The following is a 69,866-nucleotide window of genomic DNA, read 5'->3' on the forward strand; positions in this document are numbered from 1 at the left end:
TGCAGTCCGCCCGTCCCGGGGGAGCCAGCCGCTCAGCTCACCCCCCCTCCCCCCCGCCCCTCACCTCTCCCAGGCCCCTCGCCCCGTCACTGTGAGTCAGTGTGTCATGACTCCGTTTGCTCCTCAGATTCTTGGGACTGGCCGAGGGAGTCCGCCCTGGAAAAGCAGACCTACTGTGTGCGCACCTCGCTGACTCAGACGGGGCAGCGTTAGCCAAGCCTCACACCACGCCTGCCCCGCGCCCCCCGGCCTGGCTTTAATACTGCAGGAAAGATATGCAATTCTTTGGTCTGTTGACCTTGAAGAGCTAGCTCCAACCATGACCTGTCATGGAGCTGCTGAGGGCACAGGCGCAGGGAGGTTCAAGGACACACCCAAGGTCATCGTTGCTGAATGACCCAAGTGGAGGTCAGCAGGAGCTCTGCCTCCCTAACTCCCGGCTCTTGTCCTGCTGACCAGGCCGGGGCTCCTGGAGGCCGGCGAGGCGGGACGGAGCACAGGGCGGCTCAGGGGGACGCATCCCTGTGGCCGCAGAGCAGAGACCACGGACACTGCGGGGCGGGGACGGCGATGCCCCGACTTACTCTTCCGCACACGCAACTTGATCATTTTTACAGGCTCCCGCTTGTGGTGTCCGGCAGTTCATTCTCTAAAGGGCCTAACGCCCCCTGCTGGGTGCCGGGGTGGCTCCGAGGGCAGGAGGTCTGACCCATCTGCCCGGCCGCCGGGCGACCCAGCCGAGGGGAGCCCCTGCGGGACTGTGGGTGAAACGCCCCGCCCCCCGCGCTGGCCTGCCTCCTGCCGCGGTGGGCTCGTGCTTGACGGCAGCCCACAGGCAGAGCAAGCGTGCGCATCCCCCGCCCTTCGCGCCTGCAGGCAGCGCCGTGTGGCGCGCAGACCGCCGCCTGGCTCCCTGGAGGGCGCCCCAGCCCACACGCACAGCAGTGCCTGCTCCCTGGGCGCCGTGAGGGCGAAGGTAAGTCACACTTCGGAGATAAGCAAAGGTCAGGAGGACCGAGGACAAAAGAAACGGGCGGGGAGCGGGGAGGGGATGGGCGCGGAGGGTGACTGTACGGACGCAAACTCCTTGGATAGTCAAACAAGTCTAAGTGCGGCGAGGAGCGGGGAGGGTGGGGGGTGAGCCCTGGCCCCGGGTGCGCGGCGTCTGTGAGTCAGCAAAGCCCGAGCCGCACCAGCTCCTGGGCGGTCTGCGGGCTCCACTGCGGAAAGGAACTCGGGGCGCGGCTGCCCCCTGGTGGTCACGCGGGGCACACCCCTCAGTGCCTGCCGGGCCGAGGACCACCCGGAGCAGGTGGGGGCCGCTTGGGGCTGGGGAGGTCCCCTTTAGAGACTCTCAGGGAAGTGACTCCTATTCACGTGCCGGGTTCAGCGAGACAGGCCGGCCAAGGCCCCTCCTCCGAGCGGGGCGCTCAGAATTCTTGGGACTCGCTGCGCCACCCCCCTCCCCCCCCCCCCCCCCCGCCTTTTGTGATGGAGCCCGCCTCGCCCATGGCCAGGGAAAACTCTCCCCTCCCTTCCAGCTCTTGGAAATCCGTCTCTCAGCCTATCGAAGCCCCTTCAGGCCCGGGCTGGAGCCCCTGTTCTGTGCGTGGAGGAAGGACTCCCCCGGGGGGGACCGTAGAGGCCCCCGATGATCTGACCTCCTCACCGCACTGGTGAGGGCCAGAGGCCCAGGCGAGGCTGTGGGGATGGCCCAGCGCGCATTCCCCGCGGGACAGGGCAGGTCGGGGCTCATTGGGCCTCTAGTCCCTGGAGCGGGATGTGCTGTGGAGGAGGCTCCCTTCTCCCGGCTGCGCCCAGGACACGACATGGACCCTGTAACCATCTTGCCCCCCCCCCCCCCGCATTCCCTTTGGACCTTCCACACCTGCCACTGTGAGCAGACGATGCCCAGCGGCCCAGCCCACGCTCAGGACGGTCCGACAGCACAGTCACCGGAGGCCAACAGGACTGGGACCCATCAGTGACGCAGTAGAGTCATTTCATGCCTTCTGATGGCCCTGCAGAAGCTTAGGGATAGGGATAGGGTTAGGGTTAGGGTTAGGGTTAGGGTTAGGGATAGGGTTAGGGTTAGGGTTAGGGTTAGGGTTAGGGTTAGGGACAGTGTTAGGGTTAGGGTTAGGGTTAGGGACAGGGTTAGGGTTAGGGATAGGGTTAGATATAGGTTTAGGTTTAGGGTTAGGGTTATGGATAGGCTTAGATATAGGTTTAGGGTTAGGGTTAGGGATATGGTTAGGGATAGGGATAGGGATAGGGTTAGGGTTAAGGTCAGGGTCAGGGATAGGGATAGGGTTAGGGTTAGTGTTAGGGTTAGGGTTAGGGTTAGGGACAGTGTTAGGGTTAGCGTTAGGCTTAGGGTTAGGAACAGGGTTAGGGTTAGGGATAGGGTTAGATATAGGGTTAGGGTTAGGGTTAGTGTTAGGGTTAGGGTTAGGGATAGGGATAGGGATAGGGATAGGGTTAGAGTTAGGCTTAGGGTTAGGGATAGGGTTCGAGATAGGGTTAGGGATAGGGTTAGGGATAGGGATATTGATAGGGATAGGGATAGGGATAGGGATAGGGATAGGGATAGGGATAGGGTTAGGGTTAAGGTCAGGGTCAGGGATAGGGATAGGGTTAGGGTTAGTGTTAGGGTTAGGGTTAGGGTTAGGGTTAGGGTTAGGGACAGTGTTAGGGTTAGGGTTATGGTTAGGGATAGGGTTAGATATAGGTTTAGAGTTAGGGTTAGGGTTAGGGTTAGGGTTAGGGTTAGGGACAGTGTTAGCGTTAGGTTTAGGGTTAGCGATAGGGTTAGGGTTAGGGATAGGGTTAGATATAGGGTTCGGGTTAGGTTTAGGGTTAGGTTTAGGGACTGTGTTAGGTTTAGGGTTAGGGTTAGGTTTGGGTTTAGCATTAGGTTCACCATGGAGCCTACTATGGGTGGGTCAGAATCACCCATTAGTGTGTCAGTGGAGTAATTTTATCCCCCTGATGACCTCTCAGAATCAGGTGGATACGGAGCATGACAATAGGAGGCTAACCCCTTGTAGGAGATCATAAATTCTGAATTTGCCACAGGGAGGAGCAGTGGAAAGTTGCTTTAACCCTAAACCTCATGCTAACCCATATCCTACATCTACACCTACCTCTACCTCTACCCACAACCCTACCCCTACCCCTAACCCTAACTGTAACCCTTACCCTAACCCTAACCAATAACCCTAACCGTAACCCTAATCCTCACCAAAAATCCTTATCCTAAACCTAATCCTTAACCCCTAACCCTAACCCTAACCCTAACCCTAACCCTAACCCTAACCGTAACCCTAATCCTCACCAAAAATCCTTATCCTAAACCTAATCCTTAACCCCTAACCCTAATCCTAACCCTAACCAATAACCCTAGCCCTAACCTAACCCTAAACCTAACCAATAACCCTAACCCATAAACCTAACTCTAACCCTAGCCCTAAAACCTAACCCTAACTATAACCATAATCCTAACCTTAACCCTAACATTATCCCTACCCCCTAAGCCTAACCCTAAAACTAGAGCTAATTTAACCCTAACCTTAACCCCTAACCCAACCCTATCCCTAAACCCTAACCATAAACTATAACCAGAACCCTATCCCTAAACCCTAACCCTAACCCTAACCCTAGCCCTAGCCCTACCACTCACCCACAGTGAATGAGGGTGGGTCCCTGTCCCCCGCTGCCCACCTGCTCACCCACCCCTGCGTCTCTCACACTCGACAGTCTTCCGAAACCCGCTGCTGTCTAGTTAGAGACACAATGCAGGAGGCAAGCTGGCTGGGCTCACCCCCAGGCCAGAAAGGCTCCCCCAGGACAAGGGCGGGCTCAGGACAAACTTGGCTACGAAAGGCCTGAGCCAGCAGGAAGCAGGGAGAATTCCCCGGGACCCACGGGAAAGAGCCCCGGGCTCCAGATGGCTCTTCACACACGGCTTTGGAGTGAGGGTTTAGTGAGGGACTCTATTGCTTCCTGTCGCTGCCATGGCCATTTACCACAGGATTAGTGGCTTGAAACAGCCACGATTTATTCTCGCCCAGTTCTTGAAGCCAGAGGTCCGAAATCTCGGTGTCGGCAGCGCCATACCCTCCTTGGGGTCCTGGGAGAGGTCCCTTCCCTTCCAGCCCCTGAGCGCCAGCTCTCCTTGGCTGTGGCCGCATCCTCCGCTCTCGGCGTCCATCTCCTCCTCTGGGGCATCCTTCCTCCTCACAGAGCGAATCCTGGCTCCAGGCCCACCTCCTCCAGGTGCTCTCATCGGTGGGCCCTTCGCTGATCACATCCGCAGCGGCTCCTCCAAACAAGGCCGCGTTTTGAGGTTCTGGGCGGACACAGCCCCTTACAGGGGTTCCGGGCCGACGGGAAGAGCGATGCCAGGCGCGGAGCTCGGTGTTAACCGTTCTCACCACACGGAAGTCGCTACCGTCAGCCCAGCTGTGGCTTTCCCACCTGCAGTTCGCCGCGTGTTCCTGTCCCTCGGCTTTTCCAGCGAGCTGGGCGGTCCGGGTCCGGGAAGGAAAACAAGCCTCACGCTCTGTGTCGGCAGAGCAGTTAGTGGGGGAATGGGTTCAACAGGCGCAGAACCCAAGGGGCGACCCAGGGAAAGAGGCTGAGAAACACAGAGACTCGCTCTGAAGTCGGACAGGCAGGCGGCCGATGAGGACCCCCCCAGGGCTGGGCGGGAGTTTGATTGGTTAGGTATGGACAGAGTTTGGATTTTAAAAATCAATAACCATCATTAGGCCCATATTTATGCACTTTACAATGTTTGTTTTTTTAATGCTTTTGTATGTGTGCGTGTAAAATCCAGGTACTAACCTTTGTGATGCTAGAAAACCCATGCGGCCCCATCATACAAACATGGCTGTGTCATCAGCGCCCTCTATTGAAAGCCCTCCTGCTGGACACCCCAGGAGTCCCCCCCCCAACCCCCCCCCCCCCCCCCCGCAGCTCCGCGGGGTGACCCGGTGATTATAGCAACCCCTCGCCACCAGGGGGCAGAGCATCCACATCCATCTGAGTCCCAGCGTCCGCCTCCAGGTGGCTCCCTGGGAGACAGGTGCTGTCCGCATCAGGACAGCCTACACGGAATTACTGAGGCAGCCCCTGCGGGAGGGGAGGGTGAGTGACTGAATTTCCAGGGCTTTTGTTTGTTTTTGTTAAAAGTCTGGGCAGCCACAGGTGCAGTTCTCACCTCATTTGTCCCGCAGGCTGTTTCTCTAAGAACAGGGTGAACTTCCTACAAGAAGATGCTAACGGGCGGAGACCAGCTCTAGGGGTAATAGATGCTTGTGAAGAAAATAACAGACCATTAAAGGGCCGCCGCTCCGAGGAGCAAGAGGGTCTGGGCTGCGGTCAGAGGTGCTCTCTGCATGCACAGGGGCGCCCAGCTTTTCCACGAGGACGGTCTGCACCACGCGCCGATGGGCACCTGCTTACCCTGCTCAGCGACGCGCCGATGGGCACCTGCTTACCCCGCTCAGCGAGGCGCCGATGGGCACCTGCTTACCCCACTCAGCGACGGGCCGATGGGCACCTGCTTACCCCGCTCAGCGAGGCGCCGATGGGCACCTGCTTACCCCGCTCAGCGAGGCGCCGATGGGCACCTGCTTACCCCGCTCAGCGACGGGCCGATGGGCACCTGTTTACCCCGCTCAGCGACGCGCCGAAGCTTGTTCCTCTTGGTGCACAGACACCGCCTCCGGCCTTTTGATGCGTGAGGAGGACCCCGCGGTGTGGGTCTCACACTGGCTTCAGCCGCTCTCTCGTTGGGCATTAGGTGGCTTCCAGCCTTTAGCTGTGACGATGGGGCCGTGACAAGCGCTGGAAACGGCTCGCACACACAGACCCCAGAACGCCTGGAAGCCGGAGCGGTCAGAAGGCGGGCGGGCGTGCTGTGACACGTTAACAATGTCACTGTCCTCGCTAATGCTGGTGACAGGAACTGACCCCCATGGGCGTCGCCGTGTGTCCCGGCCGTTCTGACAGCGCTGTGGCCTGTGCCGGAGGCCGTGGCAGACCCATCGCACAGGCGGCCTTCCAGGTCAGCAAGCGGGAAGTGAGTTCTCCGGGTAGCTGAATGTGCGTGCCTAGCGCCCTGCCTGGGAACGAGCATATTTTGATGTTTTGAAAACATTCACACTTCCTTTTCTGTGACTAGTTTTTCCTGAATTTGGGCCATTTCCCTGCCGGGGTGCTGCCCTGTTTCTTAATGTTAAAAGCCTTTGCGATATGAAGAAATCGGTCTTTTTATCACATGTGTTGCAAACGATTTCCCCCAGTTCGTCCTTTATTTTCTTCTTGAGTCTGTTAATAGCCTTTTGTTTTTGCTGCAAAGCACTTGTTATTTTATTTATTTATTTGTTTTAGAGAGAGGAAGGGAGAGGAAGAGTGAGAAACATCAACGATGAGAGAGAATCATCGGCTGGCTGCCTCCTGCACGCCCCACACTGGGGATGGAGCCTGCAACCCAGGCCTGTGCCCTGACCGGGAATTGAACCGTGACCTCCTGGTTCATAGGTTGATATTTAACCACCGAGCCACACAGGCCGGGCTACAGGCATGTATTTACTGACATTTTCTTCAATGCAGCGCTCACACCCGGAAGTTCAGAAGCACTCGTTTCTCTTTTATTTCCTCTTTTGGGGGAAGTCAACCCCACATCGTCGCCACCTTTGCTCCCACGTCCTCGAAGCTCCCTGCTCGTCAGCGGACCAAACACACAAAAGGAAAGCCGCACCCTGGCCCTGCAGCGCCGTCCCCAGCGGCACCGGAGCCGGGCGCGCTCAGCCCAATCGTGGGCCTGGCCTGGCGGACGGCTGGTGTGACTGCCTGGCGGGCGGGTCCGTCTGGGCTGCCCGAGGCCCAGGAGGTACACCCGGAGGAAGGCTGTCCTGGCCCGGCACAGGCTGCTCACCCCTCTGTTGTGTAAGCACTGGGAGGGGGTGGCATGGCCACTCTGCATGGGGCCAGCAGCTGCCCTGCCTGTGACCATGGGCTGCGCCACCCCCTCCAGGGGGCACTTTAGACGGAAGAGAACACCCCTTGAAGAAGAGCATTTGTATTGTCTGCATAAACCCTGACCTGTCTTCCCTCCGCCCACCGGGGCTCTGGGGTTAGAGAGACAGCGGAGAGGGTCCCGTGAAGGATGCGACCAGGTGAGGCGGGGGAGTGACCACAGCTCAGCGCTCAGTTCTGGGAGCCGCAGGCGGAGCAGAGCCAGGAAACGGCGTGAGCAGCCCCGCCCCCCGCCCCTGTCACTCACCCTCCACTGAGCAACACCCATTATCCTGGCTTTTTAAGAAATCCTTACTTAATGGTATTTTTTCCATTGCTTTTTAGAAAGAGTGGAAGGGAGGAATAGAAGGAGAAAGAGAGAGAGAGAGAGAGAGAGAGAGAGAGAGAGAGAGAGAGAGAGAGAGAGAGAAAGAGAAGCATCAATGTGAGAGAGACACGTCAATTGGTTGCCTAACACACACACCTGGATCAGGGCAGGAGGATTGAACCTGCAACCCAGGTACGTGCCCTTTACCAGGAATAGAACCCGGGACCCTTCGGTGCGTGGCCCGATGCGCTAACCCCTGAACCACGCTGGCAGGGACCATTGTCCTGACTTTTAACACCATAGTATGATTGACCAACAAGGAGGGCTCCAAGGTCACGGATATGCCTGGGCGGTGACGGTCCACAGCTCCGCCTGCAGGGCAGGTGACCCTGGCCCGGCTTGAAGGGGACGTGCAGGCTGTGGGGGAGAGCAGCTTTGGCACTGGCCCCCGGAGCTGTGTGACACGGGCACGTCACTCTCAGAGCCGGAGAGAGCATCCCTGCTGTCTGTGGGCACCACTGCTGTCCTGCAGGGACTCCGGCAGCAGCCCCGTGGGAAGCCCTGGCACAGGGCCTTCCCTGACCGAGTGCCCTGCACAGGGGGACGAAGGCCACCTTCCCCGGGGCCCCCGGTTTCCGGGGCCGAGCTGGATGCCGCCCCTGCGACTGGACAGGTGACTCAGCTCTGAAGCTGCACCGTGGGCAGCAGCTTCCCGCGCCCCTCCCTGTCCCCAGGCGCCTGTGTTGGCAGCGCTCCCGTGCAGACACCCCCACAGGGAGCTCGCCTCCCCGCCAGCTTCCTTCCTGCTTCCTGGGACCGGAGGCGGCGGGTCCCTGCCTCCCCCGCTCACAGGTGAGGAGCTGCAGACCACAGAGGACAGGGCCTTGCCCAGGGCCACACAGTGTGTCACCCGAGTCTGTGGCAGAGCCCAAGGCCACGGTCCCACCCTCCAGGCTGGAGACAGCAGGAACCTAAACAGAACTTTAACAAAGGATAGTATTCCATCAATGCCTATATTATTAAAATACTAGTGGCTCGGTGCACGGATTAGTGCACATTGAAAGGAAATTAATTAGAAGAAATATTTTAATATCGCTGTTTATCCTTTCTCTATAATAGAAGTGTCAACCAAATTCACAATCAACAGTGACAGATTGAAACACACGCATGCAATTGGCGCCAGTGAGAGCTTTATATGTACCGTGCATGCGCGAGTCAATGTTTATTTTTAAATTTCCAGTGCATGTCATATGTCCTGGCTGGTCAGTCAGTCGGACAGACAGACGGTCGGTCAGTCACTTAGCCTTTTATATATTAAAATATAACACACAAACCATAAAAGTCACAGCATACAGTTCAGTGGCTTTAGTGCATTCACAGAGTTGTGCAACCAGCACTAGACCATCACCCTCCCAAGCCCCTCCTCAGCCCTAGGCAACCGCCAAATGGACTGTCTACAGATTTGTCTGTTTTCGACATTTCCTATCAATGGACACACACAATATGTTGACCTTTGTAGCTGACTTCTTTCACTTAGCAGTGTTTCCAAGGGTTATCTATTTTGTAACATGTATCACTTCTTTGTCTTGCATAGTGTGGATAAGCCACACGTTCTGTGTCCTTCGTCAGCTGGTGGACGCTGGGCTGTCTCCACTGTAGCCGCTGGGAGTCATGCACTATGGGCACTTGTGCACGGTCTGAATGTGTCTCCTTTCTCTGGGTGGGGGCCTTGGAGGGAAGTGCTGGGCCCTGGGCCTGCGCTATAATTTACTTCTCTAGGTCCCATTGATGTAAACTTGATCAAAGTACACTTTAAAAGCCAACAGCCTGCCCTGCCTGGCCGGTTGCTAGGTGTTTAGAGTGTTGTCCTGTGGACTGAAGGTCCCAGGCTCCATTCCCAGTCAAGGGCACATACCTTGGCTGGAGGTTCGATCCCTGACCTCGGTTGGGGCATGAGCAGGAAGCAACCAATTGATGTGTCTCTCTCACATTGATGTTTCTCTTTCTCTCCCCCTCCTCTCCCTTCCTTACACTCTTTCTAAAAAATCAATGGAAAACCTTGGGTGAGAATAAAAATGAATATATTCATTAAGCCCGGCTGCTGTGGCTCAGTGGTTGAGCATCAACCTATGAACCAGGAGGTCCTGGTTCAATCCCCAGTCAGGGCACAGGCCCGAGTTGCGGGCTTGATCTCCAGTGGGGCACGTGCAAGGGGCAGCCAATCAATGATTCCCTCTCATCATTGATGTTTCTCTCTCTCCCTCCCTCTCTCTTCCTCTCAGAAATAGCCTATCTAACAATAGACAAACATGGTAATTGACCGTACCTTCGCTACGCCTCCCATTGGCTAATCAGCGGGATACGCAAATTAACCGCCAACAAAATGGCTAATTTGCATACTGCAGGCAGGGTGGGACACCGGGAGCCACCAATCGGGCCCCCGTGTGCCGCCTAAGCCCCAGCCCCAGCCAGGACCCCCGTGTGTGGCCCTGGGCAGCGGGACCCTGCGGCTGTGATTGTGATCGTGATCAGAAACCAGGCCGCAGGCAAGGCAGCACCCTGGAACCCAGGAGACCATCGGGGAGGTCTGTAGGTGAAGCAGCAATCAAGCTATGAGGGGGAGGTTGGGGGGCGGAAGGAGCTACAGGAGCAGCTCTGGCCGAGACTGAAGACTCCCGCCGGAGCGAGGAGCAAAGACTGAAGGCTCCAGCCGCAGCGAAGACTGTGTCCAGAGCGAAGATGGAAGGCGGTGGCCAGAGTGAAGGTCTGGGTCCCGGGTGCCAGAGGAAAACTGGTGCTGGCAGCCAGGGAAAGAAGGCCTATCGCACGAATCTTCGTGCAACGGGCCTCTAGTATTAAAAATAAGTAAATAAAAGCCCACACCCCTCACAAGTGTGGCAGGTCATGGTCCTGTTAGTGGGGAGTCTGAAGGAATGGGGGGGACCCTTTCCAGGGCTAGGATAGGCCCACTTCATGGAGTGTCTGTGACTCAGACACTCCTCCCGCCTGGCCGGGGCCCACTGCTCCCTGACCCTGCAGGGCTGTGTCCTCCACGGCCTCCTGCCTGTTTCCAAGCCAGGACAGTCCCAGAGGAAGTTGGTGACTGGCCCCTGGAGCCTCCTGGCCCCGTGACATGGCCTCGGCACACCTGCCCCTGCCCCGCCCACTGCAGGTGCAGACCGGGGAGTTCAGGAGCCACCAGGCTATAGGGCGGGAGCCAGTGGCAGGAGAGGCCCGCCCCGTGGGCTGCAGGGGATGGGAAGGCTGGAGGCGACGGGAGGGCTGGACAACCCTTGGGACCAGCATGGGTTCCAACAGCTCCTTCGCTCCAGACCGTCCCCAAGAGCCAGAGCAGGAGGTGCTTCTATTCTGCGCCAACAGCAGACAGACCCTCAGTTCTCTGAGTAACTGAATGAGCAGCAACTCACCCAGCTCCGTGCTGCAGTTTCTGCCTGGCGCTGCCCTGCTGCCTGGGGGTGTGTTACTCCTGCTCAGGGACCTCAGCACCTGACCTCAGGGGCACGGCGCCCACGGAAGAGGAGCTCCCGCATGGAGGGTGAGTGATCTCCCGTGCCAGCATCGCGCCCTGGCGTCACTTGTACATTTCACATCCGCACACTGCGGACGCCACAGGGGGAAGGCTTGTTTCTTCTGCGGGACGTTTACCCACGGAAGCCCCCCAGCCCGCCCTGCCGCCCTCAGGAAAGGGAGGGAGAGAGCCGCGTGTTTCGCCGATTCACAGGCTGGGCTTTGTTCACGTGGGAAATAGCCCGTTTCCAAGCGCGTTCCTGTGTGTAGTTTTCAGTTGGGTGTTTTTATATGTGTCTGCACATATGGCATCATTTCATTCCGTAACAATTCCAGAACGTTCTATGAGTTCCTCCGCGTGTTCCGCGTTTAAACAAGTCCTCTTGCCCTAATTAAGTTCATGATGTTCCTGGCGGGTTGCGCTGCTTTTTAAAATAATTATGGGCATTTCCCCTTCTGAAGTTCGCGAGCGTTCCACCAGCTGTGGTGTGGAATTCCTGAGGGTGGTGGTGTTTCTCACGACTTAGTCTGCTCATTCGGGCGATGCCAAATTGGTGTGCAGAGTTTATTTTTAACCGGCTTCTCCTTCATCTGAAAGCACTCAGGTTACTGGTCCATGTGGAACTTAATGAACCAAACTACCAAGCAAGATAGAGGCCGACTCTTAGAGAGCAGCTGCCAGCCTGGGGGGCGGGGAGGTGGTGGTGAAGGGATTGAGCAAAACAGAAAAAATAGAGGGAATTGGTGGACAGGGACAATAGTGCGGTGGTTGCGGGGGGGGGAGGGGGATGGGTGAAGGGGGAGAGGGTACAGAGGGGATACAAGGTGATAGAAAAAATACATACATACATACATACAAACATACAAACATACATGTAATAAGGTTATTCACGCGTTCTGATAATAACTCCCGTAAAAAATACCAGCCTCTCTGAATCTTGCGTCAGCGAGATGAATTAGCAACAACATCACATAGAAGCATTTATTGAGCCTTCGGTGCCCCCCGCAGCGGGCCACGGGCTCACACTGTGACACGTCTGACTCCATCTGTGCTCACGAGGCCCCCGACACGGGACTCGGCCCGGAACGCTCCAGGGAGGCCCCCGTTCCTCACTGCTCCTCGCTCAGTCCTTCCTGCTCGCGGCTCCTGGGAGCGAGAACAGTTTTGGGTTAAACAGCAGTTTAGATGCTAATCTCCTGGCCTGGGAGGGCACCGGCTTTCCCCAAGGGCACTGCGCCGGCCGGACAGCGCCTGCTGGGGCTCTGCGGCTTTAAAGCCATTTCTTTGTGAAAATAAATGCACACAGTACACGATGTACTAGAGGGCGTCCGGGCAAAGCCATCTCCCCCCCATTCCTCCCGTGGGCACCGCAGGTCCCGACTCTGCCTATTCTCCTAGAGATATTTACATTTCATATATATCATATTTCATATATATTATATTTCACAAAAATTTATATTTCACATATATTTATATTTCACATATATTTACATTTCACACATATTTACATTTCACATATATTTACATTTCATATATATATCTATATCCCATATATATTTATATTTCACATATATATGTGAAAGCTTCAAGCAGATAACACATCCCCCCCTTCATTTACACACATGATTGCACATTATGTCTCACTTGGGTTACTTTTTAATTAATATTTAGTACCAAAAACGCTCTTATTGATTTTCGTGGCTGCATAGTACTCCACTGCACGGGGTCCCAGAATGCACTGCACTGTCTGAAGGCGTGCTGCTCAGGCTGTTTGCGGGCAGCAGCAGGGACTACCTCACACACGCGCTGCTCCCACCAGGCCCCCGCGGGGCCACAGGACGCGTTCCCGCAGGCGGAGGCCGGGCCAGAGGTGAGTGGTGCTGTCGCGCCCTGCGGACTGGGCGTGCGACGTCACCTCACAGCAGCCACGCAAACACATCCACAGTGCGTTCTGAAACTGCATTTGCAGCCGATAGGCAACAAAACAATATTTTTTTGTACTTCTGACTTGCATTTTTCTTGTTGTGAGTAATAGTGAGAAGCCTTTTGCATGTTCTATAACTTAATTGTCTGTATCCTTAACATATTTTTTTCTACTGGCATTTTGGGCTTTTTCTTCCAGAACCAGAAGCTATGAAGAGAAACTCAGGGGTATAAATTGTAAATTTTCTCATTTGTCGTTGTTCTTGGTTTAATAGTAAGCAGAAACAACATTCTTCTATTAGCTGAATTAACATTTGTTTTCTTTTGTCTGCTTTTCTCCCCTTCTGAGTTTTGGGTTAGGGTTGGGAGGGATGTCCCACTCAGAGACGATAAAGGGACCATCTACTCTGCTTTTCTCTAGCGCTTTAAATGGCTTATTTTTTTAAATATATATATATTTTATTGATCTTTTACAGAGAGGAAGGGAGAGAGAGAGAGAGTTAGAAACATCGATGAGGGAGAAACATCGATCAGCTGCCTCCTGCACACCTCCCACTGGGGATGTGCCCGCAACCAAGGTACGTGCCCTTGACCCGAATCAAACCCGGGACCCCCCAGTCCGCAGGCCGACGCTCTATCCACTGAGCCACACCGGCCAGGGCTGAATGGCTTCTTTTCATGCGGTCACCACTGACTTCTCTGCACTGATGGACAGGACGTGGGCGATGTGGGCCCAGGGCCCGTTGCTCCCGAGTGACCCCCCTCCCTCGCGGGGCAGGGACGGCCCTTTGTCACCCACAGGCCCCCGCGCTACCTCCGGGGGCGTCAGCTCGGGCCCACTGGTCTCCGTCTGAGCCCCGCCTCCCACGGCTCCAGCTGCCGTGTGTTTCAGGGAGGCTGTTTAGGGAGCATTGGGCCTGGCCCTCCAGCGCCCAGCACACCCTCTGCACAGCCCAGGAGCCCCCGCGGGCTGTGGGCAGGCACAGGGCTCATTCTCCCGAAAAGGCGAACTGCGGTCCTGCCTGGCTGGCCCTGACGTCCGGCGAGGCCGACTGCCACCCAGCACGGCTTCCCCACCTTCTTTCCCGTTCGCCTGGACAGCTCACTTCTCCCTGTGCCGTCGGTCTAGCTCCCAAAGCAATTCTCCGGCATGTTCATTGCGATGGTGCTACTTGTGCAGGTTACTTCAGGGACGATTGACGTCTTTATGATGTTTCGTCTCCTGTCCCACAGCTTGGGGTTCTGAACTCTTTGATCCTGAAAACCGTACGGACGTGCTGTCAGGCTCCTGCCCATTGACCAGGAGGTTCCCCCGCAGTCCCCGCGGTCGCTTCCCGCCGACGCGACGACCTCCGGGCACTGGCCTGGTGGCCAGCCCCGGCCCTGGATGCTGGTCTCACCTGGGTCTCTCTGTCTCTCAGTGGCTGAGTGGACCGCTCGGGGAGCCCCCAACCAGACGCAGGCGGGCGCTGCCCACACCCTGGCGCACCTGCTGCGGGACTCGGCGGAGGGGAGGAACGGCAGCGGCCCCCCCAGGGCCCTGAGGCTCCCGGACGGCACCAGCGCCGCCTGGTACATCCTCACCATCTTCGGCATCTACGCGGTGGTCTTCCTCTTCCGGTTGGCCAGCAACATCCTCCGGAAGAACGACAAGTCCCTGGAGGACATTTATTACCTAAACTTGACCTCTGAACTCAAAAAGAAAGGGCTCCCGAGCAGGGCAGCCAAGTGCTCCACGCTGACCATCAGCAACACAGCCGCCCTGCAGCCCCGCCAGGCCAGCCTGGGGCCCGGGCGCAGGGACAGCGGGCCCCACACCGAGATCTAGGGCACCCCTTGGCAGTCAGGGCAGCCAGGTCGCCACAGAAGAGGCCCAGCCTGCCTGCGGGGGGGTGGGCGGGAGGGGGGGTGCTCTGGGCTTACCTGGACCAGGGGGTTGGGGCTGGAAGGCCACCCTGGCCCGGGGCACTTCCAGGGGTGGCGCTGACCAAAGCCAGCATCCTGTGTCCTTCTCGGGCCGCCTGGAGCTTTGAGACAAGACCGTAGGGGCAGGAGGTCCCGGCCACACTGTCCCTTCAGTAGAAAAGCTTGTGTTCCAGGGAAGGGTTCGGGCAGCCACCTTCTCAGAGCTGGGAGACCCCTGGGGGCCCGGGAAGGTGGCCTTTTGTCATGGAGAGAAGGCTGAGTTTGGAGTCCAGAGGCCTGGATGAAACTTCAACTTTAGGGGTTACAAGAACTTTGGGGGGCTAGTGGCTCACCTGGGATGCGTGGGGGTTGGGATATATGGTCCCAAAGGGTCAGTCATTCTGAAGACCCCAACTGGAATGTAAAACCAGAGTCATTAACATCAGAAGTGGGTGGAAAGTTCTTCGTTTTCATTGAAACAGTGGGGTCCACTGAACAAAAGCATTCGTTTTGGAGTCAGAAGGACCCAACTCTAGTCTGGGTTCCATTAGCCACCACTTGGGTGTGAATCTGTTTCATTACAGATAAAATGAGGGCAATGACGCCAGTTCTTCAAGCCTTCCAAAGTACGTAAGAGCTAATGAGGTCATGCACGTGAATGTATTTTGAAAAGTAAAATAAATACATAATTATAATCCTTGTGTTGTTGGTGTTCGTGGTGATTATAGCTGATACTGGTGTTGGGTTGATTGATGGTGGTGGTGGTGGTGGGAGGTTGATGTAGATGATGGTAGTGGTGGTGAATGGTAGTGACAGTTGATACTGGTGTTGGTGTTGGTGAGGTTGATGTGGATGGTGGTGGTGGTGATGATGGTTGTTGTAGATGATGGTGGTGGTGGTGATGGTAGTGACAGTTGATACTGGTGTTGGTGAGGTTGATGTGGATGGTGGTGGTGATGATGGTTGATATTGATGGTGGTGGTGGTGGTGATGATGGTTGTTGTAGATGATGGTAATGGTGGTGGATTGTAGTGACAGTTGATACTGATGGTGGTGGGGAAGTTGATGTAAATGGTGGTGATGATGATTGATGTTGATGGTGGTGGGGAAGTTGATGTAGATGGTGGTGGTGATGATGGTTGATACTGATGGTGGTGGGGAAGTTGATATAAATGGTGGTGGTGGTGATGATTGATGTTGATGGTGGTGGGGAAGTTGATGTAAATGGTGGTGGCGATGATGATTGATGTTGATGGTGGTGGGGAAGTTGATGTAAATGGTGGTGGCGATGATGGTTGATGTTGATGGTGGTGGGGAAGTTGATGTAAATGGTGGTGGCGATGATGGTTGATGTTGATGGTGGTGGGGAAGTTGATGGAGATGGTGGTGGTGGTGATGGTTGATACTGATGGTTGTGGGGAAGTTGATGTAAATGGTGGTGGCGATGATGATTGATGTTGATGGTGGTGGGGAAGTTGATGTAAATGGTGGTGGTGATGATGGTTGATGTTGATGGTGGTGGGGACGTTGATATAGATGGTGGTGGTGCTGATAGTTGATGCTGAGTGGTGGTGGTGTTGATGGTTGATATTGATGGTGGTGGTGATGATGGTTGTTGTAGATGATGGTAGTGGTGGTGGATTGTAGTGACAGTTGATACTGATGGTGGTGGGGAAGTTGATGTAGATGGTGGTGGTGATGATGGTTGATGGTGATGGTGGTGGGGAAGTTGATGTAGATGGTGGTGGTGATGATGGTTGATACTGATGGTGGTGGGGAAGTTGATGTAAATGGTGGTGGTGATGATGATTGATTTTGATGGTGGTGGGGAAGTTGATGTAAATGGTGGTGGTGATGATGGTTGATGCTGATGGTGGTGGGGAAGTTGATGTAAATGGTGGTGGTGATGATGGTTGATGTTGATGGTGGTGGGGAAGTTGATGTAGATGGTGGTGGTGGTGATGGTTGATACTGATGGTTGTGGGGAAGTTGATGTAAATGGTGGTGGCGATGATGATTGATGTTGATGGTGGTGGGGAAGTTGATGTAAATGGTGGTGGTGATGATGGTTGATGTTGATGGTGGTGGGGATGTTGATATAGATGGTGGTGGTGCTGATAGTTGATGCTGAGTGGTGGTGGTGATGATGGTTGATATTGATGGTGGTGGTGGTGGTGATGATGGTTGTTGTAGATGATGGTAGTGGTGGTGGATTGTAGTGACAGTTGATACTGATGGTGGTGGGGAAGTTGATGTAGATGGTGGTGGTGATGATGGTTGATGTTGATGGTGGTGGGGAAGTTGATGTAGATGGTGGTGGTGGTGATGGTTGATACTGATGGTGGTGGGGAGTTGATGTAGATGGTGGTGGTGGTGATGGTTGATGCTGAGTGGTGGTGGTGGTGCTGATGGTTGATATTGATGGTGTTGAAATTATATTAGGAAGTTTAATCAGCAGAAGCAAGTCAGTGGGACCCAGCGGGCAGCCAGGCTGTGCTCCCGCCGGGCTGGATGTGTCCGGACAAGGGTCGGTGAGGCTTTGTGCGCGAGGACAGAGGACAGCTCTGCTCCGGGAGAGGCGCAGGGGAGCAGGTCTGGCCCCCTTGCAGCCCGAGTTCCTGAAGTCCACGCGGGAGTCCTGAGGCTGCTTCCGTCTCAGGCAGCCAGGTGTGGCTTCCTCCCTGGGGAAGAACCTGAGTGTCTGGGCAGACAGGCCCACACCTGGACCACACCACGGTGCTGTGGGGAAGGGGGATGGAAGCAGGTGGGCAAGCGGGTGCCCATGACGGTGCCATAGGAAGAAAGCAAACATGTACGAACACTACCAAGTGCTAGGACGCTGGCCAGCGGAGCTGATGCCCTCACACGCTCCATGGGGTGGCAACATTAGGGAAGTGAGGCCCAGAGCGGCGAAGAGAGCGGCTCATTGTCACACAGCCGGCGGGAAATTCAAAGCTTGATCCATCAGATCCCAAAGTTCCTGTGACATTCCCATGAATACACTGCTATTTCCCTGCAAGGTGAGGAGGGGGAGGGCAACCGCTCGGGCTCCGTGGGTCTCTCTCCTTGACATTCTGTGTCCCAGCAGGAGCCCAGTGCCCGGGCAGGGGGCCAGAAGATCGGAGCTGTGCACACAATGGCCAGAGTGGAGGGTGGCCCCTGGCCCTGCCATGGCTCTGGCCTCGGGAGTGGGGTCAGGAACCTGACAATGCCCGAGCCCAGATGGCTGAAAGAAACACCTGGGATGCCTCCCACGCAACCGGGTCTGCGGAGACCCAACTGGCACACGCACACGCCTATTCGCATGTGTGGCAACTGCTTCCATTTTATTTGTGCGGGGGTACCCCTAGTTCACAAATATCCCGTCTGATGGCTGGTCTGTGCGGGGCAGACGACCGCCCAGCAGAACTGCAGCCAGACCTGCTGTTAGGGTGTCTGTCACTGCATCTTGGGATGAGGGAAGCATGTCAGTGTCCCTGTAGAACACGAGCCACTGGGCAGGGAATGAACGAAGAGCAGAATGTGCCCGAGGAGAGCAGTCCGAGAGGAGGGCCTCCCTGGGAAGCGGTGGGTGTCCTCTGGGGCTGCAGGGCTCTGGCTGGGTCAGGGAAGGAGCTGAGGTGTTGCCTTAAGTCATGTGGAGACAGGGCCACACTGTCCCCTGGCGGTCCTTCCTCACCTCGACTCCGAGGTGGGAGGTGACTGGAGGAAGCTGGTTCGCATCCAAGGAGGCAGGACAGGAAGAGGAAGGGCTCTCGAGGTTCTGGCCTCCAGTGCAATGGTTTGCTTCTGTCCAGGCCCCGCGCTGCGGCCGAGCAGGCCACCCTGGTCCCACCCAGGCGCTGGCCAGGCCTCTGCATCGTCTCTGCAGGGGCGGCTGCTGGCCGGGCACCGAGTCCCCTATCAGTTCCTCTCAGGCCCCAGGGTTCCAGCCACCACCTCCAGGGCCGGGCAAGTGCCCTTCCCCCTGCGCTCACAGCAGCGGGAAGACCTGGGGGACACAGGGAGGAGGCACCATCTACAGGCCATGGAGAGGCAGCGGGCGAACCCCGAACCGCCAGCACCTGACCTGGGACCCCCCCCTCCCCCAGGACTGTGGGAAAGTGACCCTGTCTAAGCCAAGCAGCCGGCGACACTGTCACGGCAGCCCTGGCAGACGAACAGCTGCCCATCATGCCGGCCTCAGGCAGAAGCCACACACACATCTCCCATGGGGGACGTATCATGTCAGCCAGAGGGAACTGTTCTGAACGTGTCCCGTGATGTTCTCACATCCCAGTGTGTCCGTGGGCAGGCCCAGCAGGAAGGCCCTTGTGAGGTCATCGCCCTGGCGTGTCCGTGGGCGGGCCCAGCAGGAAGGCCCTTGTGAGGTCATCGCCCTGGCGTGTCCGTGGGCGGGCCCAGCAGGAAGGCCCTTGTGAGGTCATCGCCCTGCTCCGGGCAGAACGCACAGAGGGAGACGGGGGGGCGCCATGCCCCGCTGTGCACACCCTCTCTTTAGAAGCATCGTCATCAGGAGTCCGTTTGACAGCATCAAGAGGAAACAATGCCTCCAGTACCTGAAGACGCTGAGAGCGCTGCAGTTTGACGGGTTCACGACGGTGTACCTGGGGGAAACAGAGATCCCCGAAAGCCTGGCCACGGGGGAGGACTTCAGGGGCGAGCTCTGCGTGCCGAGTCCGAGCTGGTGCGTGGTGCACGCGGGGGGCAGCCAGGGCTGGGTGCCGTGGCGGTACCGGGTATTCCTGAGAGACGAGCTGAGCGTCCGCCCGGAAGACGGCTTCTTCGCCGAGTTCTGCGAGGTGGTGAGGAAGGCCTACGGGAAGTGCGCCATCGTGGTCAAGGACGCCCGGCGGCCGGAGGCCAGGCCCAACGAGGACGGGGAGCCCCAGGCCCGGGCCCGTGCCCGGTCCGTCGTCAACCTGACGAGCATCGCCTGCTGCCCCGACGTGGCCAAGGCCTGTGGGCACGAGCTGCTCTGCCTGCCTCCCCCGTACAACTACCTGAACCCGCTGGACCTGGCCTGGTCCGCGCTCAAGTGGTTCATCATCAACCACAGGAAGGAGTTCTGCCTGAAGTCCATCGACAGCCTCTACACGTACCAGTTCCTCCTCCTCAGTGACCTCATCAGCAAAGGGATGGAGAGCGTCGGCCCCAGCAAGTGGAGGACCCTCATCAACAAAGTGCGCAGGTGGGAGAACTACTACCTTGGCAAGTTCTCTTAAGGGCGCGTCCTCGCCGAGCAGCCAGGCTGGGCCCAGGCACCGTCGCGGCCCACGGCCTCCCTGGGCTCGACTCCGGACCACGGCAGCCACTGGTACTCCCACGGCGACCGCGCAGGGACGCCACGAGGACTGCGGTTCCCGGGGGCGTGGGCGAAGGGCTTCGGCTCAGTAAAGCGTCCTGGTAGCTGAGGGGTCTGGACTCCTGTGTTGAGGCGGCTTTGAGGGCTGGGCCAGGGGCGGACGGGGCAGCTCAGCTCAGGGGGCCTGGGGAGCACGGTGAACGGAGCTCAAGACTGTGCTCAGCGTGTAGGTCTCAGAAACACGGAGGAGCGAGTGCAGGCCCCAGGAAGTGTGCCCACCCGTGTCCGGCCCCAAATGACCCACGGAGCCAGCCGTGCTCCTCTCCTCCTCTGCTCAGAGGCCGGTCCCCTGCCCACTTTGCTCACCTGGAGCCAGGCCGCGGAGGAGTGGGGCCCGGAACTCGTGTTGGGTGGTTTTGCTTTTCAAACAAGAGCAGCTCTTGCTGGTGCATCCTGCTCACCTGCTCACCGAGAAAGCCTTCCGTTTTCCCACCGCAAACCCGTCTTTAAGGGTCTTCCGCCTCCTGCTGTTCTGTGTCGACACTGATTTCTGTGGTGGCAGTTTTGCCAGTTGTCTGGTCTGATGTCAGCTGAGCCTCATGCCACGTGAACCGCAGGGGTGAAGAGAACACACAGCCGCCCTCGGACCTAAGGAATGCGCCGCCTGCCGGCAGGAAGGCACCGAGGGCCTGCGGGTCACGGGACCGAGATGGGACTCGAGCTTCAGCTGATTGACTACGGGGCTCCCTGAGGCCCTGAGGGGCGAGGGCTCTGAAACGCTGGCACCGGCCGCCCCGGGTGCCTGGGCCTCGATACACGGTGCCCCTGCCCGACGAGTCCGGGCTCAGCGTGTCCTCCTTCAGACCTAACACCGACCTCCCTTCCTGTCTGCTCCTTAGGGAAACCCTCCCTGTGCCCCGCAGACACGCTGCCAGACACTGAGCAAAGGACACTAGTTCTGCCCTTGACACCAGCGGCAGGAAGTCAGGGAGTTCATCGCGGGCGGGCGGGCGGGCGGGGGAGATGGCGGTACAGCCCCATCCCTTTCGGGGCAGCCACGCACGGTGGGTGACGATGACAGCAACCCCACGGATGTCCTCCCGAGGTTGGCTGACAGAGCCCGGGCATCCCCAACAACCGCATCCCACGGCCTCCCGTGGGCCAGCGCGACCCGAGGTGACGGCAGTGCCGCCCTGGAGGCCGCTGCCCTGGCCTTGCCCACCTGGGGTCCAGGCTCCACTGGGTGGAGGGAGCCAGGCTGGCCAGTGGGGCTGCCGCCGCCCAGGCATGCTCTCCTCTCCTTCTTCTCATTGTTTCACAACCAGTTTTACACACGTGACCTCCTTCAGCCAGACAAGCCCCTGCACGCGGCAGGGCAGTGAGCACGAACGAGCTCCCTCCACGGGGGGCCCGGCTGTGAGGAGTGGAGACCTACCCACAGCGCTTCACACGAAACAGGAGGAGCCCCACCCCCACCCCCACCCCCACCCTCACCCGACCCCACAAAGTGGCCGTTCACGGCTAATGACGGATCCCTGGACACCAGGAACCAGGGCCCGTCTCTACTCCCGTCTCAGACTTGGTCCCTTAACCATCACTTCACTGTCCGACTGGCTGGGCAGTAAGGCCCGCAGGCCACGCCACCCCTACCCCGTGAGCGCACAGCCTCTGCCTGCCTCAATGAAAGCACCAAGGGCCAAGTTCCTGGGAAGAGGAGAAAACGGGAGGAGGGCAGCAGGTCAGAGGGCAGAGGGTGAGGGCGTGCAGCGGAGGCTTCCTCCCCACAGCGTGGCCACTTCTACAGCCCAGCCCTGGGGGGGGACAGGGGGGGAGAGAACCTACAGCAGCTGTGGGTTTGCAGAACTCCCTGCCGCACAGCACAGGGTGTGCGTGTGAGGGAGACAGACAGACAGGGACACGGACACACACACACACACACACACACACACACACACACCGGCCGATCCCAAAGACCAGAGACGCCTCTGTCCAGGTGTTTACTTTACTAGAGAAAACACAGGTTCTTAAAGCCTCTGCCAGGTCCCATCACTTTAGTTCCGCTGCAGCTGGGAGTTACCCGCGGGAGTTTCTTCTCCTCGGCCGGGTCCACTCTCCACGTGGCGCCGTGTGGTGCGTCTAGGGGAGAGGGCCGCCGTGTGGAGCAGCGTCTGGGGAGAGGGCCGGTGGGAAGCAGGAGCCGTCTGATGAGCAGCGCGGACGCCCCACTCGCTCAGCGCAGTGCTCATGTGCAGCCACTCTGGCTCAGACACCACTGAGCTCATCCTATATAATAAACAGCTAATATGCAAATGGTTGTCACGCCCTCACGCCAGGGCCGGGGGACCTGAGGCTGGGCCGGGGGACCTGAGGATGCGCCGGGGGACCTGAGGCCGTGCCCCCCCACCTAGCAGGGCTTGACGGGGGTGGGGCTGGCCAGGTCTGGGTCTCACGCAATTTTGAGGGGCACGTGGGTGGGCGGGGACTTGACTCTGGGTCCCACAGTGCACCCCAGACTCTGACAGGAGGGAGATTTTCATACACATTTTACTAATTTTTGTTCATTGCTGACACTTCTATTATAGAGAAAGGGCAAATAGCAATATTAAAATATTTCCTCTAATTAATTCCCTTTTAATGTGCACGAACTTTGTGCACCGGGCCACTAGTCTCTTATAAACGTACTTTCTTTTTTTCATTTTCCAGAAAAGGGTTTCCGCCCATACTTTCGGTATCATGATTTTCTTTCTTCCCAAACCCCCAGCCCTGAGCTCAGCCATCAGGCCCCCCTCCCCGCACCCCCCAGCAACTGGTGTTCGAGGGAGGGAGAAGTGTGACCGACCTCCCCCTTCTCGGTTCCCCACAAAACTCAGCGCATGTTCTGTGCAAGCGGCTCTCACCTTTCACTTGGACACGCTCCCTCTTCCCCCACGGGGTCCGGCTCCCGAGGTCCAGCCAATGGAGCATCTCTTTAACAAAGCGGCTCCCACCACAGGAGCTGCTGTGGCCCAGCCACGTGGGCTGCTCCGAGGCCCGGGTCCGGCGGCTCCGAGGCCCGGGTCCGGCTGCTGCAGGGCGGGCAGCAGCAGGGGCGAGCGTGAGCCGGGTGAGGACCCCTGCAGCCACACTTCACCCTGAAGACCCACAGCAGGGCCTCACCAGAGGTGTAGGCGGGCTTCAGGCCTGTGACCCGCCTCCTCCCCACCCCCTCTTGCGCTTTTACGCACCCCTGCAGGTGTTTCTAGAGCGTGCTTCTCCGGGGAGAAGGCGCAGCTTTCACTCGATTCCCCGAGCCCTGTGGCCCCACCCCTCCACCCTGAAGCACCCCGGCCCTCAATGAGGGAGAATCACAGGCTGGGCGGGGACCAACCCCGAGCTCCCGGCTCATCGGGACAGGCATGAGGGTCAGGACTCTCCCCGTCTCCCTGTCTCCCCGAGCGCTTGACAGCTGGTGCGCCCCTCCCTACCCCCCACCCTGCCTGCACCCACCTTAGACCCGAGGGACACGGCTGGGCCGCCCACCTGCATCTCCCACCCGCAAGCCGCACCTGTGGCTCCCTTTAGCGCGCTTTCTTCTCCGACTTCTTCTCCGCTTCCAGCTGTCGCTCTCTGGCTTCCAACTTCTTCCTTTGGTATGCTTTGGCTCCGGCAAATGCCAGGCAGAGAATCAATGTTTTCGCTGCCAAGATGTACAGCAGCAGGGGCACGTGGTCCAGCACCTGGGAAGGAAGAAGCCGTTCTAAACGTGCGACTGTGTGCGACCACGTACGAGGTCCCCGGCCCCACGTCGCTGACAATCCAGCCCAGCGCCGCCCTTCCTGCCAGGCCCGCCCGGGGCTGCAGACTCAGGACCCTGGTCTCACCGCCGGACCCTGTTCTGGAGGTGGCGGGTGGGCCCGCTCTGCGCTGCCACCGGCTGAGTGGCCGGGTGATACCCGGCTGTTCCGAGCATCTGTCTCTCCGCCTGCCCAGGAAGCTGGGCAGCCCTTCCCTCTAGATTCCCAGCTCCAGTCCCCACCATTTCCTCTTGGTTCCCACCACCCATGAGCACTGGCGCAGAAGGTAAAATAAATACAAAAGTAAGGACACCCTGTACGCCAGTTCACACGGAGCTGCAAACACACCATTCACACGAAGCTGCAAACACACCATTCCCACGGAGCTGCAAACACACCATTCACACGGAGCTGCAAACACACCCATTCCCACGGAGCTGCAAACACACCCATTCCCACGGAGCTGCAAACACACCATTCACACGGAGCTGCAAACACACCATTCCCACGGAGCTGCAAACACACCATTCCCACGGAGCTGCAAACACACCATTCCCACGGAGCTGCAAACACACCCATTCCCACGAAGCTGCAACGACACCATTCACACGAAGCTGCAAACACACCCATGCACACGGAGCTGCAAACACACCATTCACACGGAGCTGCAACGACACCATTCCCACAGAGCTGCAAACACACCCATTCCCACGTAGCTGCAAACACACCATTCACACGAAGCTGCAAACACACCATTCCCACGGAGCTGCAAACACACCATTCCCACGGAGCTGCAAACACACCATTCCCACGGAGCTGCAAACACACCCATTCCCACGAAGCTGCAACGACACCATTCACACGAAGCTGCAAACACACCCATTCACACGGAGCTGCAAACACACCATTCACACGGAGCTGCAACGACACCATTCCCACAGAGCTGCAAACACACCATTCACACGTAGCTGCAAACACACCATTCACACGTAGCTGCAAACACACCATTCACACGGAGCTGCAAACACACCATTCCCACGGAGCTGCAAACACACCCATTCCCACGGAGCTGCAACGACACCATTCACACGGAGCTGCAACGACACCATTCACACGGACCTGCAAACACACCCATTCCCACGGAGCTGCAACGACACCATTCACACGGAGCTGCAAACACACCATTCACACGGAGCTGCAAACACACCATTCACACGGAGCTGCAAACACACCATTCCCACGGAGCTGCAACGACACCATTCACACGGAGCTGCAAACACACCATTCCCACGGAGCTGCAACGACACCATTCACACGGAGCTGCAAACACACCATTCCCACGGAGCTGCAAACACACCATTCACACGGAGCTGCAAACACACCATTCACACGGAGCTGCAAACACACCATTCACACGGAGCTGCAAACACACCATTCCCACGGAGCTGCAACGACACCATTCACACGGAGCTGCAAACACACCATTCCCACGGAGCTGCAAACACACCATTCACACGGAGCTGCAAACACACCATTCACACGGAGCTGCAACGACACCATTCACACGGAGCTGCAAACACACCATTCACACGGAGCTGCAAACACACCATTCCCACGGAGCTGCAACGACACCATTCACACGGAGCTGCAAACACACCATTCCCACGGAGCTGCAACGACACCATTCACACGGAGCTGCAAACACACCATTCCCACGGAGCTGCAAACACACCATTCACACGGAGCTGCAAACACACCATTCACACGGAGCTGCAAACACACCATTCACACGGAGCTGCAAACACACCATTCCCACGGAGCTGCAACGACACCATTCACACGGAGCTGCAAACACACCATTCCCACGGAGCTGCAAACACACCATTCACACGGAGCTGCAAACACACCATTCACACGTAGCTGCAACGACACCATTCACACGGAGCTGCAAACACACCATTCCCACGGAGCTGCAACGACACCATTCCCACGGAGCTGCAAACACACCCATTCCCACGGAGCTGCAACGACACCATTCACACGGAGCTGCAACGACACCATTCACACGGACCTGCAAACACACCCATTCCCACGGAGCTGCAACGACACCATTCACACGGAGCTGCAAACACACCATTCCCACGGAGCTGCAAACACACCATTCCCACGGAGCTGCAAACACACCCATTCCCACGGAGCTGCAACGACACCATTCACACGGAGCTGCAACGACACCATTCACACGGACCTGCAAACACACCCATTCCCACGGAGATGCAACGACACCATTCACACGGAGCTGCAAACACACCATTCACACGGAGCTGCAAACACACCATTCCCACGGACCTGCAAACACACCCATTCCCACGGAGCTGCAACGACACCATTCACACGGAGCTGCAAACACACCATTCACACGGAGCTGCAACCACACCATTCCCACGGAGCTGCAAACACACCATTCACACGGAGCTGCAAACACACCCATTCCCACGGAGCTGCAAACACACCATTCACACGGAGCTGCAAACACACCATTCACACGGAGCTGCAAACACACCATTCACACGGAGCTGCAAACACACCATTCACACGGAGCTGCAAACACACCATTCCCACGGAGCTGCAAACACACCATTCCCATGGAGCTGCAAACACACCATTCACACGGAGCTGCAAACACACCATTCACACGAAGCTGCAAACACAGACGCTCCCGCCTGCACTGACCACTTCCTCTGAAGCTAGGTCACGGGCTGCCTGCGGAGTCTGAGGAAGCTGTGACCTAATGGGGGAGGAATATACTGGAAATCAAAAGGAACCGAATATTTCAATTGTTCTCAGCAAACTAAACAGCGAGAACACAAACTCCGAGTGACTGGACAGCAGCTGAGACCAATCACGCCCACAGGCGCGGGCAAGCACACCGGCCAGCCGCTCTGGCAGGAGAACCGAAGTCCTAACTCTTCACAAAATGAAACTTTTACTCCAACACAAGCAGCTTCGCTACTGGTTTCCAGTCCTCCCTCCCTCAGACCCACAGCTAACCTCCCTCCCCTCCCGCTGCAATCCTGCAGGTCCCATTTTACAGACGAGGTTCGGCTGCACGCTTCTAAACCAGCTATTAAACGGCACCTTATTTTACCTCCTGGGAGGAAAAAAACAGTTTGTTGCCATAAATACGCCTCTTGGTATGTTCCTGGGATTTCTAGGTAGCTGAGCCTCACTGATACTGGGAAAGCCGCTCTCTCCAGTTCTGGAAATCTCTGCGCGAACCGTGCAGTCCTGCTGCATCCCTACCCATGTCCCAGCCCCAGCCCCGGCCACGGCCCCGCCATAGTCCCAGCCACGGTCCCCAGAGCTGCCACGCAGGTGCAAAGCAGCAGCTACGGCATGTGGATCCGATGACAGGCAGAGCCAGGAAACCCACTGAGACGGAACCACCACAAACAGACCCGGGGGAGCGGGTCCCTGCTTGCTCTCTCCTTAGAGGTTCCAGAGAGGAGGCGGCAGAGCAGGGCAGCCAGGGTCAAGGACACCACAGGGCTGAAGCGAAGGGTCAGGGCCCGGCCTGCCTCTGGGGCGCTAAGCTTCAGCTGGGTGAACCCCCTTCGATTTCTAACAAATCCCTCCATATGTGCAGACCTTAGGGGGTGACTGAGACAGCTGTGGCGAACAGGCCTGGTGAGCACAGGGGAGGCCCTGCTCCCGGAGTCCTGATCACCTCGTCTGGGGTCCAGGGCTTCTGAGAAAGTGGACCCCTGGACAGGCCCCACGGCCTCCTGAAGCCCCCCAACCCCGCACCCCAGGAGCTGGGAAGGAGGGGTGTGTGCTCCCCCATCCTGCTTCCAGACCTTTCCAGATCTTCTCGCAAGAGAAACCCAGGGATGTTTCGAACAAGGAAATGCTTATAATTGAAAAAAAACAAGGTCCTAAGTTTAAAATACACATATCACATTTACATACATGAAAAAATACACCAACATTGTTCGTAGTAGCTCTCTGGGTGGGATGATGATGCATGATTTCTATCTGACTTCCTACTTTTCAAAGTGTCTACAAGGACATATATTTTAGTGGCTGTCCTGTGACCAACCCCCAGCTAACCCCACCGGCTTCAGGATTTCACATGACACTCAACACACCCTTCTCCCACAGCCGTTCGCCAGCAGGCGACTCTGTGCTGCCCTTGAACCTGTGCTCCCAGCACCGACCCGTGCCTCCCGGGACTCAGGCGTGTTCACTCCCCAGCCAGGGTCAGCTGCACCTGCTGTCACGGGAGATGACTGACTGCAACATGACACGGACGAGTGTGACTCTGTACGGAGACGGTGTCCATGACAACCCAGGTGGATGCCTCCATGCATTTCCACGTTTCAGTTGGAAAAGAAAAACCCACTTGTTGGCAACAGAAATGTAAAGAACAGGGAAGAAGAGCACGCAGATCTGGGGCGACTTCGTATGCAGACGCTCCCGTGACCGCGATCCAACGTAAGGAAACCAGAATGTGAAACCATGGGTCACTCTAAAGGCGTGGGCTTTGCAAGACGAGGGGCCGATCCGAGGCCGGCCGTGGGCCCCTCTAAGGGGGCCTGGCCCCCGCCACGCGCCTGCATGTTTAACTTAAAGCCAAATATGAACTATGATTCCTGCTTGCGTCGACTTCTTCTCATTCCGAATTTCTACCATCAGGGGGAAGAAAACCCCTGAGCCACCCACGTGTAAAAGCGCGCTCACCTCCCAGTTCATGCTGGACCCACGGTGACGTCACTCCTAGTGGACGCAGAGCCGGACTAGCAGTCACTCCTGGTGGACGCAGAGCCGGACTAGCAGTCACTCCTGGTGGACGCAGAGCCGGACTAGCAGTCACTCCTGGTGGACGCAGACCCCGGCCAGCACACGGGAGGAGCTGGGCGCCAGGCGTGCTGGGAAGAGAGGAAACAGGTCGGGGGGGTGGGGGGGGCTGTCCACGACGAGCAAAGAGCGAGCTTCGCAGAGAGGAGGCTCAGTGTCCCCAGCAAGCTGGCCCGGAGCCGGGTGAGGAGCCGCGACCTGGGTCAGAGCCGGGACAGGCGCGGCTTGTTGGGCAGAAGGATCTGGCTGACCTGCTGGGACCGGGAGCACAGCCGCAAGCAGAGGGGCCCTGCCGCTCCCACGGGGACAGGTGCTCCCACTCCACTCACTAGGGACGTAAAAGGCCAGGTCCAAAGTCGGTTCCTCCACCGCTCCTGCCCGGAACCAGAGCTGCTCTGAGGGTGAGAGGCTTTCTCGGGTCCCCTGAGTGTTAATTAAGCGAATCCAGGTTTTTCAAAACTATCCGGAGGGAAGGGAGTACACGACGCGGGAAACGTTGCCTGAGAAAGCCATTTCGGCCTAGACTTCCCGCCTAAAGTGCGGGGCCCGGGGAAGTGGGGCAGGGCGTGACGGGCAGGGACACGGCGGAGCGCAGGACGACTCTGAGGCCTCGCTGTCACTATTTCGAGACGGTGACACATACCCCAGGAGTCAGAAGGCTTGAGCTTGGGATGCAGACACTACACAATCGGGCGACTTCCCTCTTGGGGCCTCGGTCCCATCTGCAAACGAAGAAAGGGGGTGTCGACCGGCCGGGCCCAGGGTCCCTCCTGCTCCTGGAACGTGGAGACGTACAGCTTCGCGCCACGGTGCCCAGCCAGGCTGGCGGCAGTGATGCGCCCACTCATTCAGCCTTCACACCAGCCCGCCGAGGGGAGTTCACCGTCGCCGCTCCAGAGCCCGGGACAGTTTATGAAACACGTCCAGGGTCACAGGCAGGGGGACTGGGACTCAACCCTCCAGTCTGGGCCCACAGTCTCAGCCTGATGGAGGCAGAGAGCTCTGCACTCAAAATCCACACGGATGCTTTTCTTTAAATATACTCACCACTAAAATGAAGAGAAACAGCGGAAAGCCTCATAGGCCTTCAGAATGGAGAAAAGACAAACTTCAGAGATGTTTCATAGAAAACTTTTTCACTTACAAAAGCATCTAAATATAAAAAGTTCAGCTCTGGCCGGTATGGCTGGGTTGGGTGTCGTACTAGGCACTGAAGGGGTTGCCGGTTCAATTCCTGGTCAGGGCACATGCCTGGGTTTCTGGCTCAATCCCGGGGGCAGGAAGGGGCGTGCAGGAGGCGGCCGATTGATGTTTTGCTCCCACATTGATGTTTCTCTCTCACTCCCTTCCTCTCTCTCTAAAAAATTCAAACCTCATCTATTCAAGGTCACAGTATCCTGAAAAGCTGGGCGTTGGCACAAGATAGCCAAGTTTTCCCCATGACTTCTGCAAAGTCAGATAAGCTAGCAACAGGAATTTACACCATAATCTGTTTACGTGTGATTGAAGGTCAGCGCTGACCTTCCTGTGTAAATGGCCCGTTTGTCTTTAAGTAGCAGCAGATTCTGATCTGCACTGAAGTGTTGCTAGAGTTTCCACTTCGAGTAATCTCTGATAATCTCAGGGATTAGCCATGTTGTAAATGAAAACAAAATATTTGAGGTTGTGTACATTTTACTTTTACAACTCCTTTGAGTTGTGTACAAATACAGTAGGTGAGTTTGGCTGTTCCCCACTACATATCTTGATTCCCAAGGTCAAGGACAACAAAGAGGTCCAAAATATTTACAGGCGGAAGTAGATTAAAAAGAACAGCCTGTTGTCTGGCCCTCTGGCAAACATGTACAGCGAGGCCTCCCACAACAGGCATTGGTTCTGCAACTTCAAGCGAAATGACATAAAGTGGACCCCATTTTACAGGAGGCTAATGAATATAAACAAGAGTTAAGTTCCTACGACACCTCATCAATGTTGCAATGAAACAACACTGGACAGAAGGACAGACATGGTTGGAGGAGCTGTTGTACTAGGTGCGCTCACTAGTGCTGTGGCCGTGGACACGGCACCTGGCCCCTCTCAACCCTGGCTCCCTCCGCTGTAAGTCCGCCTTCGGGACTGGAGGAGAAACCCTGGGCACCACCCTCAGCCCACGGTACATAAATGTCAACCATGACGGTCACGATAAAGCCCTCTCCTTCCGCTAATGGGCAGGCCAAGCTGAAGACCATAAACAAGGGACAGCCTGTGAAAAATGTAGTCACTGCAAGACAGCGGCCATGGTCTAGAGACCGCCCAAGCACCAGGAGAGCCGGCATCTGCACTGCACTCCATTCCCGGCGGCACCCAAGGCAGGGCGCGTGACCTGGGGCAAATCGTGAACCTCTCTGAGCCAAAGTGTCCTCATTTTAAAAATCAGAACCCAGCCCTGGCCGGTGCGGCTCAGTGGATAGAGCATCGGCCTGCAGGCTGAAGGGTCCTGGGTTTGATTCCAGGCAGGGGCACATGCCCAGGTTGTGGACTTGATTCCCAGTAGTGGGTGTGCAGGAGGCAGCCGATCCATGATTCTCTCACCATTGATGTTTCCATCTCTCTCTCTCCCTCTTGAATTCAATAAAAATATATTTTCTAAAAAAAATCAGAATCCAAAGAACAATGCTGCAACTCTGGAATTCGGAAGCCTCCATTCTATTCTCTCTGATATCACGGAACCAGAGAGTAAAAACACACTGGCACCTGCCTCGACTTCACGCCTGGAGTGATACAACCCGCGCTCTTTAGGAAACACAGAAGGTCAACCTGCAAACAAGTGTTGGGGTGCGGTGAGGGCGGGAGAGGAGAGGCAGACCAGGGTGGCTCCTCTCACCCTCTGCCTCCATCCACATTGGGGGGGGGGGTCCCCGTCTCCCTCAGTGACATGCTCCCACTCTGCAGGCCTCGCAGGACTTCAGCAAATGAAAGCTGAGGAGGCTAAAAATATCCGGCCCGTGTGCTCTGACTCCATAGGAACACCCGGTGCAATTAGAAACGGGAGGCAGCTGCTGTCTGCAAACGCCAAGCTGGGGACAACGCTGAGGCTCAAGTCAACCTAAGTAGGCAGGCACTTTAAACTCCCCTGGAACTATTCAGCCTTAGCTCAAAACTAAAAAATAGCCCGAACCGGATTGGCTCAGTGGATAGAGCGTTGGCCCCGGGTCCGGGTTCCTTTCCCATCAAGATCCCCAGTGGGGGGCGTGCAGGAGGCAGCCGATGGATGATTCTCTCTCATCCATGTTTCTACCTCTCCCTCTCCCTTCCTCTAAAAAATCAATAAAAACATTTGAACTCATAATGGCTTAGAGAGAAATAGTTCTATTTCCTTTACTGCAAAAATATCCTGATTTTTTTCTTTGGCCGGATTTCTCGAAAGACAGAAAAGCTACTCGCCGATTGTGGCTAGGCCACCTGAAGCGACATGGACAGTACTGCCCGCGACCTACTTCCTCCTGGCGCACCCGGCGGACTCGGGGTGTCCAGGGGGGTCTCCGCTCTGGTGTCTGACCTCCTGCCAGCCTCCACTTAGCTGTGTCCTTAGTCCCAACTTCCCAAGCCGTTCTCCCTCCCAGTCTCCACCCTGCCCACCCCAGCCCCTCACCCATCACCTGAAGGGGGTGCGGGGAGGAGGGGCATCACTTGGCCGACCTCGGGGCCCCACTCCCGGGTCAGCCGGGGTTCCCTGGGCCGCAGGCCTGGGTCTCAGCGACTCTGCAACCCGGCCAGGGTCCTCTCCGACCCCCAAACTTCGGGAGCAACACCGGCCCCGTCACACCCCAGCCCTTCCACTGTACAGGGCGTCCGGAACATGCACTCGTCCCCAAGCCCCTCGGACACCAGCACCCTCTGGCCGGCACCAACCCCGGGCCACGTGCCAGGCTACACGCGGCGCCGGGACAGCCGAGCCAGGGAGGCGGGCGGGCGAGGGCCGTGACCCTCCGGTCCCCACTCGGCGGGGAGCCGGCGCCGCGCGGCCGGGGGCCGACTGGCGGGGATCCAGGAGAAAGCCGGACACCCCCGCGCCACAAAGAGCCCTCGGGCTTCCGGTCAGGACCCCGCAGACTCAGAGGTCATGACTTACAGCTCCAAGTCGCGGGGAGCGCTGCACCGAGTGGGCTTGCAAACCAGGACTCCCACAATGCGGCGCGGAAACTACACGTCCCGAAATGCACCGCTCCGCGCCTGCGCAGTGGGCCTGGGCCGCCTGGGCGGGCTCCCTGGTGCTGCCCCGGGTCGGTTCCGGTTCCGCCCTTCTCCGAGCCCGAGGAAGATGGAGGCCGGAGGGCGGGGCGCTGCGGGGCCGCTCCACCCTCAGCTGCGCCGCCATCCTTGGTGCTCGCGACGGAGGGCCCCAGGCTCCCCAGCAGTTCCCAACTCAGCTTCCATCTTCGCCACCAAACGCGCGGTTTCCTTGGGGACGGCGCGCGTCCCCGGGCTGGGTTCCCGATCCCCCCGTGCGCACCGGGACCGAGCCCGGCTGGACGCAGGGGAGAGGAGCGGCCTGGGCTGGAGAGCGTGGAGAAGCGGGCAGAGCTGGATGGGAACCAGGCGCGCTGCCCCAGCCTCCCTGACACTGTGCGTGCAGAAGCACGAGGGCTCGGCGCGCCCGGGAGAGGAGCGGCCTGGGCTGGAGAGCGTGGAGAAGCGGGCAGAGCAGAGCACAGCAGGCTCCTTAAAGTGGGAGTGCACACTCAGAAGGAGGAGAGGCCGGCCGGTGTGGCTCAGTGGTTGAGCATCAGCCTATGAACCAAGAGGTCACAGTTCAATTCCCCGTCAGGGCACATGCCCGGGTTGTGGGCTCCATCCCCAGTGTGGAGCGTGCAGGAGGCAGCCGATCCATGATTCTCCGTCATCATTGATGTTTCCATCTCTCTCCCTCTTCCTTCCTCTCTGAAATCAATAAAAACATATTTTAAAAAAAACACAAAAATAAAACAAAAACTGTTGTGTAGGTCAATGTAGCTGCTATCTCTGGCTGAGGCCAGTTTTTATTTGTCTCAACTATTGATTGCCCCAGGAAATGGGGAGGGGAGCAGCGAGGGGCCGGTGTCAGCCACAGGTCATATCCACAGGCTCTGACTTAGAAGGGCGGGGATGGAGCCCGGGGCCTCTGTCCCCTGAGCTAACTCTCCTGCCTCTGGAGCGAAATCGCAGCTAATTATAAGAATCGATACCTTGATTATATCTCCCCCTGAAGAGACAGACCCTGTCGCAGGTGGAATACACCCCACAAGCCAGTGCCGGGAAGGAGGGCTCCTGTTCTGAGTTTTGTCTCCTGCCCTGAGACGTGAGGCCCTGCTTGCCTTGCTCTGCCTTGGGGATAGGTGGGGGTGAGGGAGGGGAGGGGGAGCCAGGAGGCAGGGAGCTCCATGCAGCCCGCCCCAGGCATCTGTCTCCCAAAACTCCTACCCCAGCTCCTGAGAGAGGGGACTGTGGCCTTAGGCCCGCCCCTGGCCCTGCTCTAGCTCCGCCCACTCTGTGAGGATCTCTGCTGTGACCGTCAGTTGTCATCATGATGTTTCCGGGTCTGACTGCCTCCCTGCTGGGTGGGTGCCTCCCGCTCAGGGGGTCTCGTCCCCTCTGTTCTGCGGAGGTCAGGCCCGTGACCTGAGTGGACAGACGGCAAAGGCGCTTATGGAATGAATGAGTGAAGGCCCCTAATCTGCGCAGGGCAGACTCGGCATCGGCACGTGAAACGGTCTGACACGCGTGTGATGATCGGGGTGCCCCCCGGCCTCACACTCCGTGATGTGAAGCGATTGCTGTCGAGCTTTGCAACAGACCCCAGCAGCTCAGACACTCTCTGTCCCCTGGTCTTTGCAAACATAAGTAAAGGTAGTCGCTGTAGAGAGAGGAAAAGGAAATTGTGTGAAAAGAAAAGGGTGCTTATAAAGCCATGTCGTGCCTTTATTGCTTTTTCCATACTAAGAAGAAGTTTAGCGAGTTCATTTTCTGCGGGACCGTAAATGACCGTTTAGCAATGTTTGCGTGGGTAGCTCTTCACGATTCTCCCTCCCTGTGGTGGGCTGTCGTCCGACTCCGAGCAAGTTCAATGCCAGGAGAAGGATGCACCTGCTGTCACCCCACGGCCCTGCCGCCTTCATCGGGACTCGTGCTCCGAGTGCATCAATGATGCTCCCGTCAGCCCAGTGACAGGGGGTAGATTCCGAACCTCGGCATCTGGGTCACATCCTATTCACCAGTTGAATCAGCCACATACAACATCACGTGTCGGAGTAAGAAGGCTCGGCGCTTTGCAAATCTCTCCTTTCTACCCCCTGCCACTGCGCAGGCGCTCGGCCTCCACCTGGCTCTATTTCCACCACTGACACCGACAGTGACATTCCCATCGAGGAGGGAAGAGGCCCTCACACAGCACACCACTCCCATGAGCAAGCGCCAGGCACCGACGTGACACGCCGCCTGCCTCGGGACGCAACACGCGTTCTCCCCAGCGTCTCCACAGACAGCGAGCAGCGAGGTGTCTTCTGAGCAGAGAGTTGGGGGGCTCCAGGGTGGGCATCTGGGGTCGGCTCCCTTTCTCGCTTGTCAAGGAGACGGTTTTTTTTGTTTTTTGCTAATCCTCACCCGAGGATATTTTCCCATTGACTTTTAGAGAGAGTGGAAGGGAGATGGAGAGACAGAGAGAAACATCCATGTGAGAGAGACACATCGATTGGTTGCCTCCTGTGCGCGCCCAACCAGGGGCCCGGGCCGGGGAGGAGCCTGCGACCCAGGGACGTGCCCTGGACCGGAATCGAACCCGGGACCCTTGGGTCCGCAGGCCGAGGCTCTCTCCACCGAGCCACGCCGGCCAGGCTCACGGGGACGTCTTGAAGCCCGCCGCGCCGAGGTTCTGGTGGACGGTGGCCCTGGCCTCCTCCAGGCTCAGGATCTGGCTCTTGTACTTCTGCTTCCAGTCGTCCACGATGTACTGGTGGTAGGGGTCGTTGGAGTGCTCCTGCCGCTTGGACTTCACCGTGCTCACCAGGATGGCCACCACGATGAAGGAGAACATGCCGATCATCACCATGAGGTACAGGATGACATAGTAGAAGTTCTCGGCGTCCACCCGGGCCTGCAGCGCCTCCTGCTGGGCGGTCGTGTTCCGGCGCCACGCGTCCATGTACCCGACGAGGACCCTCCTGAAGGCGTCCTCCAGGGTCTGCGTCAGGTTGGCCAGGGCGGGCATGCTGCTCCTGCGCGAGGCCAACGGGGAGACGGACGGACAGTGAAAAGGGGTCCTTTCCTCACGCGGCTGCGGAAGGGATGGACGGGGGGCGCGCGAGGGGGAGCGATACGATTCCTCCCTAGCCTGCTGGTGATGGACCGAGCACACTCGGTTCTTTAAGCTTTTCATGTGCACCTGTTGCATGCATGATATTTGCCAAAAGTGTAATGGGGGACATCACACTGTACAGAGTATGACCCCAACTTATACATGTACCTAGCCCTGGCTGGCGTGGCTCAGTTGGTTGGAGTGTCGTCCCATACACCAGAAGGTGGCGGGTTCGATTCCCGGTCAGGGCACCTACCCAGGTTTTGGGTTCCATCCTCAGTCGGACTGTGTGCAGGAGGCAGCTGATCAGTGTTTCTCTTTCTCTCTCCCCTGCCCTCCGTCTCTCTGAGATTAATAAAAACAAACAAACAAATAAATAAAATATATATGTAATTGAATGTATGCATGCATGTGAAAATGGAGAAAAGACTGGAAATAAATAGTTTGAAATGTTAATAGTGGGTGGAATACTTAAAACTTCTTTTCTTCTTTACACTTTTCTCATGTTTCCGATGCTCACCAATATTCTCGCATTACCTTGCTTTAAGATGGACTATTAACCTCACAGTAGCTAGCACAATGCCTTGTTGTAACAGGCTTTCCACGAGCCTCAGCTGCTACCGTGATGGCCCGGTGTCCCCGTGCTTTAGGGGATTATGGGAGGGAGGCTGCGAAGGGACACTGGCAGGGTCTGGCATGTGTGTCGGACCCTCGGTCCAGGCAGTGCTTTCCCAGGTGCAGCCAAGAGGTGACTAGTACATCCGTGTCTGAAAGACGTGTTTCAGGAGAGGATGCAGAGAAACAGCCCGAGACGCCATCATATTCTCAAACCAGCTCTCTCTGTGCCTCACTGCCTGCCCCCGCCCCCCTGCCACCAGCATCACCTGATGACACCATTCCATGCAACCCAGCCTCCTCCACACCACCTCCTGGCCCCAACGCCCTCTCTGCCCTGCATGCCAATGTCTTCTTTTGTTTGTTTGTTTGTTTGTTTGTTTGTTTGGTTAATCCTCACCCGAGGATATTTTTCTATGGATTTTTAGGGAGAGTGGAAGAGAGAGAGAAACATCAAGGTGAGAGAAGCACATCAGCTGGTTGCCTCCTGCACACGCCCGACCGGGCCCTGGGCCAGGGAGGAGCCTGTGAGGAGCAGGGACCTGCAGGTCCTCTCAGGCCATAAACACCCCAACGACCAAGCGGGGGGTCTGCCTAGCGCCCCCTGAGGGTGTGGTGAGTGAGTGCTCCCCTCCCAGGTCCTGTGCCAGCAACCGAAATCCACGGCCACACCCACCGACCCCCATCTACAGTCCTCTTTTCCCAACGTACCTGCGGGTGGGAAGGAGAGAGAGGGCAGGAGGAGGGTTTGCAGGTCCCTTAAAAAGAAAACCATTTCATGTTGTTTTTCTCCCGGAAAGCGTACATGTGTACATACGAAGCTCTCCCTTCAGTTTCCGGGCCCCCTGGGCCCCCTAAAGCCCATCCTAGAATCTGCAACAAAATACCTCAGTGCGGACGCCCCAGGGGTTTCCAGGTGCGGGCGTGGCAGCGCGCACCCACCCGCCGGCGGACCCTGCTCATTGGTCAGCTCTCCTGCAGGGACACGCTGTCCACCAAGCAGGCCGGAGGTGCTTTCTGATAAGACCCAACCGCAGGGAAAGGCCTTGGGGGTGAGTGCCCGAGAGCGGCCTGGCCAGGCTGGAACGTCCAGTCCCAGGTGGACCCCGTGGGAGCACTGAGCGCGCGGGTGTCTGCTCTGCGAGCCCAGGAAAGGGCCCAGGCACCGCGTGCGGAGGCCGCTTCCCGATGGACACGTGCAAACATGCCAGGAGGGTGCCAGTTCTGACACCCACTCAGCTCCGTGACCAAGGCACTGGCTGTATGTGGAATGCACACTCCCCCTCGAAGGAGAACGCCTAACAGGTCTGGACTTAAGCCATCGTTACGTTCTCTTAAACCGTGCGAAACTGCCACTGACAGGTTAAAATGGCTGAAACTGGCAATTTCATAGGGTGCAGCAGGTATAGGCGGGCCTATGTGTTTCAGATATTTTTACTAAGGATTTCTGCTCCAAAACAACAACAGGAACACCAGGATGGCCCACCCAGGGCGGCTCAGTGGCTGAGTGTTGGCCCGTGAACCAGGAGGTCTCAGGTAGATTCCTGGTCAGGGCACAGGCCTGGGTTGCAGGCTCGGTTCCCCAGGAGAGGGCGTGCAGGAAGCAGCCGGTCCATGCTTCTCTCTCATCATTGATGTCCCCTCTCCCTTCCTCTCTGAAATCGATGAAAACATACTGGAAACCCCACCACGACGGGCCTTGGAGATGACGGAGACCGACCTGGCCCTGCGGCAGGTGGAAGAGCCACAGCCTCAGAGCTTCCGTCTCCTGTCCGAGGCCCCCGGGCTCGCATGCCGGCTGCCAGGACAAGACACCGTCACCTGCCCAGCACCCGCCCTGTCCCGGCAGAGGCCACACAGGCTGGCAGCGCCCCCCGTCCAGCGTCGGCGGCTGCTCAGCTGAGCTGGGCAGAAGAAGGGAGACCAGGGCCGCGGCTGGAGCCTGCGGACATCAACAAGTCGTTCCCTATCTTGGGACACACAGCGGCCTCCTGTGTCCTGCGGTGCCTGCCCAGGTGTGTGTCACTCCACACGGGCTGTTGACACCATGAGCAAGTGGCCCCCACTGACCCCCAAGTCTACAGTCCTCTTTTCCTAAAAGGTGGGGGACCGCTGGCATCACCTGGGCCTACAGAAGGCAACAGTGTCTTTCATGTGTGTATAAAGGACAGGAAAAGGCATGATTCCATTTGCCATGAAACTCCCATAAAACACTTACAAAATGGCCCAAGCCAGTGTGGCTCAGTAGATAGAGCATCGGCCTGCGGACCGAAGGGTCCCAAGTTCGATTCCGGTCAAGGGCACGTACCTCGGTTGCGGGCACATCCCAGGTCCGGGCCCTGGTTGGGGGGCGTGCAGGAGGCAACCAGTCAACCTGTTTCTCTCACACCGATGTTTCTCTCTGTCTTTCCCCCTCCCACTCTCTCTAAAAATCAGTGGTAAAGTATCCTCGGGTGAGGATTTAAAAAGAAAAAGAAAAACTTACAAAATGGAATTACTGAGTAACCAAGGAAAACACTACCAGCAAAAGGAGAGAGAGAGAGGAATTCTTAAAAATCGCTCCTCTGAGAATTTTCTGGCAAAGGGGAAGAGTTCTGTTACTTAATTCCTCAAATAAAATGACGAGAAAGCATTTGCGATGGGAAGGTGCTTACCGACGCCGTGCGGGGACCCTTGCTACGCAGCCGGGCTCTGCCGTCCTGCTGTGGCTGCCGAGCCCTCCGGCTTGTGCGGAACCCTCAGCCGCCCTTGCCAAGTGCAGTCGCAACGCCGGGCTCTTATGAGCCCTAATGTTTAATCTAATCTTGTGCGGAAAGTTAAACACGGCTGCTGGGAACTCACCTTGGTGCCGGGGGGGGGGGGGGGGGGGGGGGGCGCGTGGAGTGTTGGCATTGCGCAGAAGTGCCAGGTTCCCTCTCGGCCCCGTGACCCTGCTCCACCAGGACAATGCCTGGCACAGGGAGCCCCCCCATGGTACTCCCGAGGCAGCCGGGCAGAGGGCGAGCACCCCAGAGCGCTGAGACGGACGTGCTGTCCCTGGGTCGGGGGTGGGGGTCGACGAGGAGGCCAGAAGATTGGAGGCAAGTGCCCCTGTTCTTACCACCTCCCCGAAAGCCAGATGCTGCTGAAATTCCCCTCCCTGGTCAATTTCAAAGGCTTTGCAACAACACGGCATCTGATGAAATGGGAACTGGCCACAGGGAGGCGCTGCACGGAGGAAGGGGGACAAGTCCAGCAAAGCACAGGAAGACGCGAAAGAGCTGAGCAAACTATTTACTCAGAGGCCCTTCTCTGTGGTGTGGAGTCCGTGCACGGGCAGCGCGAGGCTTACCCAGAGCCACCCCTTGCCGGTGCTGGCCACCTGCGTCTCCCAGCCTCTGTGGTGTTAGTGTCGGGCAGTCGTCGCAGGCACAGAGGGGTCAGGCGGTCGGGTCAGGTGGAGGAAGAGCCAGGATTTGGATCTGATCCCTAAGGCGGCCGCAGGAGGTACACGCTGCGTAAAGGGAACTTGGCCTAACAGCTGGATTCCTGACAAAACGGTGCTTTGAACACTGAGGTCTGAAGTCCACTTGGGGGGAGAGGGGCGCCGGCCAGAGGAAGGTGGTTAGGATGTAACTGTCGACACGTTGTAGTAGCTAAGGCACCGGGTGCCATGCACACAAATGCCAGGGTCACGGGCACCCTGCACCAGCTCCTCGGGCACCGTTGTCCTGCTGGATCGCCTTTGCCGGACAAGATAAGGCAACCCAGCCAGAAAGGAAGGGTTTGAGGTCTAATCCACCGAGAGGGTCAAAAGGCCAGGGAATCCGCTGGGGAGACGGCGCCACCTGCTGGTGGGAGCGGGAACAGAGACCAATCTCCTCCTCCCAAAGCAGCCGGGCTGTTGAACTTCACGTCTGGAATCTCCCCTGTGAAGGCGAGGAGACCAGAGCCATGTGCAGGTGCGCACCGGGGAAGTAGAGGCAGAACCGGAAGGCGATACATCCTGGTGACAGACCGGGCGGTCCAGTTACCCAGCGACCCTGGTCCGTGGACCCGTCGTCTGTGAGACGGAGGGAACCCGCGCGCCCGCCTCATCGTAAGAATGAAATGAGGCGATGGCTGTAACGCAGAGCGCAGACCTGCACACCGCAGAGTCAGCGCCCCTACGCATCGCTGCTGCTTTCATTTTACAGGGAAACCAGCGAGAAGACATGGCAGTGAGAGGCCAGCGGGACCAGACCTCGCCAAGGAGAAGGTTCCAGAGCCTGGGCAAGAGCAGCTCCTTAATGGCTTATTTCGATTTTTTCCATTTATTTAAAAATATATATTTTAAATTTATTTCAGAGGGAGAGGGAGAGAGAGAGGAACATCAATGATACCAGGACGCCAGGACTCCAGCACGCCTGCACGCCAGCATGTCAGGGTGCCAGGACGCCAGGACGCCAGGGCCAACGGTCCCTTTGAGGATCCGATGGCAGCCCCCTCGCAGAGCTCCTCTGCCCACACAGGGACACGTCGGTTGCCCAGGGAGCCGCGCCTGCATGTGGACTTGAAATTGGATGTTAATCAGCTGGGTGTCCAGCGCCGACAAAGCCCCATGTTCCTCCCCAAGGGAAGGTCGTCCTCAGGCTGCGGTGCTGCTGTTCCGAGGGCCCTGCTGAGGGTGCAGCCGCAGGCCCGACCCTCGGAGAGCTCAGCTGCTGGGCCAGGTGGCAGGGCAGAGGGTGCGGCATCGTCTGCGGGGATCGCCACCTCGGTCACCGCCTCTTGGCCTCCAGCCGGTCCTGCGAGGAGACAGCCTGCAGTCTACCGACCCGGTCCCCACCGGTGACCCTGCGGTCTGCGCCCTGCACCCTCCGTCCCCCGCCCCCCGCCCCGCCTCCAACGCTGTTACATCACAGTTCAGGGGGTCCCGCTGCAGAGCTCGCACGTGATGATGATGGAGGTGGCCTTTGATGACCACGGAGTGAGCTGCAGTTACAGGCCTGTGCCAGGTTTTCTTTTTCACGGAGTTTAAGTAACTTTTTGTTTCCATTCTTACTTAGCTGTCTTCAAAGCTCGTCCCATACTCCTCAATGGCTCAGCGTCATCAGTCATAGGCACATGGGACTTGCAACCACAACAAGGTACACTACACACCTGCTAGAATCGCTAAATCTTTACCAGACTGACACGGAGCAATGGCGAGGCTGTGGGGTACCCGGAAGCTCCCCACACCGCCGTGGGTGGAACACGGTGCAGCCACGGGCTAACAGCTTCCTGGGAAGGTACCACAGGACCCCAGCTATCCACTGTGAGGCGTCTACCCAAGACAACTGGAAAAAGTGTGTTCACACAAAGACGTACGCATAAATGTTCGTAGCAGCGTTACTTGCAAGAGCTAAAAACTAGGAGTAACCTGATATCATTCAACAGGTAAAGGGGTAAGCAAACTGTGGTACAGCGATCCAACCGACTCTTCCTCGGCCACAGAAGGGAACAAACTAAGGATACCTGGAACAATGCGGATGGCTCTCACCCACGCCCCGGCCGGTGTGGCTCAGTGGGTTGGAACGTTGTCCTGTGCACTGGAGGGTCGCAGGTTTGATTCCCATGAGGCACATACCTAGGTTGCAGGTTCGATCCCCGGTTGGAGCATGTACAGGGGGCAACTGAGCAATATGTCTCTCTCATCTCTCTCTCTCTCTCTCTCTCTCTCTCTCTCTCTCTCTCTCCCCCTCCCTCTCTAAAATCAATTTTAAGAAGTCAGATGCAAAAGAGATTATACTCTATAATTCCATTTCTAGAAATTCCAGGAAGGACGAAAGTAATCAAAATCTATAATGATGGAAAGTAGATCAACTATTTCCTGTGGGGGAGGCGGGTTGAGAGAGAACTTTTTGGAGTAACTAACGCTTTTTCTACCTTAATTGTGGTGGTGGTTACCGGGGTGTATACATTTGTCAAAACTCATTGAACTGTACACTGAAAATGGGTACATGTGATTTCAGGTAAACGATTCCACAATAGAGCTGACCTCTTAAAAGTCCACTGTACACAGGTGACTTGTAAATTTAAATCTCCAGCCCCTTCCTCTTCAGACTCAAGTGTCCACATGCTCACCCGCCATTTCCACTGGGTACACAAATATAATGGAAACTACTCAGCTTTTTTTAAAAAGGAAATTCTGACATGTGACCACACGGATCGATCTTGAGGACTTTATGCTGAGTGAAACAAGCCGGTCACAGAAAGACAAATACCGCATGATCTGGTTATGTGCGCTGCCTAAAACAGTCCAATTCAGAGAATCAGAGAGGGAATGGTGGTTGCTGGGAGCTGGGGGAGGAGAAATGAGTTTCCAATCAACGGGCATAAACAGTTCAGTCCCGCAAGATGAATCAGCCCTAGGACCCACCTGCAACATTGTATCCATAATCAGCAACATTGTATCCATCATCAGCGTCATTGTGTCCATCATCAGCGTCATTGTGTCCATCACCAGCAACACTGTATCCCTCGTCGGTGCCGCTGTGCTGTGCAGACAAAGGATTTGCTTCAGGTGAGTGACCTGAAGGACAGAGCACAGCTGAGTGTCCAGAAAACGGGTGGCCAGGAACCTGCTGTCCCCTCCGAAGAGCTGATGACCATTTTCGAGTTGATGGTCCTTCGAGCCCCATGAGGCAGGGTGTTTACAAGAGGTTCCATCTGCCAGGGCCAGAGAAAGGCCATCTAGACCAGAGGGTGCGGTGTCCAAAACGACCACAGTGTGTCCCCACAGCGCCGTCAGGGCCTGGCTCCCAAAGCTGCGCAGAGCAGCGTCTGTTCTGGGTGCAGGATGACAAGGGCCTCCTCACCGCAGCTCCACGGCCACCAGCCCAGAGCAAGCCTTCAGGCCTACTTCCTTTTTTCCTTTTAATGGAATGAACTATTTTTAAATGTATTTTTAAATTTATTTCAGAGAGGAAGGGAGAGGGAGAGAGAGAGACAAACATCAATGATGAGAGAGAATCATGGGTCGGCTGCCTCCTGCACTGGGGATTGAGCCACAACCCGGGCCTGTGCCCTGACCAGGAATGGAACCATGACCTCCTGGTTCATAGGTCCATGCTCAACCACTGAGCCACACTGGCCGGACCAGGTATGAAGTTTTAGACGTGCTTTCTGGCCCAGCATCTCCCACGGCAGGCATGTCAGAGGCGCACTGGGAGCCGCGGAAGTCACAGCCGCACCCTTTGTGTCTGTGGCTCTGGGGGATGGAGTTTCCCATCTGAGAGGGAGCAGCCAGGCCCCGGCCGGTTTGGTTCAGTGGATAGAGTGTCGGACTGCGGACCAAAGGGTCCCGGGTTTGATTCCAGTCAAGGACACGTACCTCCTTCCAGCCCAGACCTAGTGGGGGCACGTGCAGGAGACAACTGATCGATGTGTCTCTCTCACATCGATGTCTCTGTCTTTCCCTCTCTCTCCCACTCTCTCTAACAATCAGTGGGAAAATATCCTCGGGTGAAGATGAACAAAATAAAAACAATACTGATAAGAGGGAGCAGCTGGCACCGTCCCCCTGGCCCGCACAGCTGTGGGCTGTGGTCCTGTCCAGCAGCACCGGGAACACTGGCTCCAGCACGGGGCTCCCATCAGCCACCACTGCTGGGCCAGCAGCGAGGTTCACCTGTCCTAGAGCCGGCAGCCGTCCGGCCCGGTAACACGCCTGCAAACTCGGTCAGGAACGTGCAAGGCCGCCCCACCTCTCACCCTGGCCTCGATCCATGAGGCTCCTCTGCAGACGCCATCCCATCCTCTCCCCCAGGAAAACCCCGCTCCCCACTCTGGGCACAGTGGTCACTCACCTCCACGTCCCTCCGCCCACAGGGTGCCCCTGGGAGTGAGGTCTGTGTCAGCCGGGCACACAGTGTCAGCCGGGCACACACAGTGTCAGCCGGGCACACAGTGTCAGCTGGGCACACACAGTGTCAGCCGGGCACACTGTGTCAGCGGGACACACACAGTGTCAGCCGGGCACACGCAGTGTCAGCTGGACACACACAGTGTCAGCCGGGCACACATAGTGTCAGCTGGGCGCTGGTGTGGCTCCCTGGGCATCGCCCGAGCCCTCACCACAGCGTCGCAATGACCATGTTGCCACCGGCTCCCTGTCGCCTCTCCTGCTCGACCCGGAGAGCAGGACCTGCATTTACTACACCCTCTTCCCAGTGCCACCCTGCCTGGCCGCCGGCTTAGGGAACGAATGGGCTGATGAGTGGATGAAGTGATTGACCTGAGGCTGGAGGAGCTAATGAATGGGCTAATTGATCGATCACTGCGGGAGGCCCGAGGAGGTACGGAGAGAGAGCCTGGAGCCACAGACCCAAGGTCACCTTGAGCCAGGCCTGGCTGGACCGGCCCTGCCCCCACGAGGGTGCTGCGGGGACGAGGTGACTGCTCCCCGCCTGATCCACGGGTCCTGTGCAGCCACGGTCAGAGCAGAAGAGGCCACAGAAGACCCCCCCCCCCCCCCGCCTGCCCCCCGCTTCCAGCCCGGCCTCCTTTGCTCTTCTTCTTCGGAGAAAATAGACACAAAGCTCTTCACTGGGTTCTTGGGGGGGCAGAGGGGGGGTGTGGAGCGGGGGCAGGGGCTGAGCAGGAGCGGGGGGCAGGGGCTGAGCAGGAGCCGGAGCAGCCCTGATGGCCACAGCCCTGGTCTCGGGCACAGACTCAGAGCAGGAGGCCGGCTGGTCACCTCGGATGCCAGCCTCGTGGTGTGAGGAGGGCACTGCTGCCAGGAGCCGCTGGGCACACACAGGGGCATTTGGGGCCCCGTGGTCCAGCCCCCCCTACCCCCTCTGCTCCCCCCTCCCCCCTGGCAGACAGGCCTCTCTGTCCGGCCGCGGAGTCAGGGCGGTGCAGGATGACCTGCAATAATTGGCAGGTGGCCCCTGGCCGGGCTGCAGTTCTCGGGGGGCTCGTGAGAAGCAACCTGGGCGCCCGCCGAGCCGTGTTTAGCTCGGGCTCCGGGAAGCCTCGGCTGCTACAGCCAGAGAAGAGCCGGTGGCTGGAGCGCCGGCAGACAAGGCCTGGGAGGGCCTGGACGAGGAGGCCCCTCTGGCGCCGTCAGCGCTCCCGGCCTCCATGGGCGAGAGGGGACCTGCCCGACCCTGCTCCGCTCAGAGCTCAGGCCGAGGGGCGGAAGCGGGTCGCCCGGGAGAGGGGCTGTTTCTGGGCTGGAAGGCAGTGAGCGCCCCTGCAGAGGCCCAGGGTGCGCGTGGCCTTGAACTACTCACTTTGCATGAATCCCTGCGACACTGGGAAGACTCAGCTCCACCCCTCCCCCTCCCCCCTCCCGCCTCCTCCCCTCACCCCTTCCCTCCACCCCCCCCCCCCCCACACACACACCCACACCTGCCAGCACCGCGGCCTCCCCGGGAGCTGCCTCCAGGGCGGAACAAGCAGGTGATGAGAGTGCCCGGGAGCACATGCTCAGGGTCTGAGGAGAGGACTTCCTGGAACAGAAAGAAAATGATTTTTTATTTCAAACACTTGGAAAATACACGGAAAAGAGGAGGATCATTGCTGAGCAGTGAGTTAGAGGCCCAGAGGGTCACGTGAAAGAAATAGCTCATAATATGGAAACACAGGTGGATGGAACCAGAGAGCAGCAAGAGACTCAGAGAATGGGACAGGGGACTGGGCATCTAAAATACATTGTTATTGATCTCAGAGAGGAAGGGAGAGGGAGAGAGAGAGAGAGAGAAACATCCATGATGAGAGAGAATCCTGGATCGGCCGCCTCCTGTACACCCCCTACTGGGGATCAAGCCTGCAACCTGGGCATGTGCCCCTGACCAGGAATCAAACCCGGGACCCTTTAGCCCCCAGGCTGACGCTCTATCCACTGAGCCACACCAGCCAGGACCAGCCAACACCGTTTTGACCTTAACTCCCGATTGCTGACTAACCATGAGCTCCCAGCCTCGTCAGAATGATCCCACCGAGGTGCAGGCCCGACAACCGCCTGGCCAGCGGCACCGGCGGCCTCCGCACCTGCCTGGCTCTGGGCTGCCGTTTCCACCGGAGCTGCGGCTCCGGAGGGCGAGGCCACTTCCCCCGAGAGCTGGCCGAGGAGAGGCCGGGCGCTCAGCGTCTCTGGAAGATGCGAAGCCAGCGGGGCGGCCGCGCCCTCTTCCAGGACTGCAGAGGCCACCCCAGGTGAGGGTGACACTCAGGGAAGCCGCGTGGCCCTGGAGACCTGACCAGGCCCTGGCGGACCTGCAGGCCTGGGTTCTGCCCGCACAGACCCTCAGCTCCGTGACTCCCTGGAGAGCCCTCCCCGTGAGCAGGTGAAGCTCATGGAGAAGATGGGCGGCACCTGGTCACCTCCTCGGGCTGCCGGCTCCGGGCTGGGCCGGGCCCGTGTGTCAGCCAGAGGCTCCCCCTCCTGCACCACCAGGAGCCTGCAGAGCCCAGGGGCCTTCGAGGGGCCCCTCTGCACCCCCTGGTGTCTGGCTCCTGCCTGGGCCTCTCCTTGCAACCACAAGGCAGGTCTTTTAACCAACCTGGGCCCACTCCATGCCGTGGGCCAGAGGAAAACAATAAAGCTTTTTGCAGCAAAAAAAAAAAGAAGGAGGAGGAGGAGGGAGAAGAAGGGAAATGAAAAGAGGGAACGCCCTGAGCAGGAGGCTTCCCCCTCCCTGTCTCCCTGGGGAGGGAGGGGGCTGTGGAGCTGTGGGGGGCGCGCCTGGGGGAGGGGAGAGGTGGTCCCGGAGGAAGAACTGTGGAGCCGCCGCCAGCACTGACCTGCATGTGCGGACGTGGTGGGGCAGCACGGGGCCTGCGAGCCGCACTCTGAGGCTGCAGTGTCACCACCTCGATGGCGGTGGGTCTCCAATCGGCACGTGTGGCTGCAGGGCCGGCGCCTTGCCCGTCTGGGGACGCCTGGCTAGAGGTAAACTTCCAGGTGCTCAGTGGCTCCGGGAGACACAGGGCACTACACACACACCACACGCACACACACACATGCACACGCACACACGCACACACACATGCACATGCACACACACACGCACACACGCACGCACACACGCACGCACACATGCACACGCACACGTTCTGCTTTTTTGTTTTGTCATCTCCCTTCCCTCCTTGCCATTCCAAAGTGCCGCCCCCCCCCCCCCCCATCTGATTCCCTCCACTTCTCTGGTCAGAAACTGGCCGAGGCCTGCGGCTCCGACCTTCCCGACCAGGATGCTTCTCAATCCGGAGGCCAAGGAACGAGGCCACGGCCACTTCTCCGTTCTGTGCCCGGTGTGTGCGGCGGGGTCGGAGCAAAGACCCCAGGCAGCGCCAGGCCTCACTGCCCACATGGCCGAGGCCCGAGCTGACGGACACAAAGAGGCAGGCTTTCCATCCCGACCAGCAGGGCTCAGGGGTTGAGCGTCCACCTATGAACCAGGAGGCCAGGGCTCGATTCCCGCTCAGGGCACATTCTCAGGTTGCGGGCTCGACGCCCAGTGTGGGGTGTGCAGGAGGCCGGGATCGAGGATCCTCGCTCATCATGGATGTTCCTCTCTCTCTCTCTCTCTCTCTCTCTCTCTGCTTCCCTCCCTCTCTGAAGGCCCCTGCGTGGGCCCTGCCCCATGGCACACACCTCTGCCCCGCACAGATGAGAGGTGCTGAGCACCCTGCTGACTGCTGGGCCCCTGCAGAGCAGGGCCAACTCCCAGCCACACGGCATTCCTGGCAGGAAAAGCCTCCTTATTCCCCCTGCACCAACGAGAGACAGCCCGTGAAGACCCCTGCCTGCGGGAGGCAGGGCGCCCAGGCCCTCGGTCCTTGGAACTCGCTGGGCCCCGCAGGCAGGGGGCAGCGTCGCCCGAGGCCTCCATGCCAGCAGGCCACTGAGAGCGCTCAGGCCCACGGGGGGAGGAGCCTCGATGGCCGAGCCACGAGCAGGTGACCGGGGAGTGTGGCCGCACTGCATGGTCAGACCTGCGGTTACGGCGAGCCCAGAGGGCTGAGTCTGCAAACAGGGGCTGGAGGGGGGGAATGTGGACGGGCAGGGCATCCATTCCCGTGGCTCCCGAGAGCCAGGATCTGTGCTGGAAGCCGGCGCCGGCATCTGGAGACGTCTTTGTCAGCATCCCGCGTCAGCTGGATAACGTCAGAGTCATGGGCCATCCGAGCCAGGCCAGATGGAGGCAATACGGCACATGGAGTGAGCAGCCTGGTCCTGGGCTGCCCTCCACCCCCTGCTGCTTCCAGCATATCTTCCTGCTGGTCACCCCCGCGCCCCCACCCCCCGCATTCCCCTTCCAGTCACCACCAGGAACAGCTGGGGGTCTTCCCTTCTTCCTGCCGAAATCGGCTCCTGGGGAAGGGGCTGGCCCAGGGTCCCTGTATTCACATGGCCCGGGGTGGGCGCCTGCGGTACAGGGCCACACTCCCATGTGGACCTGGCCCGGGCAGGGGGAGGCAGGAGGCACCGTGACGTAATCAGGATGGCTTTGGGGGGGGGGCACTCGCCCCGCTCTGCCTGTCACTTCCTGGGGGGCACTGGCCTCCGTGGCTTGGCCTCAGTTTCCTCCTCTGTCAGGAGGGACATGACTTCGGTGGCACACGTTCCCTTCGTGGGAACCAGCCACGGCGGCCTGGCAGGAACCCTCTCACAGGCCCTGGGAGGCCCCAGGTGCTTATGGCGAGGCGGGACCGCATCCCTAGCCGGCTCCAGCCACCCCAGGCGATGCTGCACCGTGGGAACAGCCTCCAGAAAGGCCCACCGGGGTCGGCCGGGCCCCACGGACGAGGCACAGCTGTGGTTTCCATGGGAGCGTTCGGGGTCCTGTGGATGGTTTGACAGTACGCGATCCAGGGCTCCCCCGGGAGAGGGGGTGCCTGGGTTCACTCCCTGCAGGGGTGCCACACACACTGCAGGTAGACCCATGTCTCCCTTTTTGCAGTGGTTCTCAACCTGTGGGTCGAGACCCCTTTTGCGGTCGAACGACCCTTTCACAGGGGTGGCCTAAGACCATCGGAAAACACATATATAATTACATATTGTTTTGTGATTAATCACTCTGCTTTAATGATGTTCAATTTGTCACAATGAAATTGGGGGTCACCACAGCATGAGGAACTGTATTAAAGGGTCGCGGCGTTAGGAAGGTTGAGAACCACTGCTTTAAGGCGAAGAGCGCCCCCAGCCTCGGGCAGGCGCGTTGCTTGGGGAGGGTTGTCAGGAGGCAGCTGTGGACAACCTCGTTCCCATCATCGTCCCTCCTCCCTCCCGGTCAGCAGCTCACCTCGCTCCGAGCCTCCCCACAGGACTGGAAATCCAGAATGTTCCACAGACCCCACCGCCTGGCCCAGACCAGAAGGCAGGGCCACAGATGATCATTATGGGTATTCATAGGTGTGTGGGCTTTTTAAATTCTCCATGGAAGAGGTCGTCGGGGTTCGGAAGGAGATTTTAGAATCACTTTTTATAGCTGACGAGGCATTTAAAATAGCCGTTAGGACAGACGGCCTCTCTGAAGCCCAGGCCGCTGAGGTGGACACAATGACGCCCTGTGGACTTGCTACAAATTGTTTACTTTGCTGCCGATCCAACGCAGAGAGAGGGCTCTCTGTGCCGGGGGTGGCATAGGTGTCAGCCCGACAAGAACTCCCCACCTCAGCCCGTTCCTCCCTCCCCTCAGCTGTGCGCTGTGGAACGGTGCCGGTCCGGCTGCGGGCCCCGACCAGGCCCAGGGGTGGGCTGAGCTGAGCTGAGCTGGGCCGGGTGGGTTTGTCATGTCACTGCATTTCAGACCCTGGGGTGCAGGGAATGGTGCAGGGAATGGGCAGAGCAGCGACTTCACTGAGGATGAAGGAAGGGCATGTTGGAAGGAGGGGAGGGGTGCCTTTCCTCATAGCTCAGGCCTAACTGGACTCCATGACCATGCGAATCCCGCCTTCCCCTTAGCTCACCCTGCTCGCTATCTGCTTCCGGCTGAATTGTGCGGTCCCCCCCCTCCCCCCGCCCCAGTTCCTATGTTGAGCCCCTAATCCCCAGTGTGTCAGAATGTGACTGTATTTGGTGACGGGTCCTATGAAGACGAAGTTAGGAGGAGGCCGGTGGGGTGGCCCGAATCCTATCCGACTGGGATGCTTATAAGAGGAGATTAGGATGCACAGAGGGACACCAGGAAGGGTGGGCAGAGCGGAGGGCCACGTGAGGACACGGCGGAGACGGCCAAGGACAGCGGCCGCAGAGGGAACCGAGCCTGCCAGCACCGTGGTCCTGGACTTCCAGCCTCCAGAACTGCGAGGAAATGCGTTTCTGCTGGTCCAGCCCCCCCCCCCCCCTCTTCTGTGAGGAGCCCTGGCCATTCCCCACGGTCCCCAAAGCACAGAGCCCGGAGGCTGTCCCGGCTCCAGTCCCTAGTCTGCAGGCGGGAAAGCTTTGCATCTGCCCGGCAGGGCTGCTGTGAGGGCTCCGACCACAGATGCCAGAGCAGACGCTGCCTGTGCCATCCCGGCTGTCAAATCCCCCTCGTTACTGTCAGATGGCGATCAGCGTTCCTCCGGTGCTGACGGACCCTCGTCCAACGCCTCTCCTAGGACCGCTCGCCCTTGATTTGCTGGTTTTGGAGCAAAGAATTCGGAGATTTTAGCAACCCTAGAGACTCGCCCTCTCGGTGCCGGCTGTAGCAGGACTCCACGGGGGACATTTATGGTGTCTGCCGCCCCTAAACCAGTTCCCTCTCCATGGCTTGGCACCTCACCAGTTTCCCAGAAGGCCAGCATGTGCGGCAGCATCGACAAGGCGAAGGGGCTGGCAGTCCGTATGCATGGTCTCCACAGGCTGCTCCCCTTCTTCTCAGCCTCTGATAAATGTCTTGGCACGATTCTGCCCTGACATAATGTTTTCTCTCCCCAAAGAAATATATATAGTAGAGGCCCGGTGCACAAAATCCATGCACGGATAGGGTCCCAGGCCCGGCGATCAGGACCAATCAGGGCCTTCCTTCCCCCTGCTGCCAGCTGCTGGCTGAGGCCTTCCTTCATTCCGTGCCGCCCCCTGGTGGTCAGTGCACGTCATAGCGAGTGGTCAAACTCCTGGTCGGTGGAACTCCCGAGGGGACAATGTGCATATTAGCCTTTTATTATGTAGGATAGCCTGACCGGCGGGGCTCAGTGGTTGAGCATCGACCTATGAACCAGGAGGGCAAGGTTCAATTCCCTGTCAGGGCACAGGGCCAGGTTGTGGGCTCCATCCCCAGTAGGGGGCGTGCAGGAGGCAGCTGATCCATGATTCTCTCTCATCATTGATGATTCTTTCTCTCCCTCTCCCTTCCTCTCTGCTATTAATATAAACACATTTACGAATAAAAAAAGAAATGTATATACACATTTAAAGTGCTGTGATCCCGTCTCCTCTCTACCTGCCCCGCGGATGTGCAGGGGACGCGGGGCTCACACTGGCCTCCTTTTCTGGAGCAGGTTCCCCGGGACAGCGTGGCCACAAGTAATGACGGCTTAGGTCCTGCCCAACAGTCCCGGCCATTGATCCACATTTAGTTTGCTTGTCCTGAAGCTCCTGGGCTGTGGCCGCCTCCGAATATAAACTGATACACGAGAGTCTCCGAGCTCGCGCCGCCGGCCTTGGCTGGCCTCCTGGCCGCACGCCGCCCTCCACCTTAACGTCCCTGCATGAAAGGGCCTCCTCAGCCCGCTCCTGGCGGCGGATCCCTGTGGCTTTCCCCTTTCGGACACATCTTTCTGCCAACACGCGGCCCCTGCGCTGGCTGCACGCGGCCCCTCACACTCCCCTCGCTGTTCAAACGCCACGGAGCAGCCAGCACGCACTCCTGAACGCAGCGCCACCGACCCAGCACGGTCAGGTCCCCTCGCTGGCTCCCGGCTTTGCAGACCTGCCTGTTCCTGGCTGGTAGCTTCAGCCCCAGCATTGTAGCGACGCTGCCATGTGAAAAGTGAGGGGTCCCCATTTGCACCAACAGTGGACCCCGTCTATGATTTCCTTCATGTCTGACGTCTCTCCCTCCCCCGGCCTCAGGCCCCTCTCTCCCCAGGGCCACTGTCTGCCTGAACCCTCTCGCGCCTCTGCCCCCGACACCGGCTCCTTTCTGACTACAAAACCCTCTTGCCTGGAGCCCGCTGCCTATTTCTCACGGCCAAATAAAACAGTCATGTGACTTCTGTATGTCTTTCCTTTAAGGCCCGAAGGAAAATTAACAGCTGTAAATGGACTGGGTGGAATGTGAGCTTTTGTTTGTTTGTTTGTTTGTTTGTTTTTGTTAATCTTCACCTGAGGATATTTTTCCATTGGTTTTTGGGGAGAGTGGAAAAGAGAGGGAAGGACGGAGAGAAACATCGATGTGAGAGAAACACATTGATTGGTTGCCTCTTGTGTGGGCCCCAAGCGGGGCCCAGGCTGGGGAGGAGCCTGCAACCAAGGTGCCAGCCCTTGAGCAGAATCGAACCCAGGACCCTTTGGTCCGCAGGCCGACCCTCTATCCACTGAGCCAAACCGGCCAGTGCTGACTGGGAGCTTTAATAGCTGCATCACACACAGGGCTTCATGGAAACTCCTGTTTTGTTTTGTTTGTTTGTTTGAAATGTATTTTTATTGATTTCAGAGGGAGAGAGAGATGGAAACATCAATGATGAGAGAGAATCATGGATCGGCTGCCTCCTGCACGCCCCTCACTGGGGATCGAGCCTGCAACCTGGGCCTGTGCCTGTGACCAGGAATCAAACCAGTGACCTCCTGGTTCATAGGTCAGCACTCAACCACTGAGCCACGCCGGCCGGGAGGAAACTCCTGTTTTTTAAGAGATGAGCAGTTAGAGCCAGAGGTAACAGAACAGGCAAAGATTCACAGCGAAGAATATTCAAAGGCATCAGCCAGTGAACAAAACAGGGCCGGATACATGTAGACATTCATTTCTAATTTATTGTTGAAAGTATTACAGATGTCCCCCGCCCCCCATCGGCCCCTTGTAGCCCACCCCGCCCTCCACCGAACATGTATTAAAACTGAAAACCAAGAGAACCATTTTTCAGAGCCGGCGGATAACCCATTCACTGGGCCAGCTCTCCCTTGGCCGCCTCGCGGGCGAGTGTTCGGAAAGCTGCTTAGCTCCTGTGAAATGAGGCATACCTTCCAAGATGTCCTTTCCAAACTTAAATTTGAACCTGGAATAAAATGCAATTCCTCACTCCCCAGGCCCTGCATCTGCTGGCAGAAAACGCGAAACAAATTTTCTATTATACAGCAGAATCCACGCCAGCTCACCCTCATGTTTCTCATCAACATGCCTTCTTTCCTCTGCTCCCATCACTTCCAACTCTCTGTGGGGCCCTCGCACAAGCCCTCTGCTCTTCTCCGCAGCGCCCCGTCTGGCTGCAGTTTCTGGCCGCGGGGCCACTGGAGGCCGGGGCGCGCCCAGCGGCTCCTGCGCGGTCCTTGGGGTCTTCGAGCCTCTGCCACTGAAACCACGGGCCCCGTGCCCCGGGCCCTCCCAGCTCAGGTGGAGTATTTTAAAGGAAAGGCTGCGCTCGTCCTGAGAAGGCAAACACGGATGGAGCCACACGATTGCCCAATCCGGCCTTTGAGAAAACAAATCGCTGTCTCAGTGCCACCAGGGCCCCTGCTGGAATCATTTCCACCGCGGCCGCGGGACAGAGACTCGGGTTCTGGCTCAGACAGGGCGGCCAATAGCCCGCCGTTGGCACCCGCCCACCTGGGCCTGCGGCCTGCGGCCTGTGGCGGGCAGCTGCCTCCGGGCCGGCCTGGCCTGCCCCCATCCTCCGTCCCCGTGGGGTTGTTTAAAATACATGGGCATGTTTTCAGCTTGAAACTATTGAAAACATTTCCAATAAGCTTTTCTAATTACGAGGCCTGCGATTTGGAGAGTGAATGTCTCCAGGGGGCCTCGGACGAGGGCCTTTCTGAGAAAGTAGCCAGGCCACGTGCACCTGGGCCTCGGGGGGCCGAGCCGGGGCGGACGGGGGTCCCGTCAGCCACAGTCCCCTTCCAGAACCTTCCTGCCTGCTGTGCTGTCCTCTCTCCTCAGCCTGGAAGGTGCACGTATGGGCTAGCAACCCAAGGACCCAGGAGCCAGGCCGTCTCCCAGCTTCATGCAGGCAACGGTGTGGTTGACTCGAAAGACAGCACAACCCCGGCCGGCCTGCCGACTGAAGGGCCCCGGGTTCGATTCTGGTCAAGGGCACGTACCTCGATTGCAGGCTCCTGGCCCTGGTCGGGGGCGTGCGGGAGGCCACCAATGGATGTGTCTCAGATCGGTGTTTCTCTGTCTCTCCCTCTCCCTTTCACTCTCTCTAAAAATAAATGGAAAAAATGTCCCTGGGTGAGGACTTAAAAAAAAAAGCACAAAGCCCCCCCCCCCCCCCCCCACACACACACACACACGGAGCTGGTCTTCCACATGCGGGGCCTGGGCCGGACGCCCTTTCCTCAGCCGTCGGGGAGCAGGTGATGCGAGGTGGCGTCACACTTTCCCGTTAGCTTTTCCCCGCGCAGCGCGGAGGAATGTGATTGTGTGGTCTCTCGCGCCGTTCAACGCCACGGCTCTGACCAGCAGAAAAATGCAGAAAAATGCGTCCCTGCGTCCCCCTGCCCGTCCCACTGGGCCGAGTTTGCACAACGGAGCGGAAAGGCCCGCGGGCCCCCGAGACGCGGCGCGGCCCTGAGGTTGTCATCCCCTCTTCAATCTTCCTCATCGCATCTCCAGGAACGCCAGGGTGTTGTGAAACCCTCCAAACAAACCCACGAGTCAGAAACCAAATAAACATACAGCCGCTGGGCGGGGGCAGCGGGGAGGGCTGTGAAATCTCCGTTTCCTTCCTAGGCAGCAGCACCCGGGGCGGGGGGGCGCTGTCTGGGAACTGCCGTCTGAAGATGCACTCCCCACCTGGGGGCTGTCGGGATGAGAGAACGGGTCCCCCTGACACGGGGGCAGCGGAGGGTGGGAGGAAGAGGCTGCACCTGGGAGCCATAGGAGACACGGTTTGGAGGTGGGATGGGGGGGTCCAAAGACAGGACCACGGTGGGACCCGCCTGGAGAGGGTTAAAGGATGCCTGCACACCTCTCTCTTTTTAAAAAAATGTATTTTATTGATTTCAGAGAGGAAAGGAGAGGAACAGAGATAGAAACATCAATGGTGGGAGAGAACCATGGATCGCCTGCCTCCTGCACGCCCCACACTGGGGATCAAGCCCGCAACCGGGGCCTGTGCCCTGACTGGGAATCGAACTGTGACCTCCTGGCTCATAGGTCGAAGCTCAGCCACTGAGCCACGCCAGCCGGGCTGCACACCTCTGTTAACTGGGGACACCTGAACTCCTCTGAGGAGGAGCAAACTTTGTCGGTCACCCCAAAATGCAGAGAAGTTAAGCCATCCCTTCCCCATATCTTTTCCCCTTTATTTCTTTTGCATTTAGGTTTTAAAAAGAAGTGGCTTAATGCAAAGAATATGATTTCATGAAACTCTACTGTGAAATAACGCCACCGAGTCTAAGAAGGCAGAGACGACACAATTACCTTTATGGAAGCACTTCTCGTCTCACCTGCCAAGTGTTTCCTAGAGCCGGATTGGTCAGAGCTGTGGGCGGGGCTGTCTCTCCAGGCCGTACCCATATAGCATAGCTTAGTGAATTTTGTTTTTTTAAAAATATATATTTTATTGATTTTTTACAGAGAGGAAGGGAGAGGGATAGAGAGTCAGAAACATCGATGAGAGAGAAACATCGATCAGCTGCCTCTTGCACACCCCCTACTGGGGATGTGCCCGCAACCAAGGTACATGCCCTTGACCAGAATCGAACCTGGGACCCTTCAGTCCGCAGGCGGACGCTCTATCCCCTGAGCCAAACCCTTAGGGCGCGTAGTGCATTTTGATTGGTTGATCCGGTCATTAGGTATTTTTAGGATTGCTACTGATGCCTCCACTGCCTCTCTAAGAGTGGGGAGGTTTAAACAAAACCCAGTGAAGGGCCTTCGAGTTCCAGGAAGCTGGGTTCGAATCCTTGTTCCTCTAACAGTGGGAGCTCCAGCTTCGGTTTGCTCACCTCCCGTTCGTCTCACCCACAGCGATGCACAGCCTCCCGGGAACCAGAGCTACTCGCCCTCCCAGGCGAGTGCCAACAGCCTCCCGGGCCCCCTTCAAGCAGGTGGAACAGAGACCAACCAATAGGCATCAGGTAGCGGGGACGCGTCTCACAGGTCCTGACCGTTCAGACTCCCCTGCAGGCACCTGATCTCCGCCAGCCCACATGCGGAGGCCTAGGCTCGGCCTGGCTGCTCTCGTGACACATTGCGAGGAGCCAGGCGGCTTCCTCTGCCTGCCCGGCTCAGCCCTCAGCCAGGCATCCGGTTCCCCGCTGCAGCCATCGAGTCTGATCAGACTGCTCATCAGTTATGAACCTCTGCCTCCCGGGCCTCCTGTGCCCCCAGCTCTCAGCCGGGGAGGGGCCGAGCTCTCTGTGGTTAGTTTGTTCTGTATTATCAGAGAGGAATTTTCAAGCAATTTCCCAGCCCGTGGCTAGTTTATGGCGGGCGGTGTCCCTACGCGAGGCTCCCATGTCCGCATGTGCACACACAGCCCGCTGCACTGTTAGTCAGAAACGCACACATGCACGATGGTTGTCTTCACATTTAAGAAATGTATATATTTTTATTGATGTCAGAGAGGAAGGGAGAGGAAGGGAGAGAGAGAAACATCAATGATGAGAGAGAATCATGGATCGGCTGCCTCCTGCACCCCCCACACTGGGGATCGAACCTGCAACCGGGGCCTGTGCCCTTGGCTGGGAATCAAACCATGGCCTCCTGGTTCATAGGTCAACCCAACCACTGAGCCACGCCGGGCCCGGCTGTCTTCACATTTTGAAGAACGTTCCCATGGACAGGTACTAGATCTACTCGCTGTTTCTCCAGAAAAACAGAAAGAAATGGAACCAAGAAGAGGCGTCTGTGGGAACATGTTTGTTCCCCCAAATCAGGAAGAACGTGCCTCATTAGTTTGAGCTGCAGGAAAATGGAACTACCTGCTCCTGGCCGGGCGGCCGGTCACTGACCCGGGAGGAGGACAGCCCTGACCCAGCGTTTCAGGAGGGAACGCAAAGGCTTCCCACCCAGCGAGGACCGTGGTTCCTTCGGACCAGACGCCCGGCTCCCGCCGTTGGGCCGCCCGTCTGTGCTCCCAGGAAGCGGGCTGCTCCGGGGCCGGCGGGCTCGGTCCCACCTCCCTTCACTGGCTCAGCCCCTTTCCTTCCCCGGCAGAGTCTCACAGTTTAGGGCAGTGGTTCTCAACCTTCTGGCCCTTTAAATACAGTTCCTCATGCGGTGACCCAACCATAACATTATTTTCGTTGCTACTTCATCACTGTCATGTTGCTACTGTTATGAATCGTCATGTAAATATCTGATATGCAGGATGGTCTTAGGCGGCCCCTGTGAAAGGGTCGTTCGACCGCCAAAGGGGTCGCGACCCACAGGTTGAGAACCGCTGGTTTAGGGTTCATGTGTACACACGCTGGGCATTTTGTTTGGCGTGGTTTCTGCTTTCTGAGAGCGAGAGGTTACAGTAAAAGGAAGGAAGAACTCACACGTCCACAGTCCCATCACTTAGAATCGATGCTAACTTTTTTGTCATATCTGCTTCTTGTCCATTTTTTAGGGAGAAGAAAAGGGAGAGAGGAAAGAAGGAAATCAGGCAAGGGAGGAGGGAGGGAGGGAGAGGGGGGAGGAGGGAGGGAGGGAGAGAGGGGTGAGTCGAGGAGAGATATTAGCTAATGTCCCCCAAACCGCAAACCCTCCGCCGGCCCCGGAGCACCTCCTCTCCACACCTCCCTGGAGGCTGAAGTGATCGGGTATCATTCCATTTCTTAAAACCCTTTTCTAGGAACATATGCCTTCACTAGATGCGTGCACGCGTTCGCGCGCGCACACACACACACACACACACACACACACACACTGTATGGTTTTATTTTAAAAATAATGTCTGTAACCCATCAATCTGCATCTTGCTTTGGACACACTACCTTATGTTTAAGACCTATTATTGCTGATTATATCAACTTTATTTCTAATTTTTAATTGCTGTACAATATTTCATCATTGGAGAATACCACATTTTACTTATTTCTGTGCTGAAGGATTCCTGTCGTTCCCTTCTTCCTGCTGCTACAAACAATGCAGTAGCAGACACTCATATAGGACCCTCACGGACCACAGGAGTGTGCATAGGGCCCTCACAGACCACAGGAGTGTGCATAGGGCCCTCACAGACCACAGGAGTGTGCATAGGACCCTCACGGACCATAGGAGTGTGCATAGGGCCCTCATGGACCACACAGGAGTGTGCATAGGACCCCTCATGGACCACACAGGAGTGTGCATAGGACCCATATGGAACCACACAGGAGTGTGCATAGGACCCATATGGAACCACACAGGAGTGTGCATAGGACCCTCACGGACCATAGGAGTGTGCATAGGGCCCTCATGGACCACACAGGAGTGTGCATAGGACCCTCATGGACCACACAGGAGTGTGCATAGGGCCCTCATGGACCACACAGGAGTGTGCATAGGACCCTCATGGACCACACAGGAGTGTGCATAGGGCCCTCATGGACCACACAGGAGTGTGCATAGGACCCTCATGGACCACACAGGAGTGTGCATAGGACCCTCATGGACCACACAGGAGTGTGCATAGGACCCTCATGGACCACACAGGAGTGTGCAAAGGACCCTCATGGACCACATAGGAGTGTGCATAGGACCCTCATGGACCACACAGGAGTGTGCATAGGACCCTCACGGACCATAGGAGTGTGCATAGGGCCCTCATGGACCACACAGGAGTGTGCATAGGACCCTCATGGACCACACAGGAGTGTGCATAGGACCCTCATGGACCACACAGGAGTGTGCATAGGACCCTCATGGACCACAGGAGTGTGCATAGGACCCTCAAGGACCATAGGAGTGTGCATAGGGCCCTCATGGACCACACAGGAGTGTGCATAGGACCCTCATGGACCACACAGGAGTGTGCATAGGACCCTCACGGACCATAGGAGTGTGCATAGGGCCCTCATGGACCACAGGAGTGTGCATAGGACCCTCACGGACCATAGGAGTGTGCATAGGGCCCTCATGGACCACAGGAGTGTGAATAGGACCCTCATGGACCACACAGGAGTGTGCATAGGACCCTCATGGACCACACAGGAGTGTGCATAGGACCCTCATGGACCACACAGGAGTGTGCATAGGACCCTCACGGACCATAGGAGTGTGCATAGGGCCCTCATGGACCACAGGAGTGTGCATAGGACCCTCACGGACCATAGGAGTGTGCATAGGGCCCTCATGGACCACAGGAGTGTGCATAGGACCCTCATGGACCACACAGGAGTGTGCATAGGACCCTCATGGACCACAGGAGTGTGCATAGGACCCTCATGGACCACACAGGAGTGTGCATAGGACCCTCATGGACCACACAGGAGTGTGCATAGGACCCTCATGGACCACACAGGAGTGTGCATAGGACCCTCATGGACCACACAGGAGTGTGCATAGGACCCTCATGGACCACACAGGAGTGTGCATAGGACCCTCATGGACCACACAGGAGTGTGCATAGGACCCTCATGGACCACACAGGAGTGTGCATAGGACCCATATGGAACCACACAGGAGTGTGCATAGGACCCTCATGGACCACACAGGAGTGTGCATAGGACCCTCATGGACCACAGGAGTGTGCATAGGACCCTCATGGACCACACAGGAGTGTGCATAGGACCCTCATGGACCACAGGAGTGTGCATAGGACCCTCATGGACCACACAGGAGTGTGCATAGGACCCATATGGAATCACACAGGAGGCTGCCTAGCGAATATCTTAATGCATAATTTCCAGGACACATTTTAGACACATTTTCCACTTTCATAGACACCAAGATGCCTTTACCACTTCACATTTCCAGCAACTTTTTATGAGAGTATCATTTCTCCTACAACTTGCCAGCAGCGGAGATAGCCTGACGACTAGATTTATAAATACTATGGGTGAGGAGTTGCTCTTTGTGCTTCTTATTTGCCTTCTCTGAGTATATCTCTGTTTGCTTGCTTGTTGGCATTCACATTTCCTCTTCAGGCAATTCATTTTTTCTACTTTTATTTTTCTTTATTATGTGTTTTGCATACTAATTTCTGGTTTATAACATGTGTCTCCCTGTTTTCCAATCTTTTGCCAAGAGAAATGTCCACTGTACAGAAGTAAAAGGTTTTTTTTGTAGAATTTAAAATTTGAGGTAGTTGAATATATACTGTATATTATATATATATAATTTCTCTTTATTGTTTGGGCTTTATAAAAAATTTTCTATTTTTTCTACTCCATTATATTATCCAATAGTCTTTTAAGTATATTTTTCACATTTAGGTCTGTAATCCATCTGGTGTATGTGTGGAATGTATGGTGTGAGGTAGGGATCTAATTGCATCTATACCATCCTTCCCCCCATCGCCCATTCCTGACTCCATATGATTTTTCTGGGATTGTTTAATGATCCCTTTTGAGCCAGGAGGTGACAAAGTGGTATAGTTTCAATTAATTCACACTGGGGCACATGGAGTGTAAGCATGGACCTACAGGGAGCAGTCCTGACGTGTCATTTAAGTAGTAGGCACAGGTCTGTCCATCTGGCTGGCACAGACCCTCTCCCACACATACTTAGCATAGACGTTATGGGCCAAAATGTATCCCCCCAAAATTCATATGCTGAAAACTTAACTCTCAGTACCCCTGAGGCAATTCAGTTAAAATTATGTTTTAGGTAATTTTAGGCTGGGCCCTACCTCATTCTGGCTGGTGTCCTTAGAAAAAGAGGAAATTTGGAGGCAAGGAGACCCCAGGGGCTGTGTGCACAGAAAAGACCGCGTGAGGGCACAGTGAGAAAGCAGCCACGTGCAGGCCCAGGACAGGCCTCGGGAGAAAGCAGACCTGCCTGCTGGGCCCTCGCTCTCGGATGTCCAGCCTCCAGCCTCCGAGGCAATGCAGGTCCGCTGTCTAAGCTCTCCTGTCTGGGGTACTTGGTTTTGGCAGCCCTGGGAACCCCGACAGTCTGATAATCCTCAACAAAAATGGGTGAAGGAGCTTGTCATGAGGTGGTCAGATGTAACCCTTTCAGCGTGGACTTTCCACCGGCACGGTGAGAAACGTGAGTGCTCCATACTCCGAGCTCGCCTGAGCGAGGCGGCAGCGAGGAGCCCGTGTGGAGGCCACGGGAGCAGTGGACGTACTTGTCAACAAATCAGTCCCTTTCCCCCCGGCGGGCAGGAGCCCACCGACACAATGGGTGTATCAGCTGCTTACTGCTGCGGAGACAAAGGAACACAAACTCTGTTGCTGAAAACACATTTGTTATCGTACAGTCCCGGGGTCTGTGTTGGTAAGGCTGCGCTTCTCCTTGGGGCGCAGAAGAGCGCCCACGCTCCGGCCTGCCCGCGCCTGGAGCCCACCTGGGTGGCAGCCCCTCCTCTTCCTCCCACCAGCTGCTCTCCTGTCCCAGCTCCCCTCACACTCAGACCCGCCGCCTCCTTCTTCCAAGAGCCTTTGTAATGGCATTTGAGTCCCTGAGCGACTCAGGATCACCTCCCCACCTCAGAGCACCTCCCTCAACCACATCTCACAGCCCTTTTCGCCACAGAAGGTGGCACAGTCCCAGGCCCCGCGGGGCGGGGGCTGGGGCGGGGGGGTGGACATCAGCAGGAGCCTTTGTTCCGACCGCACAAAGCAGTTCAGTACAACCTCTTAGAAGAAAACAGTTCCATTATGTTCAAGAACAGAGAGCTTATGCCTGGCCGGTGGGACTCAGTGGTTGAGCGTCGACCTATGAACCAGGAGGTCAGGGTTCGATTCCCGGTCAGGGCACACGCCTGGGTTGCGGGCTGGATCCCCAGTGTGGGGTGTGCAGGAGGCAGCCGATCCATGGTTCTCTCTCATCATTGATGTTTCTATCTCCCTCTTCCTCTCCCTTCTTCTCTGAAATCAATAAAAACATATTTTAAAAGAAGAAAGAATAGAGTTTTAAAAGAATGAATGCACTGAAAGCCTCCCTACTTAACGCGACGGGAGTTTTCGATCGAGTGTTTGCACACAGCCTGTGGGCACAGACATTTCTCAAAACAGTGTCTACGTCCTCGGTAAACGTGAAAGGTGTTGCTTTGGTTAATTCTGTGTTTGGCTGGAGCTCTCTGTTGAGCATTTTCCACATTCGGCCGGATCCCATCTGCCATGTGCAGCGGGGCCTGTTCCCACTTACAGCTCCTCCCCCGGGAGCAGCCTGGGGGCCCAAGTGTCCCGGACTCAGGGCCGCCGCACTGCTCATCAATCCAGGCGACTTGCGCAACCCCCAGCGGGGCGCCCAGTCCCAGAGAAACAGACTCCTCGGCGGCCAGACCCAGCCTCTGCAGCTCCTGCCGTCCCCCCCCTCAGGGGGCACTTACTTGCCACCGGGAACTCCAGTGTCATAGGCGGAACGCAGGGTCATCAACGGACAGTATTAAGTGGCCACCTGCCGGGGCCCTGCAGCTGTGCTGAGCGGGTGGGGAGACGGCTGCAGGCAGCTGTGATGAACATGCACGCACAGAGAGATTCAGGGACAGACAGCTCCCCGTGCAGCCTTGGGAGGGAGGAGGGAGCTGATTGTTCTGGAAGCTGCTGCGTCCCAGGGGACCTGTGTTAGGACAATGACCTCCCCAGGCTATGGAGGGGGACTGTTTATCTGCAGCTACTGCTCATACCCAGACCAAACACTGCCATGGCCGTCTGTCTGTCTCTACATGTCTATTACAGACACCAGCTCTGAATGGGTGCACGTGATTGTGCAAGTGTCTGCTGGACACGTGTGCACACGGAAGCCTGTCTACACCTGTGCTTTTGTTCCTGTACATGCCGGTGTGTGTCTGGGCAGTGTGTGTCTTAGCTTTTTGCTAAGAATCAAGAGAGGCCGGCCCAGCCGACCTATGAACCAGGAGGTGAGGGTTCAGTTCCAGGTCAGGGCACAGGCCCGGGTTGCGGGCTCCATCCCCAGGAGCGGGTGTGCAGGAAGCAGCCGGTCCATGATTCCCTCTCTTCACTGATGGTTCTGTGTCTCTCTCCCTCTCCCTTCCTCTCTGAAATCTATAAAAATCTATTTACAAAATAGAATCCAGAGAGGACAGAGGTGGGATCTTCCTGCCCTCCGGCCTCTCCCGCCCCCTCTGACACTCCCGAGGCGCAGGTGTCTGCCCCCCACACCACCCTTCCTGGAAGGTCCCCCCTGCTTGCCCGGGCAGGCATGAGATGCCACTGGCCTCCCCACCTTCGGCTGCCATGCCTCCTTCGGAGGGCATGTCCCAGGCTGGAGGCCGTGGTCCTTACCTCACGCTGAGCTCCCCAGGCAGGCGGGCAGGCGGGCGGGCAGTCGGGCAGGCAGGCGGGCAGGCGGGCGCCGGGTGGGGACGTTGCCGAGGTCCTGGCGTCAGGTCAGCTGGCTGGTTTTTCTCAGGGGGCAATGGTTACTTCAAAGAAGCAGCTGAGATCTGAACTCATTCCATTCTGCGGGCTCTTATTTTAATCTTTTAAGTTAATAAAGTTGATTTTTAGCAATTTCAGGTTCCTATCAAAATTGAGTGGAATGTTCAGAGTTCCCCTGTGCCCGCTGCCCGCACACACGCACAGCCTCCCGGGTCCCGCGTGGCCCGTGGTCACCATTGCCGCCCACACCGACACGTGGCCCCGACATGTGGCCCCGACACACAGAGCCTGCGCTGTGCACTAGGGCCCCTCTGGGTGCGATGCCTTCTCCGTGACGGACAATGTACACTGACATGTACCCTCCATGCAGCACCGCACAGTTCGGTTCACTGCCCTGAACCCCATGCTCTGCCTCTTCATTCTCCCCTCCTCCCCCAGCTCCTGGCAACCACCGATCCTTTCACTGTTTCCAGTGTTGCCTTTTCCAGAACCTCCTATAGCTGGACTCACATAGCAGGCAGCCTTTTCAAATTGGCTCCTTTCACAGTCATGTGCATTTAAGGGTCCTCCATCTCTTTTCATGGCTTGGCAGCCCCTGCCCGTCTATCACGAACACCATGCCAGAGTTTCGGTGGCCACAGCTCACCCAGCCAGCACCTCCTGGAGGACCTCTTGGCCGCTGCCGTGTTTTGGCAGCAACCAAGACGCTGCTATAAGCATCGGAGCGCAGGCTTATGCGTGGGCGCCGGTTCTCAGCTCCTTTGGGTAAATTCAGAGGAGCCGGAGGGCCGGATCGGATGGCAAGTGTGTGTTTACTTTTGCAAGAAACTGCCAAAGTGTGCAGACTCTTTTTACATTTAACCTTTCTGCCTAACTCTATTTTTCACAAAACCTCAGGGGGCGGCGTGCGCGATGCTTCCAGAATTCCCCGACTCAAGAATGTGGACACTTTGTACAGGCTCCTGGCGTCTTCCCGACTCACAGTCCCCCGGGAGCTGAGTGTCCGCACCTCCATGCACACCACCATCTGCCTGCCTCCTCAGCGTCCACAGGACTCACACACACACACACATACACGCACTCACAGCACACACATGCACACACACGCACACACATGCACACACACGCACAGCACACACACACAATTACTGGTTGCTTTATAATTTCAAGCGTTTGTAGTGTAAGCCAAGAAGAGGAGACGGACAGGCTGCCCGGGGGCGAGAAGCTGGCGGTGAGCTAGGAACTCACGAAGCCGGGTGATGGTCCCCGGGGCAGCCTCCCCAGGCTGGGTCCTGGGCCTCAGCAGAACGACCAGCTGCGCCTGATGGGGGCCTTTGATCACAGGGAAGCCCAAACGCCAGTGGGAGTCGCAGGCTCCAGGCAGCACCTTGTGCTAAAAAGGCCGAGGGCGCAGACTCCTGTTACTGACTGGCTGAGTCTGAGGACCAGCCCGCTCATCTGCCCTAACATTGCACAGAAGTAGAGCGGCCTCTACTGCTAAGAATGCTGAGAACTAGCCCTGGCCGGTGTGGTTCAGTGGATAGAGCACCAGCCTGTGGATTCGATTCCGGTCAAGGGCACGTACTTTGGCTGCAGGCTCCTCCCCGGCCCGGGCCCTGGTGGGGGTGCATGCAGGAGGCAACCCATCGATGTGTTTCTCTCACAGCGCTGTTTCTCTCTGTCTTTTCCTCTCTCTCCCATTCTCTCTGAAAATCAATGGAAAAATATCCTCAAGTGAGGATTTTAAAAAGAAGAGGCAAAAAAAAGAATGCTGAGAGCCGTACAAAATTCACTGACCCGTTCATTGTAAAACGCGTGCTGAGCCCTGGTACCGTCGGCTTCTCCGTGAATGGCATGATCCAGGCTGAGTTTGAGGGGGAAAGTCTGGCAGAATCTGGACTTGGGGAGGCAGGGAGGGTGACGGTGAGAAACACCGTGTTCGGATGTATTGCAAGAGCAGAATGCGTCTCCCTCATGAGTGATGCCTCTTGTACCAGCTCATACAGATGCCCAGGTTAAACGGCCCAGGTGCAAGGTGACTACTTTTCCCAGCGAGGAAGTGGAAATAAGAGGGGCCTGGCTGCTGGTGTCCTGGGAACACGGTCACCCCACTCCCAGACAGGCCGCTGACCCTGCTGGAGAAGATGCTGTTAAAACGTGAGGCATTCCCAGGAGGCCTGAGGCCGCGAGGAAGCCACCCCCAGGGGGAGAGCTGCCGTGGGAGACACGGAGGCAGGCTTTTCTCCGCGGCCTCGCCCAGGTGTTAATGGTGACGCAGGGGCGCACGGGGTGGGGAAGCTGCTGGGGAGGACGACGGGGTCATACACTCACCCCGACGAGCTCCAGGGGGACCCCGCACGGCGGTCCTATGAACTCAGAGGCAGAGAGTCTCCACCCAGGACGGTCTGAACACAGACATCCCAGCTACGCGGTCATGGCGGGGTCACGTGCGAGGCCTGCAGCCTTTCTGCCAAAGGTCAACCTTCACCTTGCCTGAGCCGTCTATTGTCTTTTTGCATCCACGATAACATGCCTTTCGAAGGGCAGAATCATTTTCGCAGACCCTCAGGGCTCACCCTCCACCAGAGCAGAGGCCACAGGGCCCCTCGGGTCATCTTGTTCCAGAATATTCCATCTCCGTGGCTGCGCTGTGCATTCCTAACTGTCTGCACCCACAAGTGGAGGGGAAGTATGTGCCTCCCCCTTTTGCGTTTTATCCTATAGCCGTGGTCGGCACACTGTGGCCCCTTGAGTGCGGCTCTTCCACAAAATACCACGTGCAGGTGCGCACGTACAGTGCGATTGAAACTTCGTGGCCACACTCCAGGGGCCAAAGAGCCGCATGTGGCTCGAGAGCCGCAGTTTGCCGACCACTGTCCTAGAGGTCTCCCTGCTTTGCCTTCCCCCGCCCCCTAATCTACCACGGGTGGGTTTCATTTACCCCCCCATCTCCTCCTTTTATTCTCGGGTGTAAAATACGCTGTGAAACTGCCCTTTTCCGGAGCATTTTCTCAATCCGCTGAGATTTCGCTTCCTGACAATTGCTATCAGTTTGGCTCCAATGAACTCATTGAAATGCTCTGTTGGCCTGGACGCGCATGTCCACACTGATGTGTTGACTTATCAGAACCGCCCAAGGGAGCCCAAGTGAAGTCTCCCTCCCTTCCTGTCCCCCTGCTCGCGTTCCTGGAGGAAGGACCGGCAATAAATGGAACCACCAAACGCCAGGCCGCTGGCGGGACGGAGAAGCAAATCCTCCGACAGTCCCTGCTGCAAACAATCCTCGGGGATGAAGGGTTTGAGTAATGCCCGGCTGCTGCAAGGGTCTTAGTGCAAAGGGTGTGGGCATGGGGCGGGGCAGAGAGGGCCGTGGGGCGGGGCAGAGAGGGCCGTGGGGCGGGGCAGAGAGGGCCGTGGGGCGGGGCAGAGAGGGCCGTGGGGCGGGGCAGAGAGGGCCGTGGGGCGGGGCAGAGAGGGCCGTGGGCGGGGCAGAGAGGGCCGTGGGGCGGGGCAGAGAGGGCCGTGGGCGGGGCAGAGAGGGCCGTGGGGCGGGGCAGATGGGCCGTGGGGCGGGGCAGAGAGGGCCGTGGGCGGGGCAGAGAGGGCCGTGGGGCGGGGCAGAGAGGGCCGTGGGGCGGGGCAGAGTGGGCCATGGGGCGGGGCAGATGGGCCGTGGGCGGGGCAGAGAGGGCCGTGGGCGGGGCAGGTGGGCGATGGAGCGTTGAAGCTGAAGTTCCCGCAGCTGTGCCGCTAGAAGAGGGAGGCCGCTTAGAAACGTTGTTTTGCTCCGGACCCTGCAGCCACCTGTGAGTGACGGTCACAGCTCGGAGGAGTCTCATATTCAGCGATGGGCTCAGCACCGTCGCCTGTCTTCCAGAGACTATGCACTGATCAGGAAAAGGGACTTAAACGTGTGCTATGGATGAGAGAGGCGCTTAACACACCTCGTCACTTTGCAAGTCTGAGCTTTATGCTTTGTGAAACAACAAAAATCTGGTTTTAGGGACGCGATTTTACTGGCTGTCGTGGCTAAAAAAGTCACTGCCCGTGTGAGAGACGCGAGCGTAGCCGGAGCTTCAGTGTTAATGGCGGGGTCTCCCTTTCGGAGCGACCTTGACCATTTGTCTTGAAATTGCCCTAGTAAGTTTCTCTTTCCCCTAATTTAACAGAATTCTCTCACAAGCTAGAGGACATGGACGTCAACATATTTAACAATAGGTTCCGAACTCTCAGAAATACTTCCTCTGGAAGGTTTTGAACAGATGGTTAAAAGTTTGCATACGACTTTTTATAGGTAACAGGTCATTTTCAACAACAATACCGCACGGCAGTGGACTATTTCCAAACACCTGTTTTCAAACTGCGTCTCCACGGCATGATGTACTTTTGAGGATTAGTAGCTCTCTGACTCAAAGTTCAAAGATCATCTTTCCCTTTACAGTTCATGGTTACGCACGACGTCAAAGCCATCAGCAGCCAGCTCACCACGGACAGCCACGTGCCACGGACACTGAGTTTGCCGCACGCACCGACGGCAGCGGATGCCTCAGCTCTAAGTCAGATCCCTTTAAATATTTTACCAAAAAATCCCACACTCAGTAAGCCTGTGTGAACAGAAATATGTTCACAATGACTTCCCTTCCATTACAGACTACTCTAAAGCAGCGGTTCTCAACCTGTGGGTCGCGACCCCTTTGGGGGTCGAACGACCCTTTCACAGGGGTCGCCTAAGACCATGGGAAAACACATATATAATTACATATTGTTTTTGTGAGTAATCACTATGCTTTCATTATGTTCAATTTGTCACAATGAAAATACATCCTGCATATCAGATATTTACATGATGATTCATAACAGTAGCAACATTACAGTGATGAATTAGCAACGAGAATAATGTTATGGTTGGGGATCACCACAACATGAGGAGCCGTATGAAAGGGTCGCGGCATTAGGAAGGTTGAGAACCACTCCTCTAAAGAGTCTTGTATATTTGAAAGCTTTTTGTTTTATTCATGCCCTTAAAAAAAACCTTTATTGTGGAAAGTATGACACAGGTCCTTCTTTCCCCCCCATTAACCTCTTCCGGCCGCTCCTATCCCCTATCAGGCCCTCACAACCCCATTGCACGTGTCCATGGACCATGCGTATATGCACACAAGTTCATTGGTTGATCTCGTCCCCCCGCCCCCAACCCCCCTGCCTTCCCTCTGAGGTTCAATAGTCTGTTCATGCTTCTATGACTCTGGGTCTATTTTTGATCATCAGTTTATTTGGTTCATTAGATTCCACATATGAGTGAGATCATGTGATACTTATCTTTCTGACTGGCTTATTTCGCTCAGCATGACACTCTCCAGAAAGTGAGCCTGTCAATGTCATCCTCTAACACCCCCCCCCCCCCACAACTCCTCCCCAGCGACAGCTCCCGGTGGAGAGAGGAGCCTGTGAGTCACCTGGGGGGGGGGGGGTCTACCTGGCAGGGTCACCTGGAGGTTTCTCCTCTTTTTGGCCGATTTGGCTGCCGCGCCAATACCGTCTTCTCGGGAACCGTTATTTTTGTCAGAGAAGTCACTTTGCATTAGGAATGTCTTCTCCAGCCGTCTTTCCTTCCGAGGCCTGGGCCTGGACGCCCTCCCCGCGGCGTGGACTCAGCACATTCCACGGGCAGAGCCATGTGCAGAGTGGCCTCCCACGCGGTCCCGCTGCTCCTGCTCTCGCTCCCTCCATCCCCGCCGGTCTCCAGGGCGAGCTGGGCGGTATTTGCTGACAA

At 57.3% G+C, this 69,866-nt stretch overlaps 4 protein-coding genes across 9 annotated transcripts; 2 read left to right on the forward strand and 2 right to left on the reverse strand.

Moving 5' to 3' along the window:
* Window positions 1–10,219: 10,219 nt before the first annotated feature.
* On the forward strand, window positions 10,220–14,672 carry SMIM34A (small integral membrane protein 34A). The gene is made up of 2 exons (XM_036351801.1): window positions 10,220–10,910; window positions 14,228–14,672. Exons 1-2 carry the CDS (start codon window positions 10,904–10,906, stop codon window positions 14,632–14,634), a joined length of 414 nt encoding a protein of 137 aa, XP_036207694.1. The 5' UTR covers window positions 10,220–10,903; the 3' UTR covers window positions 14,635–14,672.
* Window positions 14,673–19,183: 4,511 nt separating this feature from the next.
* FAM243A (family with sequence similarity 243 member A) lies at window positions 19,184–21,013 on the forward strand. The gene has a single exon (XM_036351800.1). The coding sequence runs from the start codon at window positions 19,184–19,186 to the stop codon at window positions 19,934–19,936; it is 753 nt and encodes a 250-aa protein (XP_036207693.1). The 3' UTR covers window positions 19,937–21,013.
* Window positions 21,014–22,004: 991 nt separating this feature from the next.
* SMIM11A (small integral membrane protein 11A) lies at window positions 22,005–32,896 on the reverse strand. 6 transcript variants are annotated; one of them, XM_036351303.1, is made up of 7 exons: window positions 32,758–32,896; window positions 29,290–29,368; window positions 28,599–28,717; window positions 28,530–28,565; window positions 23,562–23,732; window positions 22,914–23,081; window positions 22,005–22,299 (listed from the first exon to the last, which is right to left on the reverse strand). In XM_036351303.1, the coding sequence occupies exons 4-5, from the start codon at window positions 28,539–28,541 to the stop codon at window positions 23,574–23,576; spliced, it is 171 nt and encodes a 56-aa protein (XP_036207196.1). In that variant the 5' UTR covers window positions 28,542–28,565; window positions 28,599–28,717; window positions 29,290–29,368; window positions 32,758–32,896; the 3' UTR covers window positions 22,005–22,299; window positions 22,914–23,081; window positions 23,562–23,573. The 6 variants fall into 6 exon arrangements, with proteins under 6 accessions (XP_036207196.1, XP_036207192.1, XP_036207195.1 ...); XM_036351299.1 differs by having other exon boundaries at window positions 22,914–23,059; window positions 28,530–28,717; XM_036351302.1 differs by having other exon boundaries at window positions 22,005–22,184; window positions 28,530–28,717.
* Window positions 32,897–35,440: 2,544 nt separating this feature from the next.
* KCNE2 (potassium voltage-gated channel subfamily E regulatory subunit 2) lies at window positions 35,441–39,338 on the reverse strand. Its single transcript, XM_036352485.1, has 2 exons — window positions 39,225–39,338; window positions 35,441–35,875 (listed from the first exon to the last, which is right to left on the reverse strand). The coding sequence occupies exon 2, from the start codon at window positions 35,866–35,868 to the stop codon at window positions 35,497–35,499; it is 372 nt and encodes a 123-aa protein (XP_036208378.1). The 5' UTR covers window positions 35,869–35,875; window positions 39,225–39,338; the 3' UTR covers window positions 35,441–35,496.
* Window positions 39,339–69,866: the final 30,528 nt, after the last annotated feature.

This window comes from Myotis myotis, unplaced genomic scaffold (genome assembly GCF_014108235.1).
Source record: "Myotis myotis isolate mMyoMyo1 unplaced genomic scaffold, mMyoMyo1.p scaffold_m19_p_2, whole genome shotgun sequence".
Taxonomy (NCBI): domain Eukaryota; kingdom Metazoa; phylum Chordata; class Mammalia; order Chiroptera; family Vespertilionidae; genus Myotis; species Myotis myotis.

Bases quoted from the DNA above. Each gene is read 5' to 3' on its own strand.
- FAM243A (XM_036351800.1), top strand. From the start codon at position 19,184: ATGCCCCGCTGTGCACACCCTCTCTTTAGAAGCATCGTCATCAGGAGT.
- KCNE2 (XM_036352485.1), bottom strand. From the start codon at position 35,868: ATGCCCGCCCTGGCCAACCTGACGCAGACCCTGGAGGACGCCTTCAGG.